The sequence below is a fragment of the Heloderma suspectum genome, chromosome 2 (genome assembly GCF_057233095.1).
Source record: "Heloderma suspectum isolate Gila_16-S chromosome 2, 16-S_ref, whole genome shotgun sequence".
Lineage (NCBI taxonomy): Eukaryota > Metazoa > Chordata > Lepidosauria > Squamata > Helodermatidae > Heloderma > Heloderma suspectum.
In genome coordinates, this window is record NC_139459.1 from 361,799,517 (window position 1) to 361,870,743 (window position 71,227).

The 71,227-nt window shown below is 47.4% G+C and overlaps 2 protein-coding genes across 4 annotated transcripts; both read right to left on the reverse strand.

Moving 5' to 3' along the window:
• Positions 1-7,890: 7,890 nt before the first annotated feature.
• LOC146355656 (vomeronasal type-2 receptor 26-like) lies at positions 7,891-19,827 on the reverse strand. Its single transcript, XM_084829956.1, has 8 exons — positions 19,766-19,827; positions 16,951-17,109; positions 15,879-15,935; positions 14,116-14,155; positions 12,329-13,150; positions 10,871-11,080; positions 9,712-9,838; positions 7,891-8,792 (listed from the first exon to the last, which is right to left on the reverse strand). Exons 1-8 carry the CDS (start codon positions 19,825-19,827, stop codon positions 7,891-7,893), a joined length of 2,379 nt encoding a protein of 792 aa, XP_084686082.1.
• A 7,404-nt stretch (positions 19,828-27,231) lies between these two features.
• On the reverse strand, positions 27,232-51,000 carry LOC146355657 (vomeronasal type-2 receptor 26-like). Of its 3 annotated transcripts, XM_084830926.1 has the most exons (7): positions 50,333-51,000; positions 44,783-44,895; positions 43,326-43,464; positions 37,888-38,233; positions 35,096-35,305; positions 33,334-33,460; positions 27,232-29,120 (listed from the first exon to the last, which is right to left on the reverse strand). In XM_084830926.1, the coding sequence occupies exons 3-7, from the start codon at positions 43,355-43,357 to the stop codon at positions 28,219-28,221; spliced, it is 1,617 nt and encodes a 538-aa protein (XP_084687052.1). In that variant the 5' UTR covers positions 43,358-43,464; positions 44,783-44,895; positions 50,333-51,000; the 3' UTR covers positions 27,232-28,218. The 3 variants fall into 3 exon arrangements, with proteins under 3 accessions (XP_084687052.1, XP_084687054.1, XP_084687053.1); XM_084830928.1 differs by lacking the exons at positions 37,888-38,233; positions 50,333-51,000 and adding an exon at positions 45,158-45,306 and having other exon boundaries at positions 43,173-43,464; XM_084830927.1 differs by lacking the exons at positions 37,888-38,233; positions 44,783-44,895; positions 50,333-51,000 and adding an exon at positions 45,158-45,306 and having other exon boundaries at positions 43,173-43,464.
• Between the last annotated feature and the right edge of the window lie 20,227 nt (positions 51,001-71,227).

Below are 71,227 nucleotides of genomic sequence, written 5' to 3' on the forward strand. Positions count from 1 at the left end.
AAGGAGTGCCTTCCCCCCACCACGAATCAATTCCGCAAAAAGGTAAGTGACTTTCGTACATTCCTACTTGTAATCCCCACGTGGGCCATGTTTCCACGACAATGGAAGGGTGAAGCAAATGAAGGAATACCAGAGTTTTCATGGAATTGGCAGGGCTCCACACAGGGCCCACAAAGGAGTGCACTTCATTGTTATAAGTCGCTGACAGAAACGTACTTCTGGGTGGGCTGGGGGGACTGGCAGTAAACGACATCAGACTGGCAGGTTGGCAGTCTCTTAGTGTCTCGTATTGGTTGGCAGACTGCTCAGCCAATAGGAGAGGCTCCCCCTTCCAGGATCTACTCCCCTTAATGGCAATCTCAGGAACAAGCCTCATTGACCACAAAGGGAGTTACTTCTGAGGAGACTTCCTGGACCAATGCCCCATTCTGCCCATTCCGCCTGCCTTTCCCTCTAAATACCAGGATACCAGGCTGGAGTTAAAATCGCTGGAAGAAACATTAACAATCTCCAATATGCAGATGATACTGCTTTGATGGCTGAAAGCGAGGAGGAGCTGAGGAACCTCATGACCAAGGTGAAAGAAGGAAGTGCAAAAGCTGGGTTGCAGTTCAACCTCAAAAAAACCAAGATTATGGCAACCAGCTTGATTGATAACTGGCAAATAGAGGGAGAAAACGTGGAGGCAGTGACAGACTTTGTCTTTCTAGGCGCAAAGATTACTGCAGATGCTGACTGCAGCCAGGAAATCAGAAGACGTTCACTTCTTGGGAGGACAGCAATGACAAATCTTGATAAAATAGTGAAGAGCAGAGACATCACACTGACAACAAAGGTCCGTATAGTTAAAGCAATGGTCTTCCCCATAGTAACCAATGACTGCGAGAGCTGGACTGTAAGGAAGGCTGAGCGAAGGAAGATAGATGCTTTTGAACTGTGGTGCTGGAGGAAAATCCTGAGAGTGCTTTGGACTGCAAGAAGATCAAACCAGTCCATACTCCAGGAAATCAAGCCAGAGTGCTCACTTGCAGGAAGGATATTAAAGGCAAAACTGAAGTACTTCGGCCACATCATGAGAAGACAGGATACCCTGGAGAAGATGCTGATGCTAGGGAAAGTGGAAGGCAAAAGGCAGAGGGGCTGACCAAGGGCAAGATAGATGGATGATATTCTGGAGGTGACGGACTCAACCTTGGGGGAGCTGGGGGTGGCGACGGCTGACAGGAAGCTCTGGCGTGGGCTGGTCCATGAAGTTACGAAGAGTCGGAAGCGACTGACTGAATAAACAACAACAACCAACTGGCCCACAGCGAAGCAAAGATTGACACCAACTGTCGTTTCCCCCCCGCTCAGCGGTGTGAAGGGAGCCCAGCATTCTGGGGCTGTGATTGTTGCACTACCCTGGAATTATCAAAATGACAGTAATTCTTGAGGAGTCCCCCATGGATTTCCACCTAGCGAGTCAATAACAAAGAAATCCCGGACAAAATGTGCTTAATGTAAATATGCTCTGAGCCCTTCCATGTCAGCCTGGGTGGTGTCTGGTCACTCGGTGTCTGGTCCTTTCTGGCTAAGATCTAATTCCCCTGCTGGGCCTGTGCAGTTGGGTCTTTTTCAGCTTCCGCTTGTCTCTGATGTAGGAGGGAAATTCTCTCTGTGCCTCTGATTTGGCAGCCGGTGCTGTTCTGGCCCCTGCCCGAGGCCACCCAGGGGATGCTGAGGACCAAGCGCCACTTGATCAAGAATGACGAACTGAAAGGTGATTGCAGGCCACATCTGTAATGTGCACAAATCCCAACAGAATCAGACAACTCCATTCATATCCCAGAGAGGAAAGAACCCTATCAAATCAAAGGCACGTGTAGCTACAAATCAGGAAGTCCCTGGTTCAAGTCTCACCACTGCCATGAACTCACTTGGTGGCCTTAGGCAAGTCCCCCCACCCCCACGCCTCAGCCTCAGTCCCCTCATCTGCAATATGGGCAATAATAATACTGACCTTACAGGGTTGTGTTAAAATTACCATGAGAAATTGTTGTTGTTGTTGTTACTACTAGTAGTAGTAGTAGTACTACTACATTTATATCGTTCCTTTTCTTTTCTCTTGCTAGGAACACAAGGCGGCTCACATTGTCCTCTTCCCCTCCATTTTGTTTACCTCAAGAACCCTGTGAGGTAGTTTAGGCTGAGAGTCAGTGACTGGCCTAAAGTTACCCAATGAGGTTCCTGGCCAAGCAAGGATTAGAACCCGGATCTCCCAGGTCCCATTCCAAAACTCTGACTACCACCCCACACTGGCTCTCTAATGCTTGTGGGGCACTTAGAAGACTTGAAGTATTATTATTATTAATAATATTCCCACGATCCTTTTCAAATAGAGTAGGAACCAACCAAACATTTGAGGGAATGTTTACAACCATCATGGTGCCACCACTGAAAAGGTCCTGTCCCACCGGGATCCATCCTACCACCTGGGAGAGTGAGACAGCCACTACTTTGGGGTGTCAGGAAAGGACAACACATCGTTACTTCCCAATGTGTTCTGATTCTTTTAGTTTTACACTGAGAGAGATGATTTTGTGGGATGTTCTGCTACAGGTGCGTATTGAGTGTGTTGGGGGGTGCGTGTTAGGTGTGTAAGTGTGCGTGTGCCATTCACTGTTCTCTCTCGGGCAGGAAATGGTCTTGGGATGGCTCTGGGTCCCTCACTCTGGGTGTAATTTCTAAGCTTAAGAAAACAAGGCATGGCCAGGGTGATTTGCTCCCAGTGTAGTTCTCGATGCCAGTACATACTTTCAGCGTCCTAAATGGCTTGGCTCCCAAATGTATGCACTTTAAAACATGGCCTGTAATAATCTTTGTTCAGGTCATAATTCTTGTTCGAGAGGCACTTGGCCCTCAGCAACCTTGGGTGGCCTCAGGCAGGGGCCAAAACAGCAACAGCAGTAGCCAAATCCACAGTGGCACAGAGAAAGTTGCCCTCCTAGGTCAGACACAAACAGAAATGGAATGAGAGCTGATTTTACAGGCCTCAGCAGGGGAATTAGATCTTAGCCGGAAAGGACCAGGCACCAAATGATCAGGCACAACCCCAGCCCCCATGGAAGGGCATGGATTCTGGGGGACCATGGTCAGTGGGGGACCAGGCACCGTTCATGCAGATGGCCCCAGGTGTGATCCACAGCATCTCCAGGTAGGATTGGGACTGGAAAGCCACTGCCAGTCAGTGGAGATAGCTGCATGTATTCCATTCTTCCCCAATCTGGGCCATTCCAGAGGGTTTGGATATCAGCTCGCAGCATTCTTGACCCTTGGCCATGTTGAGTGGGGCTGATTGGGGCTGAAGCCAAAACACCTGGAGGGCACCAGGATGGGAAGGCTGGAGCGGACGATGCTGAGTGGTGTGGGCCAAGGGCCCGACTCGGTGTCAGGCAGCTTCCCATGCTGCTATTTTCAGGCAGCCCCTTTTTCACTCTGCAGTGCTGCCCCCAACTGAATCCCCTGCGTTCAACCATTTTTTCAGCCAGGTGAGTTTTGTTTTAGGAACAAAAGGAGAACGAGATTGTGAAGGAGGTCCCTGAGGGAATGGGGGGCAGGGAGAGAGGGGGAAGAGAGGCCCTCGTGGGGCTAAGGAATGACTGGGAAGGGCAGCACCAGCCGAAGTAGCATCCTCTCCTTCCCGGAGATGGTTCAGCTACCTCTGGGTCCTCGACTGGAGACCTAGAGACAGTTCTTAAGAAATAACCTGACCTTTGTGCACCATACAAGAATCATACTCTATCCCCTCAGTGCTATTGTTTAAAGCCTTTAAATGGTGTATCCATTTTCCTGCTTGTTAAATAAATCCTAGTGATAGATAGATGATAGATAGATAGATAGATAGATAGATAGATAGATAGATAGATGATAGATAGATGATAGATAGATAGATAGATAGATAGATAGATAGAATGATAGATAGATAGATAGATAGATAGATAGATAGATAGATAGATAGATAGATTAGCTTTTCCTCCACTTCCTGTCAGAGGACATGGATCATGGTGGGCTCGGGGCACCACACGCTAGTGTGGGGTCAACACTTTTCTCCTAAACCAAGCCCCCTACGGTATGAAGCCAGGCCCCATGGTTTCCACCTCACTCCCCACAGTGTTGACAGTAGGAAACGTGATGTTACATCCAGAACCATCAGATGAGGAATCTTACATTAATTGTATAGGGGAAGGACCATAGGTCTGTGATAAAGCCCCTGCTTTGCATGCCAAAGGTCCCTGTTAGATCCCCCGGATCTCCAGGTAGAGCTGGGCAGGACCTCTCTCTGAGACCCTGCAGAGCCTCCGCCTGTCAGCATAGTCAGTGATGGGCTGGTCTGGTTGGCTGTCTGGGAGCTTCCTTATCGGTCTTGAGGAAGCAAAGTTCAGTTCTGCCTAGCTGAGAGAATTTTATCTGTGGAAATATTACAGGACTCAAATTTTATCTGTGGAAATATTACGGGACTTGTTTTTCTCAAACAGCTTCCCATGTTTCTGCCATCATTTCAGCCTCTAATTCTTAGGAAATGGTATTATTAATTAATTAATTAATTAATTTGTTTATTATTCCATTTCTACACCACCCCATAGCCGAAGCTCTCTGGGAGGTTTATAAAAGTTAAAACATTAAAATAAAATATACGACGTTTGAAAGCCATTTACATAAAAACCTATGGACACTACATATAAACAACATATAACTAAAAACAACTTTGAACTAAAAACAATTTACCAAAAACAAAATAAAAAATAAAATAAAAATCCAACCAAAGAACAACACAGCTTAAAACAACACAACTTTAAAACCGTCTACAGACGTCAGCCAAAGGAACTCTCCCTTTCTTCCGGAATCTCGTTGTAACTTCCCCTAAAGAGCAACTTCTTAGGGCACCATCGCACGAGGCTTTTATCATGCACTTGTGGTGGGTATGCGGGTCGTTTTCATGACGCTGGCACCCTCCAGGGCACATCCAGCAGTATTTCCTGCTTTTCCCGTGTTAGAAAGATCCAGAGATAATGTGCTATTCAAACATTTAAATATCCTGGATTGTCCCTACTGTGTACATTCATTGGTGCGCTATTACAATAGCCACTAGGAGGCACTGGTTCACTGAGATCTATGGAACACTGGGGATGGGGGACAATTCCGCCACAGACCCCACTGGGGCCCATGGCAGAACAGAGCACTCACCTCCACCTCCCCACAGAATCCATCCGGGTCGGATCCATCGCTGCCTCGATCCTGCGGAGACTGCTCTGCGTCCCTGGCGAATGTCGATACAGCCAGCAGCCACTGCCATGCCGTAACGCTGTAAGTCAGTTTCCAGATGCAAATGGCGTACTGGACACCATTTGCATCCCCATTCACGCGATAGGCTATGCAAATATTTGCGTAGCCTATCACGTCAAAAAACAGGGAGGCAAATGGCATACTGGACGCCATTTGCGGCCATAAAGCTGGTAGATTAACCTAAATGCAGCCATAAATGGCTGCATCTGAGCTAATCTACCAGCTTTACGGCCGTAAATGGTGCCCACTATGCCATTTGTGTCTGGAGACTGACTTACAGCGATATGGCACGGCAACGGCAACGGCTGTATTGACATTCGCCAGGAAGCAGAGCTGGTGGCCAGCTCCGCAGGATCGAGGGGGGGAGGAACAGATCGCCTCCCCCCCCGCGGACCCCCCCCCCGGACTGGCAAGTAGGGGATTCGTGCATCCATATGGAACACTGAACATTAAAAAATTCCCCGCTCAGCAATTACGTCGTGGCCGTCTGGGAGACCGAGGTAAATGCGGAAAGGCTCCACAACGGTAGGACTGCGGGTTTTCCTTAATGCAGAGACGCCCTTAGTCTTCTCATAACTGTATCTGATCTCTGATGTTCTTCGTGTTCAGCAACTGATTCTATTAAAGGTCTGCACTGACCGCAAGGTTTCACTTGGATCCTGATGTAGCACTTCAGAAAATGGCTTGATTCAGAGGATATCTGCTCCGACTTGGGCACCAACCCAAACTGAGATTTGGAAACCTGGGCCTTTGTGCCTCGATAAACTAGCCTGGGCAATAAAACGATGGCTACACACACACACCCTGCACCATTTCTGAGCTTCGGATGAAAAGCGCAGGCTTCGTAGGCTCTTAGGAGAGGAGTGCATGAAATCTGCATGCCAGATTTCAGAAACGTGGACAGAGCTCCGTTCGTGCTACATCCCATTGCATGGGGGGCGGGGGCTAGTTTAAAGAAACTACCAACATTATTTTTACTTCTTGGCAGGATGGGATAAAATTCACAGGGATAGATTTCTCTTCTGCAGCTAAGTTGCCAATAAATAGGTGCCCTGTTATTTTGGGCAAGAACAGACTTTGCATGTTGAGCACATGCGAGTATAGGACACGTGTATCCCCTCAGTAACTTGTGAACCGTCCTTCTGAAAATGGCAGGCAGCATAGAGGGGCCCCTGCACAAGAACGTTTGTGTCCCTGCTTTTTCACACGGCTAGGCAAATATTTACGTAGCCTATCGCATGAAAAAGCAGGGGCGCAAATGGCGTCCACTACGCCATTTGCGGGTGTCAAGGTCTTAGTTTAAGCTAAATGCAGCCATTTACAGCTGCATTTACCTTAATCCAAGACCTTTACAGTCGCAAATGGTGTACTGGATGCCATTTGCATCCGGAGACATTCCCCCTCAGCCAGCGATACAGCAATGGTGGCGTATTGCTGGCACTGCGGAGCCGGCCGGTGGCTCCACAGAATTGCTGCGGAGCGGAGCCAGCCATGTAGGATTCTGGGGGGAGGGACGGATCACCTCCCCCCCCGTGGACCCTCCCCCCAAACCTGAAGGTAAGTATTTCGTATATCCCAACTTCAAGTAACCATTTCCTGTAACTGTTGGTCAGTCTCTCATATCGGTTTTGAGGAATTCTGGCCCATTCCTCCTTACAGAAGTGCTTCAACTCAGTGACATTTGAGGGCTTCCTTGCATGAACAGCTCACCTTAGGTCCTCCTGCCACAACATTTTGATGGTGTTTTGGTCCGGAGTTTGACTAGGCCATTCTAAAACACGGAATTTCTTCTTCTGCAGCCATTCTTTAGTAGATCTGCTTGTATTTTAGGATCACCACCTTGTTGCATGAATGACCCACTTATGATTCAGCTTCAGCTCATGGACAGATGACCTCACATTCTCCTCTACAAACTTCTGAAACACTGCAGACTTTATGCTTGTGTCAATGATGGAAAGCTGTCCAGCTCCTGAGGCAGCAAAGCAGGACCAAACCATCACATTCCCACCTCCTTGTTTGACAGTTGGGATGAGGCTCTTCTGTTTGAATTCAGGGTTTGTTTTTTTCCAAACATAAAGTGTCTCATTGAGGCCAAAAAGTTCTACCTTTGACTCGTCTGTCCAGACAACATTGTTCCAGAAGTCTTCGGGATCAGCTATGTGATCTTTAGCGAACTTCAGATGGGCAGTAATGTGCTTTTTAGAGAGCTATGGTTTCCTCTTGGCTATCCTCCTATGAACACTGTTCTTGTTCAGTCTTTTTCTGATCATTGAGTCATGAACGCCTAGGTGAGAGTGGCCCAAAATTAGTTTTGCATGTCTCCTGACTCTTAAGTACTCATTATATGCCTAATTTATACATTGTTTTATTTCACAAGACATGCAATTGGTAAATATAAACTGTATTGGATGTTTAGAAAAGGACTGGCTCAGACTGATAACGGCTATTGTGTTTAAACTATGGAATTTCCGTAATTATTGTTAGGGTTCACAAACTCTTTCTTGCCACTGTAGATATAATTCACAGGGAACTAGACCTGCAAGGCATGTTCCAAAAGTGATAGGTCCTTTAATTATTTTTCCATATAAGATGATCCCTGCTGTTGAGATGGGGCCTCAGCACAATAATGTAGCATTTGGGGAGAAAGATGCATCCCAGGAGACCAGCCCCAGAGGCCAGGATGGAGAAGACCTCCACGGCCACCATGGTCTTCCCCTTGGTGCTCAGGTAGGTTGGAACAAAGGAGATCCACACACTGCAAAACATTAGCATGCTGAAGGTGATAAACTTGGCTTCGTTAAAGCTGTCAGGCAATTTCCTGGCTAGAAAAGCCACTGTGAAGCTGATGAGAGCCAGGAAACCCATGTAAGCCAGGACAGCGTAAAACATGGTGACTGAGCCTTCATTACATTCCACTATGACCTCTCCAGCCAAGGCATGGAAGTCCAAGTTTGGGAATGGCGGAGAGGTCACCAGCCAGACAGCACAGATCACAGCCTGGATGAGGGGACAGGCCAGGACAATGGAGTTTGTCAGTTGTCTCCCCAAGAGTTTTCTTGCCATGTTTCCTGGCTTGGTGGCCATGAAGGCCAGAACCACTGTCACAGTTTTTGCCAACACGGAAGAAACAGCAACAGAGAAGGTGAGGCTGAAAGCAGTTTGTCGGAGAAGACAGGTGACTGTTGTTTGTCGGCCAATTAACAGGAAAGAGCAGAAGAAGCAGAACAGGAGGGAGATGAGGAGTACATAGGTGAGGTTTCGGTTGTTGGCTTTGACAATTGGTGTGTCACGGTGTTTAATGAAGATTGCCAGCACTACAGTTGTGAGCAGAGACAGGGCAAGGGCAAGAGAAGTTAAAACCAACCCCAGTGTCTCTCGATAGGAAAGGAAATGGATCTTCTTGGAGATGCACTGGTCTTGGTTCCTGTTTGGGTGTTGATCTTCTGGGCATGGGGTACAGCGATCTGCATCTGGAATGAGCAAAAGGAATGGAAGCATCTCAAAAGTGAAACACATGTTCTTATACGCGGCAGTTCAACCAGCAAAGAAGGAAATGGAAATAGCAATTCCATAGATTTCCTTACACCTAATGGACAACTTCCATTTTATTACTTTATCTTTAAACATCAGCATTGTATTTCATATGACAAGAGTCAGAAAAAGTATGAAATTGCTTTTTTTCACCTCCATATCATGGCCCCATGTACCAGACTTAAGTTCAATATTGTGCAAGGAAGAAACCCTGCAAAGCTGTAAGCAGAAGTGAAAATCTGGGAACTGTATGAAGTGAACCCCCATCACACACCTGCAGTGCCTCCTGAATGGGTAAAGTAAAATGTAAAGTAAAATGATCTGTAATTTTCTTCAGCTGATGGACTGTCCTCTTAGGAGATCTGTTGGTGCAAAGGCTGGCAAACACCTTGAAGTAATCACTATCGATAGAGAGGGCAACGTGTTTGAGATTGGGATAACATGCTCCAGTTGTTCCAAAGATGATGAACCACCTGCCCTGATCGATGTTCTGCCCAAACAGCTTCAGCTCCGATGCCAAAACATTTGAAAATGGAGGTACGGTGTTAAAAAATACAGTATGGAGAGATTGGCCAATGTGAGTATCTGAGAAACCCCGACAGATTCTGTACTTGTGAGTGTTAATAATGGAATGAGAGTCACTGTTTTATTATTTACATAGAAGATTTCTTCAAGAAATTGTGAAGACCTTGCAAACCACTAAACCGCTGAGTTAGGCAATCACAGTGGGATTTATCGCAAAAATATTCCTAGGGAAATGGGCCACTCTTTTTCTTGTCTCTGGTTTTCCTATGTCCTCACTTGACTCTTGCCCCAGTATATTCTGCACTTTTACATAGCTCTCAGAGTTTGTGGTACCTGTCGAGTTAGAAACTGTCCTTTCCGGACAACGATCACATCTATAGCAGCAAACGGGCTTCCCCTCTGGAACTCTTCTCCGGTGCCCTGGAGAGCACTGCTCTACACACCTGGCAAGGGGTGTCTTCTTAAAGGGAAGAGAGAAGTCATTGAGGTTTTACATGTGATAGGCATCACACTAAAAAGGACTTGGAGTTACTCAGCCAAGTTTCCCATCACACAATGGATAGGACCACCAATTTAGGAAGGTTGAATCTTTTCTGGACCTGGCCACCGAGTACTCCAGAGCTTGGTGAGCGGCTGGGAGCTCCACTGAGGACTCTTCCCTACTCAGCTGGCTGTCAAGAAAGCTCTTGACAACCAGCGTGGGCAGGAGGGGCCTCAGTGGCACCCCAGTGCTCTTGTCCTGTCCTCCTCGGGAAGAGGACGGGGCAATCGTGCTGAGGGGTGGTGAAGCCAGGACCTGTCCTGCCCTCACCATCTGTCAAGGAAGTTCTTGACAACTGGCATGGCAGGAAGGGCCTTGGCAGCACTCCAGTGCTCTAGCCCTGTCCTCCTCGAGAGGAGGACAGGGCTAGAGTGCTTGGCAGTGTGGGGTGGTGTGGCGTACAGAGGACTCCAGCAGTCAAGCCCTTGTGTGCATGAAGTACAAAGACTTGACTGCTGGAGTACTTGGCGTGGAAAGGAAACGTGGCTCATGCGGCTCACCAGGGAAGCAGGGAGGCTCCCTGAGTGGATCAGGGTTGCGCGAGCGGAGGGGGCAGCTCGTCAAGCTCCCTTGCACCCTGGACAGAGAAGGGTCCATCCATCCCAACCTGCAGGTTCTTTAGAACCATCATAATAGATGATGATATAAAAATATTCTAAGACAGAAGCAGGATCATTGGAAGCTCCCTTCTACCAAGTCAGGCCCTTGATCCAACTAACCCTGTATAGTCAGCCCTTACTGGCATCGGCTCTCTGGGCATGGAAGGAGAGGCTTTTTTCCACTCTTGCCTGGAGATGCCATGGGCTGAACCTGGGGGCTTTGCATGCAAACATTGTTCTTTATCACTGGACTCCATAGGCTTTTGGTCTCGTCTAGAAAGGCGACTTCTCTTCTCAAGTGACAGAACTACAATATTCTTTCCTTCTCCCGTGACATTCACCACAAACTCACCTCTGTAGCCCACACAATCCCATCAGAGTGAATGGTGAAATCTTGGCCTGGGGGAGCTTCTGGGTCCACCTGTCCAACTTTCCTGGGAGCAAAGGATGCATTTGGGAATAAAATCCAGTTCTCGATATCGTATCTCTCTCCTTTTTTATAAAAAGAGACTTCCTCTCCAAGGCTGTTGTTAAACTGGACTTTCCTCAAAGAGGCAAGAATCTGAAATGGAAGAGAGAATTAGAAAATGGGGTAATTGGGAGTGAGTTCTGTTTTCTTCTAATGTATCTGTCAGGATTGGGCCCAGTCTCCCTGCAGAGACTGTGGAAGAGGAACCCAAGCCTCAGGGACATGGAAGGACCTTCCCAAGGGCAGGCTAATCAGTGGCATCGAAGCCCAACCTTAACTTCTCCTTCTGTGAGAACCCAGCAACTCACAGAGGGGGAGGAGGTGAATGTGACAGATGCATGGATCAAATGTACAGTCAAGAGGGAGGAGCAGCACAAGGAGGTCAGGCATTCCACCAAGCTGGCCCACCACAGGAGGCCTCTAGCAGAGGATCCTCCCTGAGGGTGGGGCTGAGGAAGCCCATCAGGATTCGTGCTATAGAGCAGAGTCAGAAGTGCAACAGCTTTCTCTTCTGCTGGTGTGCACCCCTCAGAGTGAACTTCGGATAAGCTGTTTAGGGTTGTGTCAGCTTGATCTGGGATCTTAGCATTGGGCTGTCAGAAGATGACCAGATCTGTCACCTGACTCGCTGAGAGAGTGATTGCTTTGCTCAGTAAAACCTGTTTACTTGGAGACTGACTTCTTTGTCTGACTACGCACAGGTCGGAAGGGCTTGAAACCTGACAATACCATAACTGCCCTCATGTTATGAGTCTTCTTCTTTTTTCTCTACTCCATTGTTTAGTGTAACATTAAAGATGCATCAAGACGCATTCATGGGGCACTAACTGCTCAAATCTGCTTGCCCAGTGGTTGGGCTTTTTCCTTTGGCGTCTGCTTGCTACAAGCCACCCTCATGCCTTTGAATTGGTGGCAGAGGCCTCAGGCCCAAACCCTCAAAAGAAGCAGCTCCTGGGGTTCTGCAGCTGCCTCGTGGGGGGGCGAGGGTTGCCTGCTGTTGCTTCTGCAGATTGGGTGGGGGGACCAGCAAGGCTTGCTAGATTAGCACTATGGCTTTGGGGTGAGGACTTGCTTGATTTCTTGCTCCTCAATAGCCACCTTAGTCAATACATAAATGTTACAGAAACAGTGTGAGTCTCTGCTGCTCTTCACTCCCTTCTTAAGGCTCTTCAGGGGAAATGACAGCCATGAAAGGATATCCATGGGAAATGTCTTTCTTTGGAGCCTTAGAGTGGACTAATAGCCTTTCTCCCAGGCTCGCCCTTTGCTTCCAGGATCAGACCACTGAGAAACCACCAAGGCACCTTCTAAAAAATTGCCAAATTTGAAGGAGGACATTACCTGCCATGGCTGGATATTCGGAAGCCACTTGCCTTCCCCCTTCATTCCACGTCTGGGTCCAGATGAGGACACAGAATGTAGTGCATGTGCCACAGAATAGACGGCATTGAAGATGCTGTAGCTGCGACTGGACATGGTCATTTCCAACTTGTAGGCCTCCAGGTCCTGTACCTTCTCCTCCCCTGCACATTTTCTCTCTCCCTTTGGAGATGTTTGGCCTGAGTTCAGAAACAGACATTCAAATACGTCTTCCCACCATTGACGGAGAAAGATATCTCCTTGTGGCTGGTGTGGATCTAAAGCCCAGAGAAAATGCTTGAATTCTGGCACATCCCTCCTGTGGACTCTGAAGTGAAAAGCACCATGGAAGAGTTTGGCCAGTTCTAATTTTGGACCTGTAGAAGAACTTTCCCAGTGGGATGTCAGGATCCAAACCTTCCTAAATGAGACCTTGGTCTTTTGTTCATGAATAACCAAGAACACTGTTAATATCTTTATAACACTGGGGTCCCCAAAGACAATCATCACTTGAGGGTCAAACCAAGAACGAGGAACAAAGCCAGATAGTGCTTGATGTAGAAGGGGGCGGTTTCTTGGGTTGATCATTTCAGTGATGGCAACACAGATGTCATTCTGCTTGAGCATTGGTGTCAGTGACTGGATGAAATGTTCACCAGTGTCATCAGTTAAGGCAACCAGCCCAATCCAGTTCCAGTGGAAATGCAGGAGCAGCCGGACTAAGCCCACATACTGGGAGGTTTCACTGGGATCAATCTGGTAGAAGGAAGGAAATTCCGTTGTCTCGAACAAGCCATATCCGAGCTGAAGGAAGGAATTTGCTGTTAGTCTGTTCAGTCAGAATTTTGTGGCACTTTAAACACCGACACAATTTTTAATGACTTAAGCTCCCATGGACTACTACAACCCATTTCAGATAGTGAAGTGCTATCCAGTGGGAAGATGTCCATTTTAAAATGGATATCGAAATATAGAGTGAAGCTTGATGAGAACCTTTAGCCCCCTCCTCCTGTGTGGATCTCACCACAAATGTCAGTGCTTCTATGGAGGTAACCCAGACACATTTCCCAACCATTGCAATGCATAGGCCCTTGTGTGTATATTCAAGAAGTGTGACTCATTGTATGCATATTGGGGGCTTTCTGGCTTCTTCCTCATCAAGGATAGTTTGATCACACTGGTTCCATTCTTTTCAAACATACATCATGACACACAAAACATAAAAAGGTCGACACAAAGTTAGCAGGTCTTCATCAGAAATTCCTCAAGTGCCACCACTCCAAAAACTTTCTGTTTCCATCATAAGGTGTGCGGCTGAAACAGAAGCTATTGTATATCGAAATGTGTCCCAATACATGAAACACTGACACATTTTATCTTGCTGGTGTAGGGGGCTCCCCCCAATCCGCAGAGGGGAAGCCGCGTTCGTCAATTGCAGCAAGAACAACAAGGAGCCTTTTGGCACCTTGTACATTTTTATTCTTTAAGGGGTCGCAAAACTCCTTGTTATGTCTCCCAATACAAAACCTTTTGAACAGACTGATTGCTGGCTGGGATTAGACACGCAGTAGCCACCTGAGATTCCTAGCCACCACCAAAGCTATTGCATGGCAGGTTAGCCAAAGCCAGAAGGCCCCCAGTCCTGCCACCCAGAATCAAAGCAACCCACATACTGCACAGGCAGATCTGTTTTCAGGTATTTGCCTTTCCATCTTAGTGTTCCTGAGCTCTGCAGGCCCCTACATCTATCCCCAGGTGAATCCCCTCACCTGTGGGATCTTGAAGATTCCCATGAAGGAGGCAATCTCCCTTGAGGATTTGGAGTCCAGACCCCCAATAACAGAGAGCAGTTGATCCTGTTTGTGACATTTATAATTCGGAAACATTTGGCCCCGTGTGGAGAGGAGAGACAGACTATTCAAGTAGATCCATCTTGCAATGTTGCTGTGGTCACAGATGCGGAAGCCAAGAGTACAGTTGGGTAGGAGAACAGGATCCTTGTTGAGCTGCTTGATGGTGAATGCCAAGGCCAGGAGTTGGGGGTAGTACTTTTCTATCATCCTGCAGTGATGAGAGTGACATTGGGAAGTGGGTGAGGATCCCAACAGAACTGCCGAGAAGTGCAGGGTTAAAACGTCCATCTCGTTTAACCCTTTTGTGCAGACACAAAACTTCTAGACCACAGACATCGACACGAAGGATTCACAGACAAATTCACTTTGTTCTTTTGACTCAGAGAGACACCAATTATTGCTGGATGCATTTCACAGGAACACCTGAAAAACCCTGCTGGATCAGAGATCTAATTCAGCTCATTTATAATTTTTTTTTTACCATATATTTTAATTATTGATGTTCCACCTTCCAGGATACAAATGTTTCCAAGGTGGCTTCCACATAAAACCAAAGTGCAATACGAATATATACAAACAATTTGACAGGGTCCTTCCCCCTGTGCAGCTCTATCAGGATTAACGATAGCAAAGTGTTCTCAGTTCAACCAGCCTTCTCCATGAATTGGTTGAAGGACATAGTTAGGAGAACATTAGATGAGCTCTGTTGTAACAGACCAAGGCGGCTCCCTCTCATTCGTCATACGTTTTCCAACTGTGGTCAGCTTAGATGCTTCCTGGGTGCCCCACAAGAGAGATATGAACATAGCAGCCATAATTTCTTCTTCTCCCTCCCTCTCAGCAGCTCCTGAATGATCAGCGGTAGACTGCCACCAACAGTGGAATCTCTATTTCTGAGCTTCCAATTGGCCTGTCTTCCAGGAATTTGTCTGATCCTTTTACAAGCAAAGTTAACCCAGGATCCATCACTACATCTCCAGTAACTCTCTGTAGTGAAGCAAGAGTTTACACATGTGATTCAGAACTACTGTGGAGAAGGACCATAGCTCAGTGGTCAAGGCAGCCATAGTCCCAGGAATCTCCCAGTAGGACTGAGAAAGAGCCCTCTCTGAAACCCTAGAGTGCCACTGCCAGTCAGTGCAAGGAAGATTGTCCCAAAGGTGCCAAGGCCATGACATGGCAAAGAACACCTTCCTACTTGCATCAGTCCTTCATTGAGTACCATGAGGACTGGAAACTTGTTTACTTTTTAGAGGAAGAAATGTAGTTCAGTGATACAGCACATCAATCAAATGCAGCTGGTCCCAGGATCCAACCCTGGCATATACAGGCCACCATGGGAGAGACCCCTGGTATCACACCCTGGAGAGCAACTGCTATGTACTGAGCTAGAGAAGATCTATGGGCTGACCCAGGATGAGGTCACTTCCATTCTGGCTTCATTCGGAAGACGTGGGAACCAAAATCCTAGGTAAAGGATCCAAGGAGCACCTGCTTTGCACATGGAACCGCCAGGGTCAATCCCCGGAAGCATTTCTAGGTAGGAGAGGGAAGGAAAGCCACTGCCACTCAGTGCAGGTGAGACTGAACAAGAGGGAACAAAGGTCTGACTTCCTCAAAAACAACCCCCAAGTTCGCTCATTCTGTTCAAAAATCTGTCAGTGTTGAATGCAACATACATTTCACTATGTCTGAAGTTTTTCTCTAAAAACCTTTGATGATCAGAGGCCTTATTTCTGGGGTAGAAAAACGCACACAATTATTGCATGCTACAGAATTCCTTATGCACCCTGCAAAATGCCCAAAGCACCCAGCCACGGGGATGCTTTGTGTTTCGCTGCCTCAGGTCCCCAGATGCTGTTGCACTATAACTCCCATTGTCCACGGCCATGGATGATAGAGATCTAATAGCTGGGGATGCAAGGCTGGGAACCACTCGTTTAGATCAGGAGTGGGCAGACTTCGAGCTTGCAAGATCGCCTTCATTTTTCTACTAGCACCCCGACATCCCGCAACCGGAGCCTGGTGCAAAAAAGATGCACCCACTTAGAATGAAAGTATTCTGAGCCCAGGGGGTTCTTTTCAGTGCCAGAATTAAAGGAAGCTCACAGTCCTTGGACCCCACTCCTGGCTACCCCAAAGTTTCCGTCGTTTTAGCAGCATAATTTAGGGCAGAAGGGAGTCCTTTGTTGCTGCTGTTATTACACAACTGGGAGTCAGCAATGCTTGCTGATCCACTGCAGATCAGCCAGAGATCTACCAGTAGATCCAGACCTACCTTTCCTTTGATGAAATCAGCTCGGAGGGGCATTTCTTAGTTGTTATCCAATTCTTAACATGAAACCACATTTCAGCTGTTTTCTGCCTACCCTCCTTGCACTCAAGAGCCCAGAGGGAGGTGAGTTGTCCTCTTAGTGAGCAGGGATGTGGACATATGACAGCAAACTCTCCACAGGTCACACCCACCCCAGCTCACTTCAGAGCAGGGCTTAAAGCAAGCTCAAAATCTGAAAATGATTTATTCTAAACTCAGTTGCAAGCAGGCCAATCTGCAGTCACTTTACCGGGGGTGGACGAAGGTCCGAACTGTCCCCCCAATCTGCCAGTCAAGGCTCCAAGTTCCAGCCTCCAGGTTCGCATTCTCTGCCATGCACGCGCACACTCACACATGCCACTTTCCACATGTCTTGCCTTGCAGCAGGGCTTGGCTCTTCGCTCCCCAGAAATCATAGCTCCCAGGGTTCCTGTGACCTTGCCACAGCACCACTGATTGCTCCAGAGGCGCAACGGGGAATTCCCCTCTTGCTCGGAATGGGGCTGCAGCTCAGCGTGGCAGGGGGCGTGCTTTGTTTGCAGAGGGTCCCAGGTTCAATCCCCAGCTCCTCCGCGTAGGCCAGGAAACACTCCTGCCTGAAACCCCGGAGAGTTTCAGTGATGCTGCCCATCAGTGTCGACAGTACTGGGCTAGATGGACCAAGGGTCCAACTCACTATGAGGCAGCTTCTTGTGTTCCTTCCTAAGAAGCCAGCGGAGACCCCTCAAGTCTGTGACTCTCCACACGGGTTGAAGCCAAATCATGATAAATGGTTTCCGTAGCCTATCACATCAAAAAACAGGGATGCAAATGGCATAGTGGACGCCATCTGCAGCCGAAAACCTGGTCTATTAACCTGAATGCAGCAGTAAATGGCTGCATTTAGGCTAATCTACCAGCTTTACGGCCACAAATGGCGCCCACTATGCCATTTGCGACCAGAGACTTACTTACAGAGATGCGGCACGGCAATGGCTGCCGTCAGTATCGACATTCGCCAGGGATGCGGAGCAGGCTCCTCAGGATCAAGGCAGCGATGGATCCGACCCAGACGGATTCTGCAGGGAGGTGAGTGCTCCGTTCCACCACGGGACCCAGTGGGGCCGGATTCTTGGAAAACGGCCTCTTTGGGGTCCGTGGCAGAATTCTCCCCCATCCCTAGAAGGAGCCCACCAATATGAAAGCAAAGCAGGCAAACGTCTATCCCACCTCCCTCTTGTGGAAACTTACAAAGGAAGAGCGAGGAAGTCTGGTGGGGCTAAACTACGGAAGTCTGGTATCCTTGAATGAGAATAACAGCCAAGTGGGAAATTCCCACTGACAAGGAGGTCTCCCGGGCTGTGATAGTCTTGCAGTTCCTTCGGCCTGGTCAAGAGGCAGGTGGTGCCCAGCATCCTCTGGGTGGCCTGAGGCAGGAGCCAAAAGAGCAGCACCTCCAGTGGCCAAATCCTCAGTGGCACAGAGACCTTCCTTCCTGGGTCAGTGACAAAGAGAACCTGACAGAGAGCAGATTTTACAGTCCCCAGCAGTGGAATTAAACCTTAGCAAGAAATGATCGGCCCTGAAGTGATCAGACACCACCCCAGCTCCACATGGAAGGCCTCAGAGTGTCTTTATATTAAGCACGTTGTCTCCAGGATGTCTTGGTTATTGACTTGCTGGATGGAAATACATGGGGGACTCCTCAAGAATTACTGTCATTTTCACAATTCCAGGGTAGCAAAATAAACATGGCCCCAGAACACTGAGCTCTCTTTGCACAGCAGAGGGAGGAGGGAAAAGTTTGTGCCACTCTTGGCTTCCCTGTGAGGCAGAAGGGCGCAGAGATTTAAGAACATAAGAAGAGCCCTGCAGGATCAGACCAGGGGTTCATCTAGTCCAGTCTTCTGTTCACACAGTGGCCAACCAGCTGTCAACGGGAAACCCACAAGCGGGACATGAGTGCAACAGCACCCTGCCACCCATGTTCCCCAGCAACTGGTGTACAGAGGCTTACTGCCTCTGATACTGGAGGCAGTATCCCATTGAGTGGTCATGTCCTGACCTTGGTCCTGTGTGAGGCTGAGCACCAAGATGGAGTCTGGGCTTTTTCAAAGTTTTTTTTTTTTTTTTTTTAAAAGGTTTACGTTGGCTAAAACGGTGAATCAAAAAGGGACGCAAATAGTGCCCGCTACGCTATTTGCGTTCCCCTTTATTTTCGCCATCATAGTCTATGTAAATATTTACGTAGATTCAGACGGCCAAAAATAAGGAATGCAAATGGCGGCGGCCATAGCCGCCGCCATTTGCGTACGCGGGTTCCCCCCCCCCCCGAGAGCCCTCGGCGGCCGGAAATCTGGCTGCGGACGGCTCTGGGCTGGGCTGCTCCACGAAGCTGCCGTGGGGCACAGCCGGCCATCGAGGATTCCGAGGGGAGGAACGGAGCGCCTCCCCCCCAGCCAGGATTCCAGGGGGAGGGACAGAACGCCTCCCCCCCCACCATCAACATGATCCGCGAAAGGCAAGTGACTTTCGTACATCCCTACTCTGCTCACCCCGTATGGGGAGGGGGCTAGAAAAGGTGCCCTAAACATAGTCTGCCTCATCTTCTCCCTGACTGGATTACCGTGTCCAGTGGGGTCACCATTTAGCAGTCGCAAAAGACAAATGAACTTTGGAACTTGGAATATACGGACACTGCTGGACAATACAGATAGTGAATGCCCTGAACGCAGGACTGCCATCATTGCAAGGGAGCTGAGACGTTTTAACAGTGACATAGCAGCACTCCAAGAATCTCGAAGAGCAGGAGAGGGACAACTGAAGGAAGAAAAAGGAGGTTACACCTTCTTCTGGAAAGGACTGTCTGAACAACAATGATGAATACATGAAGTAGGCTTTGCTATTAAAAATGATCTTATGAAGCTTCCAGTCCCCTGATCATCTTTGTTGCCCTCCTCTGAATCCTCTCCAGTTTGTCTGCATCCTTCTTCAAGTGTGGTGCCCAGAACTGGACACAGTACTCCAGATGAGTACTCCAGTGGCACAGAGAGAACTTCCCTCCTCAGTCAGTGACAAAGAGAACCTGCCAGAGAGCGGAGTTTACATTCCCTAGCAGTGGAATTAAACCTTAGCAAGAAATGATCGGCCCCCAAGTGATCAGACACCACCCCAGCCCCACGTGGAAGGGCTCAGAGTGTCTTTGACACTCACTCCCACTCTGGGGAGAACGCCTTCTCAGCTGTTCAACATGGCGATGCCACACTGACCCACCTGCACACTGGACCTCGCATGACACAGGTCCAGTAACCTTGGTGATAGAGGAAGGAACCCATCTCAGTCCAGCCCCATAGTTCCTAGCAAACACCTGATCTTGTGGGCAAATGAATGGAGAGTAGGAGCTGAGAAGGCAGCATGCAGAGCTTGCTCCCCTTTGCTTTGTAAGTCTTCAGCTAAATCTGGGTGGAGACAGTCAAGGCAAGTTTTTAGATGCTGCCCATAAGTAGCTCTGCAGGACTGACTCCTGTTGTTGCACAAGGAGTGACATGTCGAGCAATGAGAAACCTGGCAAGGCGTGTTGGCCAGTCTCCCCCCACAATGCGCTTCAGGGCATCTTTTTTGTCTGCACCACCCATTCAGCTTGGCCATTTGCTCAGGGATGATGAGGTGCAATGAGGACAGCCCGAATAAGGTTCCTGTCTGCAAATGTTTTACATTCAGCAGATGTAAAAGCACTCCCATTGTCTGAGACTATAGTATCAGGTAACTCATGGCTTGCAAATAAGTGGTTCAGTGCTGTGATGGTTGCAGCAGCTGTTTGTCATGGTTCTAAGACTACTTCAAACCACTTTGAGTAAGAATCTACCACAACCAAGAAGTGCTTTCCTTGAAATGGTCCTGCAAAAATCAATATGGATTCTTGACCAAGGCTTCTTGGTCACTTCCCATGGAGAGATAGGTGCCCTTGATAGATTGTGCCTAGTGGCTTGACAAGTATTGCACTCATTTATAGTGTTTTCCATATCTGAGTCAATACCTGGCCACCAGACATTGCTTCTGGCCAATGCTTTCATACAAACAAGCCCTGGATGAGCTGCATGCAGTGAGGTCAAGATGGTTTGATGACCGTTATCTGCAATAAAAACACAGTTTCCCCTAGCAGACATCCCTTAAGGGCAGACATCTCATGCTGATGGCATTCGAAGGGCTTAAATTCCTCGGGCAGTTCCTCATCTGGCCATACTATCCATACCCAGTTTAAAACAGGAGCCAGTACAGGATCTCAAGCAGTCAGCCTAGCAATTTGATCCACCTGAAGCGGTGAGTCAGGAAGGGCTTCTAGCATCAAGACTTCCGGTGGAGGAGATATTTACTTTATGGCTAAAATAAGGGGAATACAAATAGCGTAGCGGGCGCTATTTGCATCCCTTTTTGATTTGCCGTTTTAGCCTACGTAAATATTCACATAGACTAAAATGGCAAATCAAAAAGGGACACAAATAGCGCCCACTACGCTATTTGCGTTCCCCTTTATTTTCACCATCCTAGTCTATGTAAATATTTACGTAGACTAAGACGGCCAAAAATAAGGAACGCAAATGGCGGTGGCCGTAGCTGCTGCCATTTGCGTACGCGGTGTGTTTTTTGTGTGTGTGTTTTTACCCAGAGCCCTCCGTGGCCGGAAATCTGGCTGCGGACGGCTCTGGCTTGGGCCTGGCCAGCTGCTCCGTGGAGCTGCCGCGAAGCACAGCTGGCCATCGAGGATTCCGGGGGGGGAGGAACGGATCGCCTCCCCCTCCTGTCGAGGATTGCGGGGGGAGGGAAGGAATGCCTCCCCTCCCCACCATAAATATAATCCATGGAAAGGTAAGTACATTTCGTACATTCCTACTATAGAGGACTTAATCATCTTCAAGTCTCCAGCTATAACTCTAAATAATGTCATAACATCTCCTTTGGATTCTTCTTCAGGCAGAGCCTTCACTGCCCCAGCAGTAGAGGGGTGGGGGGAGTTCATAGAATCATAGAATCATATAATAGTAGGGTTGGAAGGAGACTGTAAGACCATCAAGCCCAACCCCCTGCTCAATGCAGGAATCCAAGTCAAAGCATCCCTGACAGATGGCTGCCCAGCTTCATCTTGAATGCCTCCAGTGTGGGAGAGCCCACTATCTCCCTAGGGAATGGGTTCCATTGTCGTATTGCTCTGTCAGGACATTTTTCCTGATGTCCAGCCAGAATCTGGCTTCCTGTCACTTGAGCCCATTATTCCGCTTCCTGCACTCTGGGATGATCGAGAAGAGATCCTGGCCTTCCTCTCTGGAAATATGAGTGCAACCGCCATTATCTATAAAGTAGCATAATTTATTCTTGCTGCTAGTGTCATTCCCTCTAATAGAGAGCCAAGGTGGTGAGCACCAACAGAATTTGAGCCAGAATGGGGCTACTGAGAAACAAGAGGAGACGTAAACATGCTCGTGGAAACCTGAGGCTTGCGAAAGTACCAAAAAAGCAACAAAACCGCTGACCAACAAAAACAATCCAGTGAGAAGAACTGAGAATGTCACCGGGGAGAGAAGAATGCTCTCCTTACAGGGGAGCTGAGAGCCATACAATGCATAGTATTGCAGAAGAGAGCATGGCTGCCTGGCAGGAACCCTGAAACATGCTGCTATTATCCACTGTAGCTGCCACGTGTCATATTTAAGTAACACTAATTCCTTACAGTGCATTGGCAGGATTTTAAAATAATTCTGCAGTTATGGGGAATCTACAGACTATCATGTTAAATCCACTTCCAGTTGCGTGAGAAAGAGCAAATGCCTCCTCAGTGGACAAAGATCCCAGTGTGGAAAGCACCCCATTGTTGAACAAATAACTCAGCACATTAAGTTTCGAGACATTTATCGGCCTCCTTAAATAGATATATTTGAAACTAGACTAGCAGGGCATGCTCCAAAATGTTAGATTCATACACTTGATGTATTTCTGTATATCAGTATGTGTGTGTGTGTGTATGTATTTGATTCGGTTTGTACCTCACCGTTTTTACAAGAACAGTAGTACTCAAGGCAGCTTGCAATCATCAATAAAATAGGATTAAAACAATAATAAAACAGTACATTAAACTGGGTTTCGGTTGTTATGGGTTTACTTTGTTTGCGCTATCTGTCTATAGTTCAGTACTTCAAGAGCCTTTAGCTGCGTGTTTACTCCCTAGAGCAGATAAAAATATTCTAAACCAAGTGTACACCAAAAATTGTTTTAAGTGAATTCAGTTTTGGTTTTGTACGAACAAGAATTAGTAAAGGCAACTCTTTTTGATCCGTGTTTTATTCTTATTAGAAATATACTGTAGCATCACATGAGAATATTTTGTGCATATTATGACATAAAACATTTCTGTTGTTAAAGAGAACTCTGTTGAAGCTTCTTAGATCTTAGCAGCTTAACAAGAAATAGAACTTCTTAAACATTTCTTGTTCTCAGACTTCTAGTTCTAATACTTTAAAAAGGAGAGATCTCATTCTAAGTACCAATTTCCTCATTCACTATTGAATAGGCCATTTAGCTGACAGGTACATAGGTCTGGTGAGCTTCTAATAAGAATCTCCCACATTCTAAAATCAGCACATATGTATACTTTTTGTGTAGAAATTACCTCATAGCTTATATTATCTACTGTCTGATCAATTAGGGCTCACAGTCTTAATTCTTTCATTGTTATGAAACACTCTTAAAAATCAGAAGATACATAAAAGGCTTACACAGCCACCTTTCAGGCCAGATGAGATCAAATTTGAATTATACCTCTGAGAAGATCTCCTTACTCAAACTTTGCCAATTAAACGTAAGCACATTAATTTTTCTAGACATCTGTATACCAAGCTTTTTGATCTGTGGCCAACATAGTCTGCCTGAATGGTCTCTCCTCCACTTTCCTTCCACATTTACTCAGATATGAACCTCCAGACACATTGGAGGGGAGGCCGGAGGAGCTGAGCTAATAGGACAAGTGGGCATGAAAGGGCCGTTGTTCAGTGGTAGAGAAGACATTTCGTATGGGGAAGGTCCCAGGCTTGAGTCGCAGCATCTCCAGCTAGGGTTGGGAAAAACTCTTGTCTGAAACACTGGAGAGCCACTGCCAGTCTGTGTAAACCAGGAATAGGCAGGAAATGTGGCACCCATGGGACCTTCTATGCCATCGGACACCTTTCTGGGCTCCCACTGAAGTGTCCTAGTCCTACTTTTTATTTTGTTTATTTTTAATGGCAAAATGTCTTCGTGACATCTGGGATCCTTTCAAAGTAAAGTAGGGGCCTCTATTTGCTCCTATCTTATTTTCAATAAATTCCTCTGGGCCAGATGTGGGGCTCAGAGTCATTTTTAGAAGACGAAGATGGTGGGTGGCTGCAGGCTGATGCTTTTATCTGCAGGGTGCCCATGTTGTGGTGGCGCCCAGGATAGTTTCTCAAATTGCCAAATGTGCCCAGGGGCCCCAAAATGCCATCTTCTGATGTAGATAATGCAGAGCTTGACAGACAAATGATCTAACTCCTTTTGAGACAACTTCCTCCAAAGTCTTTATCTCTCAGAGGGCTGTCCATGTCCATAGTTTCATCTGGTTCAGAGGCTGTTATCGGTGGAAATATGACAGGCTACAGTTCTCTGTAGTTAAGGCCTTCTGTAGTTAAAGCCTGGTCACATGGGCATTTGGCCCTCACTATCCTCTGGGTGGCCTGAGGCAGGAGCTAAAACAGCAGCAGCCACCAAATCATCAACAGCACAGGGAGACCTTCCCTTCTAGGTCAAAGACAAACATAAGTTGAAAGAGAGTGGATTTACGTGCCCCGGCAGGGGAATTGAAACTTAGCTAGAAATAAGCAGACACCAAGTGATCAGACACCACCCCAGCCCCACATGGGAGGGCTCAGGGCATATTTATGTTAAGCACATTTTCTCCAGATGTCTTTGCTATTCACATTCTGGATGGAAATCCATTGGGGATTCATCAGTAATTGAATCCATTGGGGATTCATCAGTAATTACTGTCATTTTGATAATTCCAGGTTCGAGAAATAACCACAGCTCAGAACCTCCCTTTGCACTTCGGAGGGAGAAAAACAGGCCTGCCTCACTCTTTGCTTCTCTGTAGACCAGTTGAATGTGACTTATTTGTCAGGTTCTGCCCTTTGACTTGTGCAGATCTGAGCACCTAATTCCAAGATGGGCTTGTGTCAAAGTTCATTACCCCAGACTGATGGCTGGAAAGGGAAGGAGTTGGTGCCTGATTACAGCAGTGCAAAGCTGGCCTGAGCTTGTTCAGGTTGGGCCCCCAGCCCCCAGCCCCCCCCCCCGTGTGAACTGGGAACTTGCAGAGGCCCAGGGAAAGGCCCTGTTTGCCTTTATGCGGGCAGTGGGGGGTGGAGATTGTTCATTTATTTATTTACAGATTCTCTCCTCCCCTGTTCTTCAGCTGAAAAGGCCTCCCAAAGTATCTTACGAAGATGAATAATCAGGCTGTCTCTGGCCTCTGGCTTACAATCGAAAAGACATGGTATACAAAAAAGGGGATAGGGAGGGAGGAAGAAAAAACCCAATTCCCCCTAGGGATGTCAGAGAATTCCGCCACGGATCTCAGTGAGGCCGATTGTCAGTGCATTCAGCCCCCCGAACTCCATGGCGGAATGGCCTGCCACCCCCCCGCCCCCTCGCGGATTCCCCCCCAGGACGAGACTTGCCTGTGGCGGATCTTCTCTGACATCCCTAGGATGCCGTCGCCGCCATTTCCAGGCTTGTGTTAAAAAAAAAAAAAAAGACGTGATAGGCTACGTATATCTTTACATAGCCTATCATGGTTGGGTGGTTTAAAAAAAAAAAAAACAATTGCGTACACAAATGGCGGCGGCTATGGCCGCCACCATTTGCGTTCCTTCTTTTTACCGTCTTAATCTACGTAAATATTTATGTAGACTATGACGGCGAAATTAAAGGGGAACGCAAATAGCGTAGCAAGCACTATTTGCGTCCCCTTTTGATTCGCCGTTTTAGCCTACGTAAATATTTACATAGAATAAAAAAGTGAATGAAAAAGGGATGCAAATAGTGCCCGCTACACTATTTGCGTTCCCCTTTATTTTCGCTGTCATAGTCTACGTAAATATTGACATAGATTAAGACGTCCAAAAAGAAAGAACACAAATGGTGGCGGCCATAGCCGCCACCATTTGCATATGCGGTTTTGTTTTGTTTTTACCCAGAGCCCTCTGCAGCCGGAAATCCGGCTGCGGACGGCTCTGGCCTGGCTGGGCCTGGCCGGCTGCTCCGCGGAGCTGCCGTGGAGCACAGCTGGCCATTCAAGCATTCTGGGGGGAGGAACGGAGTGCCTCCCCCCCGGCAAGGATTCCAGAGGAAGGGACGGAACACCTCCCCCCCCACCATCAACACAATCCGCGAACAGGTAAGTCACTTTCGTACATCCCTAATTCCCCCCCTCCTAAAAAAAAGAAAAGAAAGAAAGATGTGGACTCCCTTTCCACATGAAATGTTCCACCTCTCCTTCTAAACTTTGCTGTTTTCTTAAGCAGCACTACCTCCATGCTGTCTGTCATTTTCAGAACACTGGTCCACAAGGAGCATGGGGGGAAGAGCATGTCCTATATTTGGATATCCTCAAAATGTAAAGTCTGCTCTTGCACAAAAATCCCAGCACGTATTCATCTGAAACCCGACAGAGTACGTCCCCACAGAAGAGGAAACAATCCCTGGAAATTTCATCCCAATTTGCCAAGAAATATAATGTCATTAACAGTGTCCGTAAACCCCAAACGCCCAAAATATAATCAGGAATAGCACACACACACAAATCAGAAAGCCTCAGATATACACATTTTCTAGGGATGTACGAAAGTCACTTACCTTTTCAATGGGTGACATTCGCGGTGGGGGGGAGGCGCTCCGTCCCTCCCCCCGAAATTCTCTCCAGCCGGCTCCTCTCCGTGGTGATTCCACGGAGCCTCTGGCTGGGGCTGCCCGCAGCCGGACATCCGGCCGCTGGGCAGCCTGCACAGGGACGCAAATGGTGGCTGCTGTAGCCGCCACCATTTGCGTCCCTGTATTTTGCTGTGATAGGCTATGTAAATATTTACGTAGCCTATCACGGCAAAAAACAAAACAGTGAACGCAAATGGCGGCGGCTACGGCGGCCGCCATTTGCATTCCCTTTTTTTTTGGCCATGATAGGCTACGTAAATATTTACGTAGCCTATTACAGCAAAAGAGATGGGTGCAAATGGTGTCCCTGAATTAGCCGTGATAGGCTACGTAAGTATTTACGTAGCCTATCACTGCTATAATGAAGAAGCAAATGGCGGCCGTGGCCACCATTCGCAAAGCAGCATGAACGGCAGCATGTAGGTGTCCTGTTTTGCGCGCCTTTCGTGGGGGGGGGCTTCGTTCCGCCACAGATTTCGTGGCAGAATTCTCTGACATCCCTAACATTTTCACATTTGAGTTTACAGGGGAAAACTGTGCATTTTGTGTGTGTGCTTAAAAAGGTACACTGACATGCGTACTTTCCTCAGTCAAAAGAAGTAGGGAAGTGCTCATGTTTTGGGAATGGGAATGAGATCAACTGAGGTCTGAGGTGGAAATCAGAAAACCTGGATGAGCTCAAGCCTCACTGATTCTTCCAGCCATCTTAGAACCTAAGAATTCATGCCTGAGTTTTGTTTCTGGCAACTAAAATAAAGAGACAAAATAATGAGAAAAGGAATATTAGAATTATTGCACTATTTTATTTATCTTATACAAGTCACAGTAATTGCAACATATTAAGCACATAGTTGCAGAATGAGACTTCAGCTGCAATCCTATACCCACTTTCCTGGCAGTAAGTCACATGGAGCTCAATGTGACTTACCTCTGAGTTGACATCGATAGTATTGCATTATTAGATTCCTAATATTCAATAAAAGTTCTCTAACGCTGAAGGAAATATTATGCTGTTGTTTCTTCTCTCAACCTAGTTACCTGTTGTTGTTTTTATCATAGCATACCGATGCATTTTACATTCCCATTTTGCAAATATGGGAGGAGCAACAATGGGGCACCTAAGAAACATGAGAGAGGTATCAGCATGTTTGCGGGGCAATCTCAAGTTTGTAGAAGAACCCTCATCATAAAATATAAAACTTTTACCACGCAAAAAGGCCCAATGAGAAGAACAGAGAATGCCCTATAGCCAGAGAATGTTGTGTCAGTTGGCAGAGAAAAACAGGAAGCTGGTATGTCATGGGAGAGAGAAAAATGCTCTCCTTTCAGGTAAGTCAATCTCCATACGAAATACACTATCACAGAAGAAGGCATGACTGACAGGAAGGAAACCTGAACCCTTAGGAGATGAACATAAAGTGCAACATTTTATTGCAGTGCCATGTGTCACATAAAACACTAATTCTTGATAGTGCATGGTCACCATTTTAAAACACTTCAGCCATTGTACGGTTTAGATGGGGAACATACTGCCATACAAACAAACTTTTTAAAGCCTCTTCAAGTTGCCTGGGGAAGAGCAAATGGCTCTGCAGTGGGCAAAGGCTCCAGTGTGGAACATACCTCATTGTTTAAAAAATAAGTCAGCACATTAAATTTTGAGTAATTCTATTGGTGTTCCTAACTAGATATACTTGATAGGAAACTAGACTAGCAAGTCATGGTCCAAAGCGTTATTTTTTTTTCCTTAGAAGTTGATCCTTGGTATTGACATTGGGCTTCAGTATAATAATGTAGCATTTGGGGAGAAAGATGCAACCCAGGAGACCAGCACCAGAGGCCAAGATGGAGAAGACCTCCACAGCCACCATGGACTTCCCTTTGGTGCTCAGGTAGGTGGGCACGAAGGAGATCCAGACACTGCAAAACATCAGCATGCTGAAGTTGATAAATTTGGCTTCATTGAAGCTGTCTGGCAATTTCCTGGCTAGGAAAGCCACTGCAAAGCTAACAATGGCCAGGAAACCCATGTAACCCAGGACAGTGTAAAACATGGTGACCGAGCCTTCATCACATTCCGCTATGATCTCTCCAGATAGGGAATGGAAGTCCAAGTTTGGGAATGGGGGAGAGGTCACAAGCCAGACAGCACAGATCACACCTTGGATGAGGGGACAAATCAGGACAATGGAGTTTGTCAGTTGTCTCCCCAAGAGTTTTCTAGCCATATTTCCTGGTTTGGTGGCCATGAAGGCCAGAACAACCATGACAGTTTTTGCCAGAATGGAAGAAACAGCAACAGAGAAGAAGATGCCAAACACAGCTTGTCGAAGAAGGCAGGTGACCTTCATGGGTTGGCCAATGAACAGGAAGGAGCAGAGGAAGCAAAGCAGGAGGGAGATGAGGAGGACGTAGGTAAGGTCTCGATTGTTGGCTTTGACTATTGGTGTGTCACGGTGTTTAATGAAGGTTGCCAGGACTAGAGATGTGATCAGAGAGAGGAAAAGAGCTAGAAAAACTAAAACAAACCCCAGTGTCTCTTGATAGAAAAGGAAGTGGATCTTCTTGGGGCGACACTGGTCTTGGTTCTTGTTTGGGTGTTGATCTTCTGGGCACGGGGCACAGTGCTCTGCATCTGGAATGAGCAACAAATATTAAAGCATCTCAAACATGACACAGATGTTCTTTTTTAGGGGGGCATTTCATATCTCGAAGATGATGTACATATACATTCTCTAGCTTATTTTACACCTTAGATTATTTTTGTTTAAACGTCAGCAATCTTCTTTTGAAAGTCAGAAAGCTACAAAATACTAGGGATGTACGAAACTCCCCTTACCTGGCTCCGCCGGGTTCCGCTGGGGGGGGGGAGGTGCTCCGTCCCTCCCTCCAGAATCCTGGCCAGCCAGCTCCGCTCCACAGGGATTTCGCGAAGCTGCCGGCCGGCTCCGCCAGCAGCCGGACATCCGGCCACTGGCTAGCAGGGACGCAAATGGCAGCGGCCATAGCCACCGCCATTTGCGTCCCTGTAGTCAGCCGTGATAGGCTACATAAAGACTTAAGTAGCCTATGAAGTCTGGCTTTAAAAAAAAAAAAGTGCGTACGTAAATGGCGGCAGCTACGGCCGCCGCCATTTGCGTTCCTTATTTTTGGCCGTCTTAGTCTACGTAAATATTTACGTAGACTAAGATGGCCAAAAATAAGAAACACAAATGGCAGCGGCCGTAGCCGCCGCCATTTGCGTACACGTTTTTCTTTTTTTTTAAGCAGACGTGATAGGCTACGTAAGTCTTTACGTAGCCTATCACATCTTGCAAAAAAAAAAACAACAACAAGACTGCAAATGGCGGTGGCAGCAGCCAGTTGGAAGACCAGCCGCAGCAGCCGCTGCCGCCGGAGCAGCCGCCGCCCGGAAGATCCGCCCCAGGTAAGTCTCGTCCTGGGGGGGATCTGCGGGGAGGCGGGGGGGCAGTCCGTTCTGCCACAGATTTGGGGGGGCCGAATGCCAGAACAAGTTAGCAGATATGCTAACTCCATCTTTGACTTTGTGGGCTTTGTGGGCCACTGGCATTCGGCCTCACCGAGATCCGTGGCGGAATTCTCTGCCATCCCTACAAAATATTCCCCTACCCCCATATGACAGCGCTCCGTACCAGACTCAACTTCAATATTCTGCAAGGAATCAAATTCTGCATCTAGAAATGAAAACTGGGGAACTGTAAGAACTGAACCACAATCAGCTGTAGTGATGAGAAGCAATGAATGAAGGATTTCAAATATTACACAGATATTGATTATGTGGTTGCTAGTTCAGCCAACAATGAATGAACAAACAAACAAGCAAAGAAATACCAATTTCTTTGGAATATGAACTCAGAGTATGTATTGATAGGGAGAGTGGGAAACTGGTTAGAGAAGCCAGTATCGCCCCCCCCCCCCCGGCATTGTGTTTTGGACTGGAGTGAGGTATCAGGCTCTGACTGTGACCAGGAAGATGGACCATTTAGTGAAATATTTCAAAGATGACACAGATGTTCTTTTTGAGGGAGCCAGTTCAGCCCACAAAGTCAAAGATGGAGTTAGCATATCTGCATGTTATTGTGCACCCAAGAGTGCAACTGCCCTTTGATCACTCTCTCTTTCAGCTTCAGCCACTTATATCTTAAGGAGAGAGTACGGAAAGGTGGAAACCACTTTAAAAACAAAGAAACATGTCACCCCCCTGTACAAAGCTCATGTTCTGTATTCTGCAAGGGGGAGGGATACCAAATCGTGCTACAAGTAATTGAACAAGGATGTCCAGTGTCTTCTGAATGAGGAAATAAATAAATAAGTACATATGTCATTTTATTCAGATTATGAATACCCTTCCCCAGCCAGCCAGCCAGCCACTCGTCCACAGGACATGTAAGTGCAGAGGCTGAGGGAGAGGTTATGGAAGACATTATAGGAAAAAGGGCAAATCTGTTTTGGCCTGGGGTATCGTGCCTTGGTTGTTATCCTGAATGCTGGCCTGAATGGTGTTCTTTAAGGTTGTCTGAGAAATTCAATTCTGTTCATTTTTCATCAGGATTTGCCCAGCATACACCTTCCAGATTGAACATGGACTCAGATGCAATTTGTGGTCAAAGCCCACACTTTTCTGAGCTTGCAATATGATTCACAGACCCTCCCAAATGTGTTCTACTGCATGCCTATATTTGAAAAACACATATGGAAAATGTGTACTTTAAAAAATACACAGAGATATGCTTCAATCAATGGGAGAAGAACATGTACATTTCAAAGATGCCCACAATTGATGATGCATTTGGTAAAATATGCATGAAAATACTCATGGATTTTTATGCAACTCCCCTCCCCCAAGCTCACTATCTGATAGGGATTTGAGTCGGAACAAGTTTTGACATGGAATTTGGAGAATTTGGGTGAGCTCATGTCTTGCTGGTTCACACATCCCTAATGTTCTTAGTCTTAATTCATAACTGCCCCTAAAACCTTTGGGCCTGATGCCAAAACAACTGAGTTTGGAACTGTGGTGTTGGATCCAGATTGAGCCATATCTCTTTGATTAGACTCATTGAAATCAGTCAGACTAACATCAGTGAGACTTGCTAAACATGACTAATTAAAGTCTCAGCGATTTCAATGGGCCTCTGCTAAGTATGGCTAATCTCAATCCAACCCCTGTAAAAAAAAAAAATGCAAGGGAAGGTGAGAAAGATGCATATGGAAGAAAGCCAACAGAAAGCGTCGTTACTCATAAGTGTTAACAATTTTCTGACTTGTTTTTATTGCTGTTGTTGAGCATAATGATAATCAATTAGAACATTTCTTCAAAAAACTACGAAATCTTTGTAAACAAGCTCTGAAACTGGAAAACAAACGAACACCGAAACTGAGTGTCATCCATAGAGGAAACTGCGTCCTCTGCCACTCATTCATGATCTGCACCTCTCCTGTCCCATTTGTGTCCCAGGTTGTTCCACACTTGAATATTTATTTATTTGTTTGTTTATTTATTTTCTCGATCACCCATCTGGCTGGTCACCCAGCCACTCTGGGCAATGTACAATAATACAACAGTTTAAAACAAAATATTACATTAGAACATCGTATTTCTAAAAATACCCTAACACACCCCAAATGCCTACCTGAACAACCACATTTTTAATGTGTGGTGAAAGCTCATTAAAGAGGGAGCATGGCAGAGTTCCCTAGGGAGGGAGTTCCACAGAGTGAGGCCCACCACAGAGAAGGCCCTCTCCCTCATCCTCACCAGCCTAGCTGTCCTGGCTGATGGGACAGAGAGAAGGCATCCAAGGCTGATCTTGTTGAGTGGCCTGTCTGGTGTTGCTGGAGGTGCTCCTTGAGATAGGCTGGGCTGGAGCCATATAGGCTTTTAAAGGTCAAAACCAACACCTTGAATTTGCCCTGGAAAACAGCTGGTAACCAGTGCAACATGGCAGCTCTCAAATTTTTAGCTACCTGTAGGGATGGCAGAGAATTTCTCCCCGAAACTTCGGGGGGCCGAGCGCCAACGTGTTCGGCCCTCCGAACAAGTTTTGGGGAGAAATTCTCCGCAACCCCCCGCACCCCGCACCCCCCCCGGGACGGGACTTACCTTTGCCAAATGTCCCTCCCGGCGGCGGGTATGGCCGGCGGTTCAGCGGGTGTTCATCCGGGGCGGGAGCGGCAGCCGGTCTTTCGACCGGCTGCCGCCGCCGCCATTCCAATCAAAGAAAAAAAGAAAAAGCCCCCGTGATAGGCTACGTGACGATTAACGTAGCCTATCACGGCTAGATTTGCAAAGTCAGCCGTGATAGGCTACATAAATCATCACGTAGCCTATCACGGATGACTTAAAAAAAAAAAAAGCGCGTAGGGATAATGGCGGCCCCCATAGGGAGCCGCCGTTCCCGTTCCTTATTTGGTCGCTGTAGTCTACGTAAAGATTTACGTAGTCTACAGCGACCAAATAAGGAACGCGAATGGCGGCTCCCTATGGAGGCCGCCATTTGCGTATGCGTTTTTTTTTTTTAAGTCACCCGTGATAGGCTATGTGACGATTTATGTAGCCTATCACGGCTGACTTTGCAGATCTAGCCGTGATAGGCTACGTTAATCGTCACGTAGCCTATCACGGGGGCGATTTTTTTAAAAAAAAAAAAGTCTGCGTTCGCGGCCGGGCAAGGCGAGGCGCCTTCTCCCCGGCCTGAATTTCAGCCGGGCGAGGCGGGAAGCCTCCCCCCCAGCCTGAACTTTGCGGGGGGAGCAGCGAAGCGCCTCCCCCCCACCGCGAACAAGATTCGAGGACAGGAAAGTGACGTTCGCCCACCCCTAGCTACCTGTCTGGTTAGAAAAGGTCCCTTCTGGACAACAGACACATTCATAGCAGCAAACTGGCTTTCCCTCTGGAACGTTTCTCCGGTGTCCTGGAAAGCACCTCTCCACACATCTTGCAGAGGGCAGCTTCTGAAAAGGAAGGGAGAAATAGTTGAGGTTTTCCACACAACAGGTCTCTGAGTTACTCAACGGCATTTCCCATTTCATGGTGAGGAGAATTGCCCATTTGGAGACCCAAACCTATTCTGGACATTTGCAAACATATCAGAAGAGGCTCATACAAAATACTGAGACAGATATAGGAGCACCGGAAGCTGCCTTATAACAAGTCCCTCTAGCTCAAGACGGTGTTCTCTGACTGGCAGCTGCTCTCTCTCCGGGGGTTCAGACAACGGTCTTTGCCAACTCTAGCTTGAGATCCGGCATTTTAAGCATGCACACCAGGTGCTCTGCCACTGACTAATGGCTCCATAAAAATAAAACAAGATTCCAGTCCTCATCTTCATTTATTTATTTAATGAATTACTTGGTTATTACCTGGTCACAGTCTTCCCCGCTATGGTGAGACGTACTGATCTCGGAAGCTAAGCAGGGTCAGCCCTGGTTAGTACTTGAATGGGAGACCGCCTGGGAATCAGGCTTCCTGCATTGAGCAGCAGGTTGGACTCGATGGCCTTGTAGGCACCTTTCAACTCCATGATCCTATGACTCTATACTGGATTAAATTTATGATTTGCCAAGGCTCTCAGGCAGCAGCACACATAATAAAAGCAAACGCAATAAAACCAATTCTAACACATTACAAGGTTTATGAGAAGAAATGATAATTTTAAATACTATATAATGAAGAGACAAATCCCAAGCATCTAAAACATGAAAAAGGGTGCTTTCAAAGAATAGCATGAACTATATCCTTAAAAATTAAATAAGCAGCAGTTTAAAATTCTTTCCAAAGTTCTGGGAGAAAAAAAAAGGACTTTGGTGTCAAATAGTTGACAAAGTCAGTGCCAGGAGGACTAAGCTAGACAGGATATCCCGCAAGGGGGGGGGGAACTACAGAAAAGGCCCCACTCATGCATAGCCACCATGGATCGCAGTATGTGAGAACACTTGGAGCAAGGCCTCAGATGATGATCTCAGAGCATGGGCAGGAAGATGAGTTCCTTTAGATACTGTGGCCCCAAGCCATAAAGGGCTTTTCAGATTAAGACCAATGCCTTAAATTGGGCTCAGAAACAAACTAGCCGGAGTCTGTGAAAAAAGATAGTGAAGGTAGTACTAGACAGGCATAATATGTTCCCAGTGCCCAGTTCCAGTCAGTACAGTACCCCAGCTGACATATTTTTACTAACTGAAGTTCCTGAACCATCTGCAAGGGGAGACCCACATAGGACGTGTTGCAGTAGTCTACCCAGAAGGCTGCCTGATCACTGAAGCCTGGCCAGTAGTAGCTCCATCTTGCCTAGATTGACCTAAAGTTTATTGGAGCTCACCCAGTCCATTAAAGTCGCTAGACTGTGATTTTGAATAAAAGGCCAATTAAATAGGAACAAAGGAAGTGAGTGCCATATCAATTCCCAGCCCTAGCTGGATCAAACTTTTTGCATGCGATGCAACACCAGTGCTTTACCACAGGGCAGCAGCCCTTCCCTGGACTCCACAGACCTCTGGAATATTCTAGAAAGACATCTTCTGTTCTCAAGGCATAGAGCTGCAACGTTCTTTACTTCTCCCATGACCCCAGAACATTCGCTTCAACCCCACCTCTGTAGCCCACACGATCACTTCCGAGCGAATGCTGAAGTCTTGGCCTGGGGGAGCCCCTGGGTCTATCCATCCAACTTCCACAGGATCAAAAGACCCATTTGGGAAGAAGACCCAGTTCAGGATATCATATCTTTTGCCATTTCCCTTAAAAGAGACTTCATCTCCTGCGCTGTTGTTAAACCGGACGTTCCTCAAGGAGGCAAGAACCTGAAATGAAAGAGACACTAAGCAAACGGGGTGACGGGTTGTGACTGTGAGTGGTGTCTGGTGTTTTCAAACATACTGTGATGGTCAGCAAGGAAGGAGACGGTATTCATCTGCACCCCACTGTTTAGGGTTGGGCAACACATGACCAGTCAGCAGCATGCAGCCCCTGCAACCCACCAAATTCAGTAAAAAGGAAAAGTTGTCCATAGTGGCTATAGAGCACCAGAAGGGTCAAAATTGGCTTTCTTGCCCTTGTTACACTCTATAGCGATTACAGGAATCACCTTGTATTAATTTATTTTTATTTTTCAGCACCCACGGAGGGGGTGCAGCCTGCTTGGGGGTCCAGTGTCAAAACAGCCCCAGACTTCCCAAAGTTGCCCACCCCTGGTTTAGTCAAAATCTTAAGATGCTTCTTCTTTGGGCAACAACCATTTGAAGACGTTTCCCCGCTGGTTCTCAGGTAGGGACGTTAGAGAATTCCACCACGGATCCCTGGGGGGCCGAATTCCAGTGAATTTGGCCCCCCAGAATCTGTGGCAGAACGGAGCCCCCCTCCCCACCACACCGCGAAAGCCCCGCGAAACGGAGCCTACCTGGCTGCAGTTCTGGCTGCGGCGGCGCCAGCGGAGCTGGCTGCTGCCAGGCTGCTGCAGCCGCAAATGGCAGCCGTAGTAGCGGCCACCATTTGCGTCCCTATGCCGGCCCATGATAGCCTATGTATATATTTATGTAGTCTATCACAGCTAAAGCAGGGACGCAAATGGCAGCGGCTACGCCATTTGCGTTCCTGCTTTAGCCGTGATAGGCTACATAAATATTTATGTAGCCTATCACGGCTAAAGCGGGGATGCAAATGGCGTAGGGGATGCCATTTGCATCCCTGCTTTAGCCATGATAGGCTACATAAATATATACGTGGCCTATCATGGGCTTGCATAGGGACGAAAATGGCGTCCCTACACAGGACGCTATTTGCGTCTGCAGCAGCCTGGCTGCGGCTAGAGACCCCGCTGCAGGTTGGCCCAGCTGGCGGCTCCAAGGCCTGGCCGCGGAGCGGAGCCAGCCGGGCAGGATTCCGGGGGGGGAGGAACGGATTGCCTCCCCCCCTGTCAAGGATTCCAGGGGAGGAACCTATCGCCTCCCCCCACCTGCGGAACCTGGCGGAGCCAGGTAAGCGGGGTTTCTTGCACCCCTATCTCAGGTGGGTGGGTGGGAGCTTAGCTAGCTTCTACTTGCTAGAAGACACTCTCACATCTTTGGGTTGGGGCTGGAGAAGATTGGCTCATACCAGGAGGGAGACCAATATCTCTGACATTTTCAGCCAGCTTGCACGAAGGAGCATGGGGGGGGAGGTAGAGAGCTGCATGTAATTTGATTCTGCCAGTTGGTGGGGGGACAAATACTGTTTCATAGACAAGGACTGCATGTTTGGGGGGCTTCATTGATTCCTCCCTTAATAGTCATAGTTGAAAATACATAAGTAATACAGAACCATTATAATACTCTGCTATTCTTTACTGAGACCATGTCTTCACAACAACGGAAGGAGAAGTGAATGGAAGAGTACCAGATTTGTTTTTTAAAGGAATCAGCTTTGCTGCACCTTGGTCCATGAAGGGCTCCATGAGCCAGTAAACATCACTTCACAGAAAATACTTCGTGGTGGGGGTGAGGGTTGGCGTGAACATCATCTGACTGGCAAGGGCTGCTCAAGCAGTAAGAGAGGCTCCCCGCCGCCCACTCTTCCCTGAAAGTCCGGATGCACCGGCATTTCAGGAGCAAGCCTCATTGAGCACAGTGGGAGTTCGTTCCGAGTAGACGCACATATGCTTGTGCTGGGAAAGAGGTGGGGGAGGTGGGGGGAGGACACACACAAGGATGGGGAACCAGCCCCCTTTCTAAGCAAAGGATCTCTGTAATGAAGGTGTGAAATAGCTACTTCCCTAGGCAATGAACCAAGTCACAGAGAATCGCAGTTCTGATAAAGCGCTTCACCGGCTTCAGGGAATCGATGCTTTAAATTCTGTATTCAATTCTGGGGGATCTCTGTAAATTCTGATGTGTGCAAGCCTCATTGAGCACAATGGGAGTTACTGCTGAGTAGACACTAACTGGGAAACACAGGGGACAGCAAACACCCCTTGACCTGGGCAGGGCTAGCAGACCCGAGGTAAATGCGGGGGTTGGGGCACACAACAACTGTACCGTGGAGAACCCAACTTAGAATCAGACTTTAAGCAGTGTCAGGAAATCCGTTTTTTCCCAGTAAGCTCTGGCCGGGGTGGCTGCTGGATGGCCACGACATCATGTATGCCTAATGACCTCTGAGCTGGCTGTTTAAAGATAAAAACAGCCAGCTCAGAGTAAATAGCTGGTGGAGACACCCCCTGACTTTCTATTGCTTTTTAAGGGAAATCATGGCTGTAGAAGAATATCCAAAGGCAATCTCTCTTAGGATCTTTAGAATGGACGGATAGCTCTTTTCTAACAGTCACTCTTTGCTTCCAGGGTCTGACCTTTAAAAAGAACAACTCCAAGGCACTTTTTAGAACACTGCGAAATATGAACAAGGGTGTTACCTGCCATGGCTGGACCTTCAGAAGCTGCTTGTCTTCCCCCGTCATGGCACGTGTGTATCCCAAGATGGACATGGCATGTAATGTGTGTGCCACGGAATAGATGGCATTGTAAATGATGTAGCTGCAACTGGACATACTCATTTCGAACTTGGAGCCTGACAGGTCCTCTAGCTTCTCCTTTCCGGTACACTTTCTATTTCCACTTAGAAATGTTTGACGTGAGTTTGGAAACTGACAGTCAAATACGATTTCCCACCAGTCACAAAGAAAGACGTCTCCTTGAGGTCGTAAGGGGTCTAAAGCCTGGAGAAAAGGCCTGAATTCTGGCACATCCCTTCTGTGGAGTCTGAAGTGTAAAGCACCATGGAAAGGTTTTAGATATTGCCAGCCAAACTGGGACCCAGTTGCAGCAATATCCCAATGAGATGTCAAGATCCAAACCTTCCTTAATGGGCTGTTGGTCTGATGGAGTTCAATAAACAATGTTATAACTTCTGATTCCCCAAAAAGAATAATAACTAAGGATTTCAGCCAAGAACTAGGAATATACATATCCTTAAATTCTTTCCCCATCATTAGGACCCCGTCAGCAGGATCCAGCATTTTAGAGAAGACCATACAGATGTCATTCTGTTTGAACAATGGTGTCAGTGTCTGGATGAAATTATCACCCCTTTCATCACTGCAGGAAACCAGCCCAATCCAGTTCCAGTGGAAATGCAGGAGCAGCTGGACTAAGCCCAGGTACTGAATATTTTCACTGGGATCAATCCGGTAAAAGGAAGGAAATACCCTTTTCTCTCTCTGACTATGTTCAAAGAAGCCATAACCAAGCTGAAAGAAGGAATTTCGAGAGGGGTAGTCCCGTTAGCCTGTTGCAGTAAAAACAAACACCTGCAATTTATCACACGTTCATGATTGGCCACTTACAGAAGTTCGCAGGTCCATTACATGACATCCTAATCCTCCAGTGATTTTCCCATCATTTCCCCCGCCTATCCCATGTTATCCCCAAAGGGAAAACACACAGTATTTTTTTCAGCCCACACAATGGGAGTGCCATGGCCTGCCTGCGTACTTCTCCCGTCGCGCAAAAAAGCCCTGCCTCGTTTGGGGTTGTTGGGGGTGCGGTCCTGATGCCGGTGGCAGTGGCATCAGGGTGGTGGATGTGGCGGTATACTGACCTGTCAGCTTGCCACCATTCTGGCTTGCCACCATACCGTGGCTAAATGCAATGCACCAACTTTTGCTCCCAACTCCGGCTGCTTACTCCACAACACAGAATGGCCACCATGCCTGCATTCCAGGAGTTCGCCGGACAGCTGGTGCCTGTGGGGGCAGGGGGCGGGCAGTTTGGGGGAGGTTGCTGTCCACCTGCATTACGCGTCAATCACGACAAAACCACCCGTAATATGCGAGGGGAGGGAAAGGGGCAGGAACCAGGGAGGACATTTCACAACACCCCCGCCGTGTGTAATGGCTTTGTGAGGAAAAGGAGCCACCCTGTGAAAATGTAGTAAAAAGGTAACCTAAAAGCCACTGTATGTGTCTTAAGCAGCACACAGTACTGTAAGAGCTGCGCGTGCCTGGAATGAGCAGACAGTAACCCTCAGATAAGGTTGCTAGGCAAACCGCTGGCAACCAATCAACAGTGACACGCTGGCTGAGGAATGCAAGCTAAGCGATGAAACTGCAGCACGGGGGTGCCCAGGGTCGACTCCGCTTTGAGCGTGAGCTCCTCTGTCCAACTGTTTGCAAACAATAAAATCGAGTTGGACCCAGCCTGAAGTTGACTCTCCTCTTTGGGGCAAATTGGACTCGCCTGCAGGGGGCGAAACTAGCATTTTGTGCAACAAAAAGGTAAGGAACAGAATATAACTAGAAAGAAACCACTGTGTTTAGGATCCCGATCTAATCCCGCACTGAAACCGGATGGAGAAAGCCCCGGTACTGGTGCGGATTTCTGCCCCCATGTGATGAACCTGATTGGACCATACAGATGGAAGGGGCCATTTAACCCATTGAGTCCAACCCCTTGCTCGGTGCAGGAATCCAGTTTAAAGCATCCCTGACAGACGGCTGTCCAGTTCTGCAACGGAGAGCCCACCACCTCCCTAGGCAGTCAGATCCATTGTCTGACTGCTCTGACATTTGGGACGTTTTTCCTGATGTTCAACCAAAATCTGCCTTCCTGTAATTCAAGCCTGCAATCTTGGATGACACAGAAACGTTGTGGCCTTCTGTGTGACAAAGCTAAACAGACCCAGTTTCCCAAACCTTTCCCCACAGGACTTAGATTCTAGTTCCCTGATCATGTTTGTTGCCCTTCTCTGATCTCGTTCCAATTTGTCTGAATCCTTCACACAGTGTGATGTATAGAACTGGACACAGTATTCAAGGTGAGATCTCACCAGTGCAGAGAAGAGTGGAACTATTACTTCCCATGGTTTAGAAAATATGCTTCTTTTGATGCAACCTGAAATTGCATTTGCCTTCTATGACGCCACATCACACTGTTGACTCGTATTCAGCTTGTGATAATCTACATCTCCAAGTTCCCATTCACACATTCTACTGTAAAGGTATCCCCCTTCTATACCCATGCTTGTGATTTCTTTTTCCAAAATGAAGAAATTTACCCTTGTCTCTGTTCAATTACATGGTGTTATTTTCTGCCCAGTTTTCTAAGCTATCAAGATCATTTTGAATTTTGTCTCTATTAGCTATCCCATCCATTTTTGTGTCATCTGCAAATTTGATCAGCATTCCTCCACCTCTTCCTCCAAGTGATTAATAAAAGGGTTGAAGAGTACAAGGCCCAAGACCAAACTCTGTGCCCCCCCCCCCGATACCTCCCTCCAGTTTGATGAGGAACCATTGGCAAATGCACGCTGAGTATGGTTTTCCAGCCAGCTGTGTATCCACCTAGTAGTTGGACCACCCAGGCCACAATTAACTACCTTGCTAATCAGGCCACTGAGGGTCCCTTTGTCAAAAGCCTTTTTTGTTGTTGTTTATTCGTTCAGTTGCTTCCGACTCTTCGTGACTTCATGGACCAGCCCACGCCAGAGCTTCCTGTCAGCCGTCGCCACCCACAGCTCCCCCAAGGTCGAGTCCGTCACCTCCAGAATATCATCCATCCATCTTGCCCTTGGTCGGCCCCTCTGCCTTTTGCCTTCCATTTCCCCTAGCATCAGCATCTTCTCCAGGGTGTCCTGTCTTCTCATGATGTGGCCAAAGTACTTCAGTTTTGTCTTTAATATCCTTCCCTCAAGTGAGCAGTCTGGCTTGATTTCCTGGAGTATGGACTGGTTTGATCTTCTTGCAGTCCAAGGCACTCTCAGAATTTTCCTCCAGCACCACAGTTCAAAAGCATCTATCTTCCTTCGCTCAGCCTTCCTTATGGTCCAGCTCTCACAGCCATAGGTTACTACGGGGAATTTGTTGTTGTTGTTGTTCAGTCGTTCAGTCGTGTCCGACTCTTCGTGACCCCATGGACCATAGCACGCCAGGCCTTCCTGTCCTGCGCACTCTCCCAGAGCGTGCTCAAGTTCATATTCATTGCATCGGTGATGCTATCTAGCCATCTCATCCTCTGTCGTCCCCTTCTCCTTTTGCCCTCAGTCTTTCCCAACATCAGGGTCTTTTCCAGAGAGTTTTCTCTTCGCATTAGGTGGCCAAAATATTTGAGCTTCAGCTTCAGTATCTGTCCTTCCAGTGAACACTCAGGGTTGATTTCCTTTAGTATGGACGGGTTTGACCTCCTTGCAGTCCAGGGGACTCGTAAGAGTCTTCTCCAGCACCAAAGTTCGAAAGCATCAATTCTTCGGCGCTCAGCCTTCCTTATAGTCCAGCTCTCACAGCCATTCATTACTACTGGGAAAACCATAGCTTTGATTAGACGGACCTTTGTTGGCAACTACGGGGAATACCATTGCTTTAACTATGTGGGCCTTTGTTGTCAGTGTGATGTCTCTGCTTTTCACTATTTTATCAAGATTTGTCATTGCTGTCCTCCCCAGAAGTAAATGTCTTCTGATTTCCTGGCTGCAGTCAGCGTCTGCAGTAATCTTTGTGCCTAGAAAGACAAAGTTTGTCACTGCCTCCACGTTTTCTCCCTCTATTTGCCAGTGATCAATCAAGCTGGTTGCCATAATCTTGGTTTTTCGAGGTTGAACTGCAACCCAGCTTTTGCACTTTCTTCTTTCACCTTCGTCATGAGGTTCCTCAGCTCCTCCTCGCTTTCAGCCATCAGAGTGGTATCATCTGCATATCGGAGATTGTTAAGGTTTCTTCCAGCGATTTTAACTCCAGCCTTGGCTTCATCAAGCCCACCACGTCGCATGATGTGTTCTGCATACAGGTTGAATAGGTAGGGTGAGAGTATACAACCCTGCCGTACTCCTTTCCCAATCTTAAACCAGTCCGTTGTTCCGTGGTCTGTTCTTACCGTTGCTACTTGGTCGTTTACAGATTCCTCAGGAGGCAGACAAGATGACTTGGTATCCCCATACCACCACGAACTTGCCACAATTTGTGATGATCCACACAGTCAAAGGCTTTAGAAGAGTCAATAAAACAGAAATAGAAGTTTTTCTGAAACTCCCTGGCTTTCTCCATTATCCAGCGGATATTGGCAATTTGGTCTCTAGTTCCTCTGCCTTTTCTAAACCCAGCTTGCACATCTGGCAATTCTCGTTCCATGAATTGCTGGAGTCGACCTTGCAAGTTCTTGAGCTTTACCTTACTGGCATGTGAAATAAGTGCCACTGTTCGATAGTTTGAACATTCTTTGGTGCTTCCCTTTTTTGGTATGGGTCAAATGCCTTACTTACATCAAAATGTATTAGGTCCGCATCACCGAACATAAATCACAGCTCTTATACTGTAGTGAGCATGGGGGGCTACACCCAATCCCCAAAGGAGCAACTGTGTTAGTCATCTGCAGCAAGAACAACTAAGAGAGTTTTGGCACCTTGTTAGTATGTGAGTCTTTAAGGTGTTGCTAGAATGTTTGTTGTTTCCCCAATCGAAAACCTTTCCTTACATAAAAGAGCTGCTGCTGGGATTGGCCGTGCAACAGCCTCCTGACGGTCCCCATTCTGGATTATCGCCAAGGTTATTGCTGAAGTTGGAAGGCCATTCATTCCTGCCACCCAGAATTACAGCGACACAGCTGCACCACACACCCACTGCGTTGCTTCCAGAAACTGGCCCTTCCATCTCCATGTTCCAGAGTCCTGCAGAAGCCCCAAACACATCTCCCCCGCCCCCAGATTCATTACCTGTGGGATCTTGAGGATGCCCAGGATGTATGCCATCTGCCTTGAGGATTCAGAGTCAAGACCCCCAATAACAGAGAGCAATTTATCTCGCCCGTCACATTTATAATTGGGAACCATTTGCCCCCGAGTGGAGAGCAGAGAGAGGGTGCTCACGTATATCCTTCTGACAATCTCCTTGTGATCATAGATGCGGAAGCCGAGGGTGGTGTTGGGTAGGAGAGTTGGATCCTTGTTGAGCTCACTGATGGTGAAGGCAAAGGTCAGGATTTGCTGGTAGTACTTGAATATCCACCTGCAATGAGAACAATATTGGGAGGGAGGGTGGAATCACCAACAAAACTGCTGAGAAGTGGAGGGCAATGAAATCCATCTAATTTGACCCTCCTTTGGGGTGTGTGGGGGGGGAAGCTTCCAGATCAAAGCCACCCTCAGTCTATAAACCAAGGACACACAGAGAAATCCAGGTTCTTTGTTAACTCTCTGTCTGTCTATGTCTCCCTGTTTTTGTCTCTGCATCTCTCACACACACATATACACACACGCACATGCACACACGTGCACACAGAAACAGTATTGCCAGCTGCATTTCAGAAGAGCCCAGCTGGATCATAGATCAGAGGTTAATATAGTTCAGCACATTTATTATCATTTATCTATTTTAAGTATTGATATCCCACAAATATACTATTTATCATGCAAATCCTTCCAAAGTGGCTGTCAGGCAAAACCAAAATACAATAATAAAATCACAATAAGAATAGTATAAAAATAAACAAACAAACAAACAGTTTAGCAGGAAACTTCCCACAGGGGAGGTACACCAGGCTTAACAATGGCCAGTCACCCTTGACTGACCCAGTCTCCCCCTTATATTTATCTAAGGAGAACATCAGAAGAGGAACATCAGAAGAGCCCTGCAGGGACAAACCAAGGTAACTCCATCCAGCTCAGCATCCTATTTCTGACCATGGTGAACCACCATGCTTCCTGGGAGCCCTACAAGAAAGGGATGATGGCAACAGCCCCCTTTCTTTCCCCCCCCCCACAACTCCAAGGGTTGACTGCCTCAAAATGTGGAATCCTTAGTTAGCTATGACGGGTAATAATTGTCAGTAGACCTTTCCTCCAGGAATTAGTCTGATACTTTTAAGAGCAAACCTAACTTAGCGGAGATCACTTCACTTCCAGAGTGGCACCGAAGCAAGATTTTGCCTGATTCTGAACTACTGAGGGGCTGGGCTGTAGCTCAGTGGTGGAGCTCCTTCTTTGCATGCAGAAGATCCCAGTTTCAAGGCACCTCCATGTAGGCTGGGAAAAACTCCTGTCTGAATCCCTGGAGAGCCAGTGAGTCCTCGCACACACAAATCCACTCCAGGTTTCCCCCAAGCTTTCTTTGTTTCAGCAGTATAATGTAGGGTGAAAGGGAGTCATTTATTGCTGCTTCTGTTAAATATTTGAGAGTCAGAAGTCCTGTCTGATCTACTGCAGATCCCCCAGAGATTTACCTTCTGCCCACCCCTCTCTTGGGTGACGACTGCTGGGGGTGGGGGATTTCTTAGTCATTATCCAATTCCTAACAAAAAACCAAAGTATTGCTTAACTCTGCCTACCTTCTTTGCCCCAAAGAGGTTCTAGAAGCAGATCAACTGTTCTCCTGCTTAGCAAGGCATGTGATGGCAAATTCTCCCCTGATCACCTGTCCAGATCAATGTAAGGCCGGAATCTACAAAGGCAGATTTGGAATACAAATCTGAAAATAGTTTATTCCAAACTCAGCTACAAATAGACCAACTTCCAGTGACTTCATTCAGGGTGGAACAATGTCTGAAATATCATCTCTCAATTGAGTCCCGTGACACTTCCCTCCATGTTCCTGTACTCTGCATTGCATTGCATTGCATTGCATTGCATTCTCTCTCTCTCCCTCTCTCTCTCTCTCTCACACACACACACACACGCACATGCACACACCCCACATATCTTGCCTTGCAGCAGTAGATGCATCAGCAGCACTCGGCTCCCTCGCTCTCTCCAAAGTTTGGTTCCTAGGATGACTGCAACACTACTTTGTAGTAAAAATGTAACCTAAAAGCCATTGTATGTGTCTTAAGCAGCACATAGTACTGTAAGAGCTGCGCATGCCTAGAATGAGCAGACAGTAACCCTAAGATAAGGTTGCTAAGCAAACCGCTGGCAACCAATCAAAAGTAACACGCTGGCTAAGGAATGCAAGCTAAGTGATAAAACTGTAGCGCGGAGGTTGCCCAGGGTCGACTCTGCTTTGAGTGTGAGCTCCTTTGTCGAACTGTTTGCAAACAATAAAATCGAGTTGGACCCAGCCTGAAGTTGACTCTCCTCTTTGGGGCAAATTGGACTAGCCTCCAGGGGGCGAAACTAGCATTTTGTGCAACAAACTGACGAGCAGCCAGGAGTCCCTTGGACCACCCTGGGGTCAAACGACAGAACCGGCAAAGGTGCCTGTGGGGCGCGCCGGACCGCCTTTGAGGTCTGCCACGGCACCAGAGAACGGGGGTCGGGACACCCAGGAGGTTAAAGGCATGGACTCCATTGATTGAGTCAACCAGGCTGAATGGGTCTGAAGAGACGGCACTAGGGTGTTGGGCAGAGTAAGTACTTGATTTCCCTTCTGTCTTTCTGTTTGAGTTGCCTTCGGAGCGTCTGAGGTTTGTCAGACTCCGTGTAAGTGTCGGAGGTTTGTCAGGCTCCGTGTATGGTTTCAAACAGAGGTAGGCACAATGGAGGCGGGTAGCTCCCGTTTAGAAAGCTCTGCCACTCCCTTGGGATGCATGCTAAAGAACTTTAGCAAAGTCAAGCGTCTGAGGTTTGTCAGACTCCGTGTACTAAGATGTCGAAAGGCAAGCTGGTTACACTCTGTCAATTGGAATGGCCAGCATTTGGAATTAGTTGGCCAGACATAGGATCCTTTGGTGTAAATCTTGTAAATGCTGTATATAAAAATGTGGTGAATAATGGGCAATGAGATCAATTCGCCTATATTGATAGTTGGTTAAATTGGTGCGGAAAGAATCCCCCTTAGTTACAGAAGTGTAAATGTGTAAATGTGTTACTGGCAAAGGACCACAGGGGCAAGAGACCCCGGGTGGTGTCTGAATCAAGTAGTAAGAGATAAATTTGCCTCAGGGAAGGTGAGGTTATCAGCATTTGGATGAGTGCCAACCAAAATCCACTGAAGGTGAGAAAAGGTTGAATATAAAGTTCAATATTGTAAAGTCATGATGGTATGCTCCGAGGTGAAGCCCAAAGCCCCTGTTCCCCCTGATTCAAGCCCCACGGAAGGAGCTTGAAGACTGGGAGACCCTGCCCAAGGTGCCCTGAGCTCCCCCCCCCCGTCTGATTCGGTCTGTTAGGTTGGGAGGAGAGGTTGTTGGGGGAGGGAGGGGGCCCTCCAGAGACAGTTTGTCTGCCACCGTATCCAAGTTTGTTAGAAGAAGCAAAAGCAGTTGAAAAAGCTGCAACTTCTGAAGAAAGAGATTTGTTTGATGACTTAAAGACTGTGGCAAAATCAAGAAACAAAGACAGAGCAAGTTCTTAAAATATCAGGGTCTGTGTGAGCTTCTCTCTGTCAGCCTACTCAGAGCAGAGCCAAGGGGGACTTGCCTAACCCCCCTTCGCCGTGGCTGGTTTAGCCTTAGCAAGCAGAGAGGCTGGAAGGTGTCTGTGAGGACCTGACAAAAGAGTGAGATTTGCAAAAAAAACTAACAAACAAGAAAAGCATCACAGCTGGAAAGCTGAGCAGCACTGCTCTGTTCTTATCTGTGGAGGAATTTAGAAGAGGTGTAAGGTTACACCTTCCCCATTCGAACTGATGAAGAGACACAGAGCTTTTCTTAAAATGCATCCCTTCTTTATGGCCCAAAGCCTTCTTTGTTAGAGGCACTCTGCACATGGACTGGAACTTTGGCCAGTTAAAGACTTGCCATAAAAAGTACTGTGAGGCTTGTCATAGCCTTAAACTCCCATTGTTGTAGATTGTGTGTTTGTTTGTGATCAGCTCAGTGTACAGTTTGATTTGTGATTTCAACACTCAGATAAAAAGCTGCATTTGACTGAAAGAACTGGGTATATTTAGCCTTGAGAAGAGAAGACTGAGAGGAGATCTGATAGCACTCTTCAAGTACTTAAAAGGTTGTCCCAGAGAGGAAGGCCAGGATCTCTTCTCAATAATCCCAGAGTGCAGGACACGGAATAATGGGCTCAAGTGACAGGAAGCTGGATTCCAGCTGAACATCAGGAGAAACGTCCTAACTGTTAGAGCAATACGACAATGGAACCAATTACCTGGGGAGGTGGTGGGCTCTCCCACCCTGGAGGCATTCAAGACGAGGCTAGACAGCCATCTGTCAGGGATGCTCTGATTTAGATTCCTGCACTGGGCAAGGGGTTGGACTCGATGGCCTTGTAAGCCCCTTCCAACCCTACTATTCTATGATTCTATGATTTCCAAGGCTTTGATTTCATTTACCCTAATGAAGCATACAGATACAAATTTCTAGAGATTCATAGACTACAAAGGAAACAGCCTTCAAAAAGTTCAAAGAGAAACTACGAAAGTTAGTTTCCCTTTAAAAAGGGGGCAGCAAATTCTCTTAACTTAAGAGGTGAGAGAGAGAGAGTCCCCCACTCTCCCGTGATACTTCTAAGCCCAGCTGTGTTTCTGAAGCCTAAGAAAGTTCCTGCCCCATGTGTTCCAGCTCTTTCTCAAAATCTGAACTGTTCTGACGTTCCATTTGCTCAGAGGCAAACCTGACACTCTGCCAAAACTCATGCAGTGTGGAGTTGCCGATGCAAAAATGGTGGCTTGGAATTCTTTCCACATATGAGAACGCCCTTCCCTTGATTTTGATGGGCCCTGACCATGCAGTCAGAGGAGCAGTATAATGGTTAGATCTGCTCCACCATGCCCTACTATACAAAACAAATGTTTTCCAGTCATGGTGTTAGATTTTAATGATATGAAAAAGGTATAAAAGAAGGCAGAAGAAAGTAGCAGACAAAAAGGCTTAAAAAAGAAAGAAAGCTTATCCCAAATGTGTATCGTTGAAGATCTAAGCAAGCGAGTCTCTGTCGAAGCAATGGCAAACAGCCTAACTTGCAGAGAAAACAAAGAGTTAAAACTGATGCATGGCACAGAGAATTTGAAACGTGATTTGCAGAACAGGCAAGCCAAAAGATAAGTGTGCCTGTTACAAGAGGGAGGCTATAGTGGCCATAAAAAGGGGTGAAGCCCCCGTATGAAGCTTTAACAAAAATATTACCCACTAGAAGTGGACAATTAAAATAAAAAAGGCTTTTCTTAAATTGAAGCAAGCCTTAATATCACCGCCTGCTTTAGCCTTATCAGACCCCAGATCATGAAGTTTTTAGAGCTATGGTGCACATGAGAGCACATAAAAAAGTGCCATTCCTGGAAAAAGGAAAAGGCAATGCTGGCAGCCACCATGGGCGGAGATATAAACAGCAGCTTGAGAGCACAGAAGTGACCAGGGGGGGGGGGCAGAAAAGGAAAGGGCCAACCGGGGCTCAATAAATGTGCGTATTGCCAAGAGAAGAGACATTGGAAGAAAGATTGTCCAGAGCTGAAAGAAAAGAGAAAAGAGACTCACCCTGAAGGCTGCCAAATGCTGGCAGGGTCCTCCAGTGGGGGGGAGTCTAGCTGAAGGGCCACCACCCTACGAACAAACGCTCGGGAGAATCCCAAGGTAAAAGTAAGGGTTGGTGGCGAAGACTGTAAAGCCCTAGTAGATACTGGAGCCACATTTTCTATGATCCCTGTGAAGCCCCCCGGCAAGAAAAAGTGGAAAGCATGTAACTATAGAAGAAATTAAAGGGAAAAAAAAACAAAACTAAATTGCCCCTGTGTAAGCCCCTCCTCACGAAGACTGGAAATAACATACTGGAACATGCCTTTGTAGTTTCATCTGCATACCTGGTTGCCCTCTTGGGGTGGGACTTGTTAACAAAACTGCAAGCTAAAATCTTCTTCCGTGATAATCAGATTGTAGTACAGCTGCCAGCAATGCAGGGCTCAAATTATCGAATGGCCCTTCAAGCAATCAAGATTGTGTCAGAGGCCAAAGGGACTGAGATTTTAAAGAATGTTAATCCATGTGTGTGGGCAGACAGAACCCCTGCCCGACCAAATGCATAACACAAATTAAAATCTTCTTTAAAAAGGGAGAGCCCTGTGTGCGTGAGGCAGTATCCTCTGAAAAAAGCCACCTGTGCAGGCTTGAAGCCGCTCATTGAGAAGTTCAAAAATTATGGTTAGCTAATAAAGGGATCATCCCCCTTTAGCACCCCGATTTTGAGTGCGCCCGAGGCAGATAGCACCTCCTTCAGGTTGGACCAAGACCTGAGAACAGTGGCTGACTGCCCTTTGTGCCTCAAAAATGATTCAAAGATGTTTGAGCCCCCAGCTCAAATGAGAAGTCGCCCATGCGCTTACTATCCTTTTCAGAGATTTCAAATTGACTTTTCAGAGTTGCCCCAGACTCATGGCTATCGGTACCTGCTAGTAATGATAAAAGCAATTGACTGCACCGCTCAGACAGTAGCCAAGATCCTGTTAAAAAGTAATCCCTAAGCTCTTGTTACCTAAAGAGAGTGAATCAAATCAGGGGCCCCATTTTGTTAGACAAGTGACGCAAGTAGTGGCCCAGGCATAACAAACTAACTAGAAGCTACACCCCCCTTGGAAACCTCAATCTACAAGTCAAGTTGAGAAGATGAACCGCACCTTAAAGACAATGCTCATTAGAATTTGTTTAAAGATTAAGTTGAAAGGCCACAGGCCTTGCCAAACACCTTGACTCAAGTATGGTGCGCCCCCAAGGGAAGTATTAAATTGACACCTTTTAAACGTTCCACAAGTGCCCACCTCGGATATTACCTATGGCTGATAGCTTAAATGTGAATTTAAAAGTAAAAGTTTTAAGATTCAAGGTTATGTTACTGCTTTGCAGTCTGTTTTGTTTTCACAGGTTTGCGACACCGCACCAATCCTGGCCTTTAGATGCTCCAGTGCATAATCTCAATCCCAGCGATTGGGTGCTAATCCAGTCCTAGAAAGATGAACCACCTACCAAGAAGCAAAAGGGTCTGTTTCAGATCCTACTTACCACTCCCATTGCTATGAAAGTCGCCAAAAAAAAGAAGTGGATTCATCACACTGAATAAAGGCATCACCTGCACCAGAGAGGGTCACACCGGAAGCTGACCCACCTGAAGGTCACCGTTGGAATAATGAACCCCTAAAAGGACTCAAGTAGCTCTACAGAAAGTGGCGCTCTCGTTTCAAGGGTTCCTGATGAACGGAACAAAACTGAGTTCCAAAAGTTCAAAAAAAAAGTGTTTTTGTTGTCCACATTCTAGTAGCTAGAACAAGAGCGTCCCAGGCCTCACTTGCTGTTTAGAGAACACCGTCAATGCCACAGCGATAATAGTTTGCGCCTTTAAGTGCGTAGTTCACCGCTGGACCAAAGAGAGTATAAATTTGAGAAAAGCCTTTTGAGGGGGGAATTGTAGTAAAAATGTAACCTAAAAGCCATTGTATGTGTCTTAAGCAGCACATAGTACTGTAAGAGCTGCGCATGCCTAGAATGAGCAGACAGTAACCCTAAGATAAGGTTGCTAAGCAAACCGCTGGCAACCAATCAAAAGTAACACGCTGGCTAAGGAATGCAAGCTAAGTGATAAAACTGTAGCGCGGAGGTTGCCCAGGGTCGACTCTGCTTTGAGTGTGAGCTCCTTTGTCGAACTGTTTGCAAACAATAAAATCGAGTTGGACCCAGCCTGAAGTTGACTCTCCTCTTTGGGGCAAATTGGACTAGCCTCCAGGGGGCGAAACTAGCATTTTGTGCAACAACTTCAGCACCATCAGTGATGCCAGAGACGGGACGAGAAATCTTCCTCTACCTCAGAATGAAGCCAGAGAAGAACCCTCGATTGTCTGACTGGGTTCACATATGCACAGGTGTTTAATAAACCACCTCTGCATACGCTGGCCGCATACTGCCCAATTTCCCTAATTAGCTCCACCAGATAATTGTCATTACATGTGGACACAGTGAGGGTGGGTGGCTGAAGCAGTTAACTGGCCCTCTGACTCTCAGTACAGGTCAAAGCCTATCATGACAAGCCTCTCAGATTCATATTTCAAATCAGGAAATGTCAGACATCAGCAGCATGGCTGAGACACGTCCCCGGCAGGAACCTTCTAATGTAAAAGCAAATCAGGCAAGCATCTGTCACAGATCCCTCTTGTGGAAACTTACCTATCAAAATAGGTAAATGGTGATGGGAGTAATTTCGTAAAGTCACATGTCTCCGTGGGATAATAACTGCCGAGTGGTATATTCCCACCGATAATGAGGTCTCCTGGCTTGTAATAGTCTTCTTGCAGTAGATAAGACCTGGTCAAAAGGCACCTTGTCCTCAGCACCCTCTGGGTGGCCTGAGGCAGGGGCCAAAATAAGAGCAGCAGGCCGAGCCAACCTTCAGGGGCACAGGGAGCTCTTCCCTTCACAGTCAGAGACAAAGGGGACATGAAAGAGAGCAGATTAACATGCCTCAGCAGGAGAGTTATATCTTAGCCAGGAATGACCAGGTGCCAAATGATCACACACCACCCCAGCCCCACATGGAAGGGCTCAGGGCGTATTTATGTTAAGCACCCCCCCCCCCGGATTTCTTTGTTCTTGGCTTGCTGGGTGGAAATCCATGGGGGATTCAACAAGAATTACTGTAATTTGAGAGTTCCTGGCCAGAGAAATAACCACAGCCCCAGAGTGCTGGGCTCCCTCTGCACTTCGGACGAAGGGACAAAAACATGTTTGCATCACTCTTTGCTTGTCTCTCAGGCAGACAGGCTCAGGGATTTGACTTCAGTTGGTTTCAAACTTGGTTCTGTGTGAAGTTGAACTCCGAATTGCAAGATGGAGTCCAGGCTTATGCCAGAGTTTGTTAGCCAAAACTGAGGAGTGGGGAAGGGAGGAGTTGGCACCTGATTATAACAGTGCTGGGATGAACAATAAGGCACTGATGGATGAAACGTCTGGTGTGTCTGCAGTTATAATACCTTGCAGGGGCAGAGGACCTATTCCAATGGTCCACCCCCAAAACCCTATGCATCTGAGGGGTCCCTGAGTGCTTTGGGGGAGTCCCTGACTGGCATGGCTTGTGTCCCTGCCAATGCCCAAGTCTCAGTTTCCCACCTAAGCATCCCATCTGGTCATTCAGAGTTCAGGTGGCTCCCTTGATTTCAGGAGAGTTTCTGGCTATGAAGCAGGCCAGAAAATGGCTAGAGCTCAAGTGGAGCAAGTATCAGAATAAATGCGACCAAGCACCCTTGAGAGGACATTATCATGCCTACAATGGGGGGTGGCAGCAGTGAAGAAGACCTACTCCTCTGCCACCATTGCACCCTCAAACTGATGAATTTGAATTTTGTTTTCACTGCCTCCCCTTGGGCCAGGGTGACACTGAGCAGCTACTGTAAATCCAAGGTTCACATCTCAGGAGTCAAGCCAGCATGGACCTTCCCCTACCATACCCAGACAGATGCTGTGGTTGAATTCTGGATCTGTTTTGATACTGTGGAAGGTTGCCTGGGGGAACCCTTAGTCCGAGGATGACGTGTTGCCTCAACTCTGTCTCCGCCACCTCTACACTCTCTTGGATGCCTGGCATTCAGTCTTCTTGGCAATTTTCCAGGTTGCAGATACCATTATCTCTACCAGCCTTCCCCAACCTGGTGCCCTCCAGATGGATTGGACAGAAAACCCCACCATTCCTAACCAGTACAGCCATTGGTGATGGTGGCTGGTAATAATGGGAGCTGGAGTCCAACACATACAGAGAGCACCAGGTGGGGAAAGCTGGTCTATACCAATTATACCAAGGATGAATTGGTATAATTTGCTCTCTGTTTGCTCTCCCCCTAATTTACTCTGGTATGAACCTCCAGCCACATAGGAAGGGAGGCTGTAAGAGCTGATCTAGAAGGACAGGGAGGCAGGGAAGGGCCACTGTTCATCGGAAGAGCACAAACGTTGCATGCAGAAGGTCTTGGGTTCAATTCACAGCACCTCTACTTAGGATTGGGGAAGACTCTTTTCTGAAACCCTGGAGAGCCACTGCCAATCAATACAGACAACGTGGCATGCATGGGAACTAGTGTGCCCAGGGAACTTCCATGATCCCAGCCAAGATGAACTACACCTCCTACGTTTTCTTTCATCTATATAGAGATACGCATGCACGCATGGCCGTGCTTGCGCTCCTTACTGGTGTCTGGGCTGCCTTCCAAGCTGCGTGAGGGCCCTTCCTTTTTTGCTGTTAACATCCCTGAGCCACACATGGGTCTCAAGGGTGCTTTTAGGAAAGGAAGATGGCAGGGGGCTACAATCTGATGCTTTCATCTGCAGGTTACCCATGTTGTGGTGATTCCCAGAACACGTTCTGAAATTGCCAAATGTTCCCGCAGTCCAAATGTTGTGCCCGTTCCTAGTACAGACAGTACTGAGCTTATATATATGCAGGACTGAGTATATATATGCAGCTTCCTTCAAAGTCTTTTTATCTCAGAAGAAGAAGCTTCCTATCTTCCTTTCATCCCATTGAGGGACTTTTATCTGTGGAAATAGCATAGCCTCCAGATCTTCTGTACAGTTAGAGACTTGTGTGAAATGTGCACCCCACCGTTCTCTTATCATGTGGGCCTGAAATCCTTCCGATATCTTGTTAGTCCTGTATGCCAACAGGTTCTAGAAACTTTAAATATCTTTCTCTATTACGGTAGCTTCTACATCTGCCTATAACTGTGTCCCCTGAACCAAAGAGAGACCAAACAACCATCTTCAAGTGGCCACTCCTGGGCTGGGCACCTTGGGACGAAGATGACTCTCAAGTGCATCAGGAGGATATTTTACTACCTCCAGTTTGTTAATGTCGGTCCTGCCCCCAGTATGAACTGTTTGCATCCGGAGCCCCAGGGAAAGACCCTACTTCTCGGCCACTGTCGCATCCTGAAGTGCACACTGTAGCCCCCAAAACCAATCCCTGGCCGAATTGCCAGGTAGAACAGGGAAAGAAAGCCTCTGCAGTGTATGCAAGATTGAACTAGATGGACCAGTGGTCTGTCTTGAAGGAGGGGAGCTGTCCAGGCGGCTCTATTAATTTTGTCTTGCTCACTACAAAGGGCAGCTACAGGGAACTGCTGAGTCTTTTCTGATCCAAAATAACACTTAACATATATTTCAAATGATATGGATAATTGAGTATACAGCTTTTCTCTTCTTTTCCTTTCTTGGTATTTCTTCTCCAAGAGGGGAGCTAGTCTGGTAGGGATGTACAAAAGTGACTTGATGGTGGGAGGGGAGGCGTTCCATCCCTCCCTGCGGAATTCTCAATGGCCGATTGTGCTCCCAGCAACTCTGCGGATCAGCCGGCCAGGCCCAGCCCAGCCTAGAGTCGTCCGTAGCCGGATTTCCGGCCACGGAGGGCTCTGGGGGGGGGGGAACCACGTACGCAAATGGCGGCGGCGGCTGCTGCCATTTGCGTTCCTTAATTTTGGCTGTCTGAATCTACGTAAATATTTACGTAGACTATGACGGTGAAAATAAAGGGGAACGCAAATAGCATAGCGGGCGCTATTTGCGTCCCTTTTTGATTCACCATTTTAGCCTACGTAAATCTTTACATAGGCTAAAACGGCGAATCAAAAAGGGACGCATATAGCGCCCTCTACGCTATTTGTGTTCCTCTTTATTTTCACCGTCATAGTCTACGTAAATATTTACATAGACTAAGATGGGTAAAAATAAGGAACACAAATGGCGGCGGCCGTAGCCGCTGCCATTTGTGTTCGCAGTTTTGTGTGTGTTTTTTTTAACCCACCCAGCCATGATAGGCTATGTAAATATGATTTACGTAGCCTACCACGTCTTTTTTTTTTTTTTTAACAAGACTGGAAATGGCGGCGGCGGCAGCCGGTTGGAAGACCAGCTGCCACCACCGCCAGAGCCGCCGCCGGAACCACCGCCACCCAGAACATCCGCCCCAGGTAAGTCTCGTCCCGGGGGGGGATCCGCCGGGGGGCGGGGGGTGGCAGGCCGTTCCGCCACAGAGTTCGGGGGGCCGAATGCACTGGCATTCGGCCAAACCGAGATCTGTGGCGGAATTCTCTGCCGCCCCTATCTGAATGTAATGCGTATTTCGGTATATTTGAAGTTTTTGTGTGAAAGCTTTGCCATTGCAATAAATATACTACTGACTAGGGATGTCAGAGAATTTCACCATGAATCTCGGGGAGGCTGAATGCCAGTGCATTCGGCCCCCTGAAATTGGTGGCGAAACGGTCTGCCACCCCCCCCCCGCCACCCCTGGGACGGGACTTACCTTGTGTGAGCTTACCTTGAGCCGCCGCTGCCACTTCCAGTAAAAAAAACAAAAAACAAAAAAAGTGATAGGCTACGTAAACATTTACGTAGCCTATCACGGCTTGATTTTTTAAAAAATACCGTGATAGGCTACGTAAATGTTTACGTAGCCTATCACAGCTGAGTAAAAAACAAAAAACAAACCGGGCGTACGCAAATGGCGGCACCCATGGGCGCCGCCATTTGCGTTCCTTATTTTGGCACATCTAGTCTACGTAAACATTTACATAGACTACAGTGAAAATAAGGGGAACACAAATAGAGTAGTTGCTACGCTATTTGCATTCCCCTTATTTTCGCCATAGTCTACGTAAATGTTTATGTAGACCAGACGTGCCAAAATAAAGAATGCAAATGGTGGCGCCCATGGGTGCCACCATTAATGTACGCATGGTTTTTTGTGTTTTTTTTACTCCTTTTTTTTTTACTCAGCCGTAATAGGCTACGTAAACATTTACGTAGCCTATCACGGCTGATTGCAGGGACGCAAACGGCGGCCAGCCAGGATTCGCGGTGGTGGCAGGGGCTGGTGGCGGCAGCGGCTGGTCTTCCGACTGGCTGCCACCGCCGCCATTTCCAGTCTTGTTAAAAAAAAAAAAAGACGTGATAGGCTATGTAAAGATTTACATAGCCTATCATGGCTGGGTTTAAAAAAAACACACACGATGTGATAGGCTACGTAAAGATTTACGTAGCCTATCATGGCAGGGTGGGTTTAGAAAAAACAAACCAACCGCGTACGCAAATGACGCCATTTGCGTTCCTTATTTTTGGCCATCTTAGTCTACATAAATATTTACGTAGACTATGATGGTGAAAATAAAGGGGAAAGCAAATAGTGTAGTGGGCGCTATTTGCGTCCCTTTTTGATTCGCCATTTTAGCCTACATAAAGATTTACATAAGCTAAAACGGTGAATAAAAAAGGGACGCAAATAGCGCCCGCTACACTATTTGCTTTCCCCTTTATTTGCACCATCATAGTCTACGTAAATATTTACGTAGATTCAGACGGCCAAAAATAAGGAATGCAAATGGTGGCGGCCATAGCTGCCACCATTTGCGTACGCAGTCTTGTTGTTGTTTTTCCCAGAACCCTCCGCAACTGGAAATCCGGCTGTGGACAGCTCTGGCCTGGGCTGGGTCTGGCCGGCTGCTCTACGGAGCTGCCGTGGAGCACAGCCAGCCATCGAGGATTTCAGGGGGGAGGAACAGATCACCTCCCCTGCTGTCCAGGATTCTGGGGGGAGGGACAGAATGCTTCCCCCCCATCAACATAATCCACGAAAGGTAAGTCACTTTCGTACATCCCTAACATTGAGATCCCACAACTGGGGGCTGGTGCAAAAAAGTCACCACTTGGGGCGGGGGGACATTTCTTAGTCATTACAAGATTGTCAACATGAAACCAAGTTATCCATTATCTCTGCCTCTGCTCCTTGCAAATAAACACTCAGAATGAAGCTGGAGAAGGACCCTCAAGTCTCTGACTGTCAGGACAGGTTGAAGCCAATCACGACAAGCCTGTGAGATGCATATATCAGATGAGGACATTTTGAGCTTCAGCAGCATCATTAATGTATAACTCTGGAAGGTGCCCTCTAAACTGAAAGCGAAGAAGGCAAACATCTATCCCAGATCCTGTCTGTAGAAACTTACTCTCGAAGAACATAGACCTGGAATCAGGGTGAACTAGAGAAGTCTATTTTCTTTACATACTGGTAACTGCCAAGTGGAGTGGTCAGTTCCCACCAACAATGAAATCTCCTGCTAGGGATGTGCGAAAGTCACTTACCTGGTCTCGCAGCTTGCTTCGCGGTGGGGGGGAGGCGCTCCGCTGCTCCCCCCGAAGTTCAGGCCGGGGGGGGAGGCTTCCCTCCTCGCCCAGCTGAAATTCAGGCCGGGGAGAAGCTCCCCGTCTCCCCAGCCGCGAACTTCAAAAGAAAAAAAAAACACCCCTGTGATAGGCTACGTAATGATTAACATAGCCTATCACGGCTAGATCTGCAAAGTCAGCCGTGATAGGCTACATTAATCATCATGTAGCCTATCACGGGTGACTTTGAAAAAAAATAAATAAAGCGCGTACGCAAATGGGGGTGCCCATGGGGCGCCGCCATTTGCATTCCTTATTATGGCACGTCTAGTCTTCGTAAAGATTTACGTAGACTATGGCGAAAATAAGGGCACGCTATTTGCGTACGGGCTTTTTTTTTTTTTCAAAAGTCACCCGTGATAGGCTACTTGACGATTTACGTGCCTATCACGGCTGACTTTGGAAATCTAGCCGTGATAGGCTATGTAAATCGTCACGTAGCCTATCATGGGGTCTTTTTTTTTTTTTTACTTTTTGTTTCGCGGCCGGGGAGACGGGGCGCTTCTTCCTGGCCTGAATTTCGGCCGGGCGAGGCGGGGCACCTCCCCCCCCCGGCCTGAATTTCGAGGGGAGAAGCAAAGCGCCTCCCCCCCACCGCGAAGCCAAGCTGCGAAAAGGTAAGTGACTCCGTACATCCCTAGTGTAAATCTGAGCACCTAAACCCAAGGTGGAGTCCAAGTTTATGCCAAAGCTTATTTGCACTGAAGGAATTGGCACCTGGTCATAGCACTGCAGGGCTGGGCAATAACACATTGCTGGGTTAAATGAAAGGTCTGCCTGCACTTATAACTTCATGCAGGGTGCAGAGGACCTATCAGCATGGATCTCAAGCAAAGGCCAACAGAATGTCAGGGATTCCTGAATGCTTTGGGGAAGTTTTTGTTTTGCGGAGTGCCTATTCTCACTGTCACACGTAACCCTCCCCTCTCTGGCACTGTGGAGCTCAGATGGCTGCCTGGATTTCAGGAAAGCTTTGGGTTGTGAAGTGGCCTGGATAACAGCTGGAGCTCAAGTGGCCTGAGGATCAAGACAAACAGGACTCTGCACAGCTGAGAGCACAATATCACATGTACCAGGTGGTGCTGGTGGTGGTGGTGGCAGCGAGGAAGGCCAACTTCTTGGCCACCATTACACCTCCACGTGGATGGATTTGACTTGAGTCGTCAGTGTTCGCCCTTGGGCCTGTGTGACGCTGAGCACCGAAATCCAAGGTTCACATCTCAGTAGTCAAGGCAGCATGGACCTTCCCCTCCCATCCCCAGAGAGATATTCTGGTTGAGTGCTAGAATTCCACCCCCAAATTGATCCTTCGGAAGTTTACCTGGAAGAACATTCAGGCCTTTTAGTTTATGTATTTATTTAAAACATTTCTTAGCCGCCACCTTTCAGGGCAGAAGCCTTCCCAAGGCAGCTTGCAGCAAAAAAATACATAAAAACAATTAAAATATTAAAAGCGATAAAAACATAAAAACAATAAAAACAACAATAAAAGCCAACAATAGAACCAGGTGCAACAATGGCATTAACAGCAACAACAGAAGTCCTATCAAGAGAAGGCCATTGTAAAGTAATATGTTTTCAAGGTCTTCTTAAAAGCCTGCAATGACAGAGCATGATGGACCTCCAATGGCAGCTTGTTCCAAAGGTGTGGGGCCACTGCAGAGAAGGCCCTCTCACATGTGATCACCCACCTGACTGCTCTCATGGGTGGGCAAATGAGAAGAGCCTCTCTTTCTGATCCTAAAGTGTGGGCAGGCTGATATGGGTAAAGGCAATCCTTCAAGTAACTTGGTCCCAAACCTTTTAAGGCTTTAAAGGTAAAAACCAGCACTTTCAATTGGGCTTTGAAACACATCTTGGTTGACATGCTGCCTTGACCCTTTCTCAGATGACCCACTTCTACAATGTAAGCGACACCTGGCATTCAGTATTTTTGGTGACTCCTCAGGCACCAGGTAGCATCGTGTATGCCAGTGTTACCCAATCTGGGGCTTTCCAGATGTTTTTGACTAGAACTCCCATAATTCCTAACCAGTTTGGCCATTGGCTATGGTAGCTCAGAATGATGGTACTTGAAGTCCAAAAGATCTGGACAGTGCCAGGAAAAGGAGAGCTGTTCTACACCAATTATACCAGGAATGCAAAACATCTCCAGGTTCAACTACAGTTGAGACTCCAGAAAGCGCTCAGCCCTTCCAAAGAGGAGATGCAAAATGTGTGATGACTGGGGGTTCTTGAGCCCTTCAGATGCCACTGGAGAAATACAATTGTGATGGTGCCAAAGTCTGGCCAGATTCTAAGTTGCCCACATTTCCCTCCCCCCCTGCACACACAACTTCAACATGCTTCCATTCCCTCTCTCCATTTTCTCTGATATGAATCTCAGATCACTTAGGAGTGGAGGATGGGGGAGCTGAGCTAGTCGGACAGGTGGGCAGGGAAGGGTCATTGTTCAGTGGGAGAGCACACAACTGGCATGCAAAAGGTCTCAGGTTTGATCCACAGCTTCTCCAGACAGGGCTAGGAAAGACTCTTGTCTGAAACCCTGGAGAGCTGATGCAGTCAGTGTTGGCATTTTTTCCCCCAACTTGGTGTCCTTCATATGTTTGGGACATCAACCCCCACTATTCCTGACCCTTGGCCATTCTGGGTGGGCCTGATGAAAGGGCCCCTGGACACCTGGTTGGGGAAGGTGGGAACAGACAACACTGAATGATGTGGACCAAGGACCTGACCCTGTGTGAGGGAGCTTCCCATATTTCTATTTTAAGGTAGCCCTTTCTTCATGTCACCTGGGGAGGTGCATCCCTTGGCTGGGATCCCCCAAATTCAAGCCTGTATGATGCTGATGGATTTTTTGTTTTGTTTTGTTTTCATTTTTACTCAGGCGAGAAAAATGGCAACAAAGATTGTGGGAAAGGTTCCTGAGGAAACAGGGAAGAGGGAGCGATCCGAAGGTGGCTGTGAAAAGACCAGGAAAGTGAGCAGCAGGGGGAGCATTCTCTCCTTCCTCGGAGACTGTGCAGTTACCTCTAGTCCTGGACTGCAGTCCTAGGGACAGGTCTGAAGAAAACCCGCAAACTTTGTGGACCATATAACTGTTGGACTCAGTTCCTGCAGTGTTATTCTTTGGAGACGTTCTGTTGTTCATCCATCTGAATGTTAGATTTCCTTCCTGTCCCTTCATTGTTAAAGAAATCCTAGTTTTGTTTTGTGTATCTCATTTAATTTTCCCCTCCATCCCCTTTCAGAGAATATGGTTATGGTGGGCACTGGGTGCCACACACTAGTTTGGGGTCAGCATTTTTCTCCCTCAGCTGTCCCTAGGGATAGACGAGCCCCCACCCATCTGGGTTCTCCAGGCACCCACCCAGCCTCTGCCCCCGCTCACCAGCCCCCAGACCGCGCTCAATCCCCTCCTGTGCTCAGTAAGTGGCCCGCAACTTACCGGGGCCCATCCACATCCACATCTTAAAGACTCTTCCAGTAGCCAAAACAAGACACAGACAAAAAGGATTCTTTCCCAGACTTTATTCCTTTGCAGTTTAATGACTCTTTCAGATGCCAATTGCCAGCGACTAAGCAAGGAACTGCAAAGGGTATCTTAGCAGGTTATCCTAAGCTCCATGTACGCAGTTGGTCCCCATTTGGAGGAGAAGGGCGAGAAAGCTCTGAAACTTAAGGGCTAGGAGGGGAGGCTCCCCCCCTTACCCGTGGGGCATCAGGGCGCAGCCATTGCCATAGCGCCAAGTGGGCTGAGCACCTCCTGTCAGTGCCCTCCACCTCGCGCCTCTCTCTGCACTGGCGCCTTGTGTCTAGCAACAACTGATCTCCCGCTCTTTCGCTGCCAGGGTCACTATCTCTCTCAGGAATGCGAGCGGGGGGGTGGGCTTTCCCTGCAGCTGCACCTCTGAGAGACAAGCGGGGTCCTCTCCCATGGGTTGTAGTTCTTCCTCAGAATCAGAGCTGCTTTGGGGCTCTATGGGCTCAGTTCCAACCCTGACATCAGTATGCCTGTGTGCTATAAGTTACTTAGTAAAGTAGCTCCTTGTAAGTCAACCTTTGAGTCTGATTTATCACTCTCTTGGCACCTCTAAATTAGGAGGTCGACGCCCATGGCCGGGGCAATACAGGGCCACACATGGGGCTCAGAGACATTCTCAGGAAATGAAGATGGCAGGTGGCTACAGGACGATGCTTTCATCTGTGGGGTGCCCATTTTGTGATGGTGCCCAGGACAGTTTCTGAAATTGTCCAATATACTTCCTTGTGGTGTAGACAATACTGAGCTCAATGGACCAAGGGTCTAACTCAGTATAAGGCAGCCTCCTTCACAGCCTCAGAGGGAACAACTCCATAAGTGTCACAGTTGCATCTAGTTGAACAGTTTCATCACAGTTAGCTGTGAAAATATTATGAGTTCTAGTACTTTGTTATAGTTAAAGCCTTATATGTAGGGATGGCAGAGAATTCCACCACGGATTCCATTTCGCCCCCAGAATCCGTGGCGGAATGGCCTCCTGCCCCCCCGCCCCCCGCAGAATCCCCCCAGGACGGCACTTACCTGGGGCGGATGCAGCGGCGGCGGCAGCTCCGGCAGCGGCGGCGGCTGGTCTCCTGGCCGGCCGCGGCCAGTCTGCTCTGACCGTCATTGCTGTCCTTCGAGCTGTAATAGGCTACATTAGAATTTACGTAGTATATCACGGCTAACCAAAAAAAACAGTGTACGCAAATGGTGGCAGCTACGGCGGCCGCCATTTGCGTCCCCTATTTTTCACCGTTCTAGCCTACGTAAATATTTATGTAGGCTTTTACGGTGGAAAAAAAAAGAAACACAAATAGCGCCCACTACGCTATTTGTGGTTCCCTTTTTTTTCGCCGTAATTGCCTACGTAAATATTTATGTAGGCTAGATCGGTAAAAATAGGGAACGCAAATGGCAGCTGCCGTAGCCACCTCCATTTGCGTCCGCCATTTTTGGGGGGGCATGCCGTGATAGGCTATGTAAATACTTATGTAAGCTATCATGGCAGCCTGGAAGGACGCAAATGGTGGCCTCTATGGATGGCCCTGGATGGCTGCTCTGCGGAGCCACCACGGAGCAGAGCTGGCTGGGCAAGATTCCGGGGGGGATGACCGGATCGGCTCCCCCCCATCAAGGTTTCCGGGGGAGGAACAGAGCACCTCCCCCCCAGCGGATGCCCTGACTGGAATGGTAAGTGGATTTCGTACACCCCTACTTATATGGAATGTGCTTTCCAGCTTTCTTTCCTAATTTGAGCCTCTAAACCTTCAGATATCATGCTAGGCCTATACGGAAACTAGGGATGTACGGATGGTGTAAAACCCTTCCATCTGTGTTTCACAGATTATAATGGGCCTTTCATTCCATTGTCTGCCCTTTGACAGAACCGGATTGCTTCTGCCTCCAAATTTGCGCAAATTTGCATTTGCAGAAAAGTACATCTGCACAAATCCTCATGTGCAGAAATGTGCAAGTTCCCCCAAATGCACATTTCCATGCTGAAACTTGTGGGGGAAATTGACATTTTGGGCCCTTTTAAAAATTTTGCATAGTTTTGAGGGATGTTGGAGAATTCCGCTACGGACTCCAGTCAGGCTGGATTATTTAGAATCCAGCCCCCCGGAGTCCATGGCAGAACAGACTACACCCCCGCCACCCCCCAAAATCTCCGCCGGAGCAGACCTACCTGGCAGCTCCAGCGGCTCCAGGGGTGGCTCCAGCGGCAGCTCTGGCAGCGGCTGCAGCTCCGAGTTGTCTTCCGGCTGCAGCCGGGCTGCGGCCACCATTTGCATCCTTGCCAAGCCGTGATTGGCTACATAAGTATCTTAAGTGATAGGCTACGAAAGTATTATGTCAAGATGGACTTGACATGATTTTCAGGTTCTGCCCTTTGGCCTCTGTAAATCTGAGCACCTAAACACAAGGTGGAGTCCAAGTTTATGCCAAAGCTTATTTGCACTGAAGGAATTGGCACCTGGTTATAGCACTGCAGGGCTGGGCAATAACACATTGCTGGGTTAAATGAAAGGTCTGCCTGCACTTATAACTTCATGCAGGGTGCAGAGGACCTATCAGTATGGATCTCAAGCAAAGGCCAACAGAATGTCAGGGATTCCTGAATGCTTTGGGGAGGTTTTTGTTTTGCAGAGTGCCTATTCTCACTGCCACATGTAAGCCTCCCCTCTCTGGCACTGTGGAGCTCAGATGGCTGCCTGGATTTCAGGAGAGCTTTGGGCTGTGAAGTGGCCAAAGGCCAAGTTTCCAAAGGTGGGAACAGACAATACTGAATGATGTGGACCAAGGGCCTGACCCTATGTAAGGGAGCTTCCCATATTTCAATTTTAAGGTAGCCCTTTTTTCATGTCACCTGGGGAGGTGCATCCCTTGGCTGGGATCCCCCAAATTCAAACCCGTATGATGCTGATAGGTTTTTTGTTTTGTTTTGTTTTGTTTTTTACTCAGGAGAGAAAAATGGCAACAAAGATTGTGGGAAAGGTTCCTGAGGAAACAGGGAAGAGGGAGCGATCCAAAGGTGGCTGTGAAAAGACCAGGAAAGAGAGCAGCAGGGGGAGCATTCTCTCCTTCCTCGGAGACTGTGCAGTTACCTCTAGTCCTGGACTGGAGTCCTAAATCCCGCAAATCATGCAGACTTTGTGGACCATATAACTGTTGGACTCAGTTCCTGCAGTGTTATTCTTTGGAGACGTTCTGCTGTTCATCCATCTGAATGTTAGATTTCCTTCCTGTCCCTTCATTGTTAAAGAAATCCTAGTTTTGTTTTGTGTATCTCATTTAATTTTCCCCTCCATCCCCTTTCAGAGAATATGGTTATGGTGGGCACTGGGTGCCGCACACTAGTTTGGGGTCAGCATTTTTCTCCCTCAGTTGTGCCTAGGGATGGACGAGCCCCCACCCATCTGGGTTCTCCAGGCACCCACCCAGCCTCTGCCCCTGCTCACCAGCCCCCAGACCGCGCTCAGTCCTCTCCCATGCTCAGCAAGTGGCCCGCAACTTACCGGGGCCCATCCACGCCCATTGCAATTGCCATGCTTTTAAAAAACATGGTGATCAGAAGTCTGTGCCCATAGACTTATGTGCAAAAAATGCCGTGAATCTTGTGTATATGGACAATTCACGGTGCTTTTTGTGCTGAAGTCTATGTGCTCACAGGTCTTAACACGACTATTGAGATCAGTAGGCTGCAGTTAGGGATGAAGGAGAATTTTGCCATGGACCCCAATTTTGCCATGGACCCCCGGAGTCCGTGGCAGAATGGAGCACTTACCTCCGCCTCCCTCTGGAATCCTCTTCGGCAGGATCCTGCTTGTGGCGATCCTGCAGAGCCACTGGCCGGCTCCGGAACACCAGCAATACGGCCACCATTGCCGTATCACTGGCTGAGGGGGACTGTCTCCAGATGCAAATGGTGTCCAGTACGCCATTTGCGGCCATAAAGGTCTTCGTTTAAGCTAAATGCAGCCATTTACGGCTGCATTTACCTTAAACTAAGTCCTTTATGGCCGCAAATGGCGTACTGGATGCCATTTGCATCCCCACTATTTCATGTAATAGGCTACGCAAATATTTGCATAGCCTATCGCATTAGAAAACAGGGACTCAAATGGCGTCCAGTACGCCATTTGCGTCTGCAGTCAATCCCGCTCAGCCAGCGATATGGCAATGGCAGCCATATTGCTGTCACTTTGGGGCTGGACAGCTGCTCCGCGGAATCACCACGAAGCGGAGCCAGCTGGCCAGGATTCCAGGGGGAGGAACGGATCGCCTCCCCGCCGCGGGCGGATTCTCCCTGGAGCAGCAGGTAGGGAATCCAGCCATCCCTAGTTGCAGTGCACAGAGGTGGCCCCCAGAGGGGCCCCCAGTATAACTGCTGTTGTCTTAATAGGGCTATTGAGATGAGGAGGATGCGGTGCTCAGAGGTGGCCCCCAGAGGGCACCCCAGGAGAAGTGCTGAAGTCTTCAGCAGAGCTGTTAACGTCAGCAGGCTTAATAGCCCTACTAAGCCTTTAGCACTTATACTGGGGTGCCCTCTGGTGGCCAACTCTGAGCACTACAGCCATCTAGTGGCCAGGCCTGAGCACGCTCATCTCAATAGCCTAGTAGTGCCATTGGCTATGGTGCCTGGGAATGATGGGAACACATCTGGAAAGCATCACATAGGGGAAGGCAAGCCTATACCAATTATACCAGGGATTCAAAACATGTTCCGCTACCACTCTGGAAGCCTCCCCTGAAAATACAGGGATCTGTCCAACGGTAGATGCAAGATGTGTGACCATGAATTATTATCAGCCCATTGAAAAGCAAACTGAGAGTTTTGATGGTGCTGGGACCAAAGCCTGGTTGATTAGTCTGTGCATTCGGTGGGCAAGATAGTGATGGGGGTGGTGATGTCTTGCTTCATAAGGCACTACAGCACCAGGACAACGTGGAGCATCTTTGCTGGTCCCAGGCACTCCATCCTCCCAATCTGGATTTGAGATGGAAAGACCCAGGAAAAGCGTGGCTATATGGAGGGTAAGTCATACGCAAGCACAATTTGTGACATTGCACAACATCATGACTGATCACGGGGTACTTCAGATAAGGCATCAGCCTTCGCTTCCAATTTCCTGGCTATGTGGAGTTTGGACCAACATGAGATAGCCTTATCTCATGGTCTTTTAAATCAGCAGGGTTTTTTCATGATTGATTGGAATTATTGAGCTATTATTTTCATCTGCTCATTGGAAGGACAGATACTGAAGCTGAAGCTCCAATATTTTGGCCACCTAATGCGAAGAGAAAACTCCCTGGAAAAGACCCTGATGCTGGGAAAAAACGAAGGCAAAAGGAGAATGGGACGGCAGAGGACGAAGTGGCTAGATAGCATCACCGATGCAATGAATATGAATTTGAGCACACTCCGGGAGAGAGCGGAGGACAAGAAGACCTGGCGTGCTATGGTCCATGGGATCACGAAGAGTCGGACATGACTTAACAACTGAACAACAACAAAATTCATCTTAGAAAAGTCATAAAAATTGGGAAAATTTCAGTTTATAGTTGAAGAATGAAACCTCAGCTGCAATTCTATACCCAATTCCCTGGGAGTAAACCACATAGAATTCAATAGGAATTACTTCTAAGTAGACATGTATAGGATTGCACTGTTTCCCCCCCTAGTATTGAATAGACATTCCCCAGTTTTGAGGGAATCTGTTGTACTGCTGTCTCTCCGCTCAAGAGAATTATCCAGTTTTGCAAAATAACATACTCAAACACTTCATGTTACCCCCTTGCAAATATGGGGGTAGCTGATATTACCCATAATTTAGCATAATATATTCCTACCACAGGGATCACCCCCTCTAATACTGATGCCAGGTTGTGACTGCCAATAGAAGCTGAACCAAATGGGGCTACTGAGAAAGAAGGGGGCAGTAGCAGGATGCTTGGAGGAACCTGAGGTTTGGAGAATTAGCAAAAAATTATAAAATAAAAAATAACATCCTGCCCCCCAAAGCAACCTAATAGGAAGAACTGAACATACTAAATAGCTACAGAAACCTGAAAGAGAAAAAGCAGAAATGAGAGTGTCGTGGGGGGAGTGGAATGCTCTCCTGACTGTGAAATTGAGCTCCATACAACTGAGAGTATCCCAGAGGAGGATATGACTGGCTGGAAGGAAAACTAAACTCTTAGGAGTTGAAGATACTTTGCAGTGTTTTGTTGCAGTTGCCATATGTCATATATAACACTAATTTTGGATAGTGTGTGGAATGGACACCATTTTAAGATAGTTCAACAATGGCAGGATTTTTTTAAATGGGAAATAAAGCCCCACACAGACAGTTGTTTTAAAGTGTGCTTCTAGTTGACTTTGTTGTTGTTGTTCTCGGCAGTGGGCAACGGCCCCAGTGTGGAAAGAACTCTGTTTCTTAACAAAAGACCTACCACATCAATTTCTGAATACTTTTATTTGCCTCCAAAAATAGATATACTTGACCTGAAATTAAACTCTCTGGGCATGCTCCAACATGTTAGATGCCTTAATTTGTTTTCCTTATAAGATGATTCCTGGTGTTAAGATTGGGCCTGAACACAATGATATAGCATTTGGGGAAAAAGATGCAACCCAGGAGACCAGCACCAGAGGCCAAGATGGAAAAGATCTCCACAGCTACTGTGGACTTCCCCTTGGTGCTCAAGTAGGATGGCACAAAGGAGACCCAAACGCTGCAAAAGACCAGCATGCTGAAGGTGATACACCTTCATTGAAGCTGTCTGGCAATTTCCTTGCTACGAAAGCCACCATGAAACTGACAAGAGCCAGGAAACCCATGTAGCACAAGACAGCGTAAAACATGGAGGCTGAGCCTTCATTGCATTCCACTATGATCTCTCCTGTCAGGGAATGGAAGTCCAAGTTTGGGAATGGGGGACAGGTCACCAGCCAGACAGTACAGATCACAGCTTGGATGAGGGGACAGGCCAAGACAATGGAGTTTGTCAGGTGTCTCCCCAAGAGTTTTCTTGCCATGTTTCCTGGCTTGGTGGCCATGAAGGCCAGAACCACCATGATGGTTTTTGCCAAAATGGAAGAAACAGCAATGGAGAAGGTGATGCTGAAGGCAGTTTGTCGCAGAAGACAGGTGAACGTCGTGGGTCGACCAATAAACAGGAAGGAGCAGCAGAAACAGAGCAGGAGAGAGATGAGGAGGATGTAGGTGAGGTCTTGGTTGTTGGCTTTGACGATTGGCGTGTTGTGGTGTTTAATGACAGTTGCCAGCACTAGAGATGTGATCAGAGAGAGGAAAAGAACCAGAGAAGCTAAAATGATACCCAGTGTCTCTTGATAGGAAAGGAAGTGGGTCTTCTTTGGGATACACCGGTCTTGCTTCCTGTTTGGGTGTTGATCTTCTGGGCATGGGTCACAGTGATCTGCATCTGGAATGAGCAGAAGCTACTGAAGTATCTCAAATATGACATAGATGTTGTTTATGTGGGGACCGTTCAGCCCACAAAGAAAGAAGTATCCATTCCCTAGCTTACTATACACCTAATGGTACAACTTCCCGTCTAGTATTTCCTGTGTAAGCTTCAGCATCATACTTCCTAAGAGGGATGTGCAAAAGTCACTTACCTTTTCGAAGCGGTGATTCGTGGAGGGGGGAGGCGCTCCGCACCTCCCCCTGAAATCCTAACCTGGCTGGCTCTGCTCCACGGCAACTCCATGGAGCCGCCAGCCAGGTGCATTCGCAGGCATGCGGAGCCTGCGGACACAAATGGTGGTGGCTACATCGGCCGCCATTTGCTTTCCTATTTTTTTTGCCATGATAGGCTACATAAATATTTACATAGCCTATCACAGCCTCCGCAGGGACACAAATGGCGTCCCTGCATTAGCCGTGATAGGCTACGTAAGTATTTATGTAGCCTATCATGGCAAAAATGGGGGAGTGAATGGCGGCCGCAGATGCGGCCGCCATTTGCAAAGCAGCACAAACGGCACCAGGTAAGTGCTCCATTTCACGTGCCTTTTGCGGGGTGGGGGGGCTTCGTTGAACCACGGATTTCAGGGGGCTGAATGCACTGGCATTCAGCCTCACTGAGATCCGTGGCTGAATCCTCTGACATCCCTACTTCCTAATAAAGTCAGAAAACATGCAAAATGCCTTTTTTTCACCTCCATATGATGGCCCCCTGGAGCAGACTTAGGTTCAATATTCTGAAAAGAAGAAAAACCCATATTCTGTAACTACAAATTACAAACTGGCAACTGTAAGAATGTAACCATTATCTGTTACCTGCAGTGCCTTCTGAATGGGCAAACAAATAAAAAATACTGTCATTTTCTTAAGATTATGCACTTTCTTCAGAGGAGATGTACTGGTGCAGAGGCTGGGGAAGAGGTGAAATAAATCATTACAGAAAGAAAGGCAATATGTTTGACATCGCCTCCATACCTGCCCTGACCTGTGTTCCGCCCAAACAGCTTCAGGAATGAGGCCAAAACACCTGAGGTTGGAAACATGGTGTTTAAAAAATTATGCATGGAGGTGAGCCAATGAGAACATCTAAGAAAACCCAACAGATTCTGTGCTTGTGACTATTAATTTAATAAAATGCCCAAACACCTTCAGGTCTGATGCCAAAACATCTGAAGATGGAGGCATGGTATTTAAAAATACAGTATGGAGAGATTAGCCAATGTGAGTATCTAAGAAACCCCAAAAAATTCTCCACTTGCGAGTATTAATATTTTAATGAGAGTCGTTATTTTATGATTTGAATAAAATATTTTTCAAGAAATTGTGAATACTTTGCAAACCAGTTAACCACAGAAATGTGCAATCCAAAGCGGTATTTATAGAGAACGTATTCCAAAGGAAAATGGCAAACGCTTCTCTTCTTCTATGATCTTCTCGTTGGCCCTGCTCCACTCTTGCCTCAGTAGATTCTGCACTTTTGTATGGTTCTCAAAGTCAGAGGTACCTGTCCAATTAGAAATGGTCCCTTCCGGACAACGATCACATCTGTAGCAGCAAACTGGCTTCCCCTCTGGAACTTTTCTCTGGTGCCCTGGAGAGCACCTCTCCACACACCTTGCAAAGGGTGTCTTCTAAAACGGAGACGACAACAGTTGGGGCTATCCAGTGACAAAATTGCTGAACAGAGTTTCCCATTACATGATGGATAGGATCAATTTCGGAGGGCCAAATGTCTGAAGGTTACTTTTAACCCTCCTAAAAGAGCCTCAGATTGAAGACAGAAATCAAATACTGGCAGTGGCTGTATCTTAGTGACATCAAACGAATGGAGCTCCATACCTCTCTATGCACAGAGAACGTGACCAGGTCTGGCAAATGCATCTCAGTTTGATGCCTCCTTCCCACCTTGTTTATGTCCCAATTGGGATGCAAGGCTGATTTAAAATATATTCTGAGACAGAAACAGGGACATTGGAAGCTGCCTTCTACTGAGTCAGAACCTTGGTCCACTTAGCCCAATATTATTTGCACTGACTGGCAGCACCTCTCCAGGGTTATGGGCATGGGACCCATTTCCAGACCTTCCCTGAAAATGTCAGGGTCTGAATCTGGGACATTTGCATGCAAAGAGGGTTCTTTACCACTGGACAACAACCCCTCCTTAGACTCAATAGCCCTTTGGACTTATCTGTTGAATTATGTTTATTGCTAAAAGCAATAAGCCATCACAATTTGATATATTTAAAATAAAATAAAATACAAAGACGAGGATAAGCTAAAATGGAACACCATAAAAATAGTAAGAACAATACCGTAAAAATAGTAAACAAAAATACAAGAGTAAAAAGAGTATAAAAATGCAAAATCACATTGACATGATTCAAAAGCTCCCCAACAGGATACAAGGCCAACCAACACATATAAAGGAGAATGAAATTTATATGGGAAGAATGCGTGTCCAGCCCCACATTGAGATGCATTATGGATGGCTTTGGTTTCTAGCTCTTCATTTACTTGCAGCCAGGGCAAATTTTGCAACCAGAGCAGTAATATATACATTATTATCAGCCAACAAAATATAAATTTGATCAAGGGGAGGTCAATTAGATAAAGAGTGGAGAATGTATTCAAGGATTTTTTTAAATCTAGGGGAGGTATATAAAGGGCATTGTAACAAATAACGTT

Coding starts and splice junctions, on each gene's coding strand:
- LOC146355656 (XM_084829956.1), bottom strand. CDS start 19,827: ATGGGTTCCTTCCTCTATCACCAAGGTTACTGGACCTGTGTCATGCGA. Junction 13,151..14,115: donor GAATCTTCAAGATCCCACAG/GTGAGGGGATTC, acceptor TCCTTCCTTCAG/CTCGGATATGGCTTGTTCGA. Junction 9,839..10,870: donor GGATTGTGTGGGCTACAGAG/GTGAGTTTGTGG, acceptor CTTCCCTTTAAG/AAGACACCCCTTGCCAGGTG.
- LOC146355657 (XM_084830926.1), bottom strand. CDS start 43,357: ATGATCACAAGGAGATTGTCAGAAGGATATAC. Junction 38,234..43,325: donor AGATTGTCAGAAGGATATAC/GTGAGCACCCTC, acceptor TTTACACTTCAG/ACTCCACAGAAGGGATGTGC. Junction 35,306..37,887: donor TGAAGGTCCAGCCATGGCAG/GTAACACCCTTG, acceptor CTTTCATTTCAG/GTTCTTGCCTCCTTGAGGAA.